The sequence below is a fragment of the Solanum dulcamara genome, chromosome 4 (genome assembly GCF_947179165.1).
Source record: "Solanum dulcamara chromosome 4, daSolDulc1.2, whole genome shotgun sequence".
Lineage (NCBI taxonomy): Eukaryota > Viridiplantae > Streptophyta > Magnoliopsida > Solanales > Solanaceae > Solanum > Solanum dulcamara.
The window spans coordinates 71791783-71863871 of record NC_077240.1 but is presented as its reverse complement, the minus strand read 5'-3'; the positions used below and the strand labels follow the sequence as shown (position 1 = coordinate 71863871).

At 36.4% G+C, this 72089-nt stretch overlaps 1 protein-coding gene and 1 pseudogene across 8 annotated transcripts; both read right to left on the bottom strand.

Annotated features, from left to right (window-relative positions):
- Positions 1 to 49558: 49558 nt before the first annotated feature.
- LOC129887552 (uncharacterized) lies at positions 49559 to 68433 on the bottom strand. 8 transcript variants are annotated; one of them, XM_055962688.1, is made up of 8 exons: positions 68349 to 68433; positions 68012 to 68102; positions 67870 to 67904; positions 66833 to 66971; positions 65541 to 65615; positions 64417 to 64464; positions 64260 to 64336; positions 49559 to 49651 (listed from the first exon to the last, which is right to left on the bottom strand). In XM_055962688.1, the coding sequence occupies exons 1-8, from the start codon at positions 68417 to 68419 to the stop codon at positions 49582 to 49584; spliced, it is 606 nt and encodes a 201-aa protein (XP_055818663.1). In that variant the 5' UTR covers positions 68420 to 68433; the 3' UTR covers positions 49559 to 49581. The 8 variants fall into 8 exon arrangements, with proteins under 8 accessions (XP_055818663.1, XP_055818667.1, XP_055818661.1 ...); XM_055962692.1 differs by lacking the exon at positions 49559 to 49651 and adding an exon at positions 50968 to 51244; XM_055962686.1 differs by lacking the exon at positions 49559 to 49651 and adding an exon at positions 63810 to 64155 and having other exon boundaries at positions 66833 to 66910; positions 67869 to 67904.
- Positions 61875 to 62535, bottom strand: LOC129887553 (uncharacterized; annotated as a pseudogene).
- Positions 68434 to 72089: the final 3656 nt, after the last annotated feature.

Here is a 72089-nt window from a genome sequence, read left to right as displayed (position 1 = left end):
TGAGGAAATCAAAAGAGATCGCTAGAGAGTGCACGAAAATAGATGTAGCATACGAAGGACGTTAAGGCCGTCACTGAACACAAGCCCAAAACATATATACATAACCCACACCACAAGTCTAAGACCTCTACAGAATGATAGCCTAGTCATATGACGGGATAGGGCCCCGTCATACCCTTAACCAATATGTACAAATGTACAACAAAAACTAGTACCAAAATAGGGCCCCGGACAAGGAGCACTGCCAACCAACAAGGTGGATGTCCTAGGTGAGCGGATCAGCAAACCGAGCATCTGTACCTGCGGGCATAAAACACAACCCCCCAAAGAAAAGGGGGTCAGTACGATATATGTACTGAGTATGTAATGCATGGACTGTAACAAGTAAAGCCATTACCAGAATAGAAGGTGCAAAAGTGAGCTAAATATCCAGAATATCAAAATGTTGTTCATAACCACATATAATGTATGCAGAAAAACATATGCCATATCCAGGCCCATTATGGGACGCGTGAACAAATGGTGGTCGCCACTCCATCTGGTGCCACAGCACATCATACATTTAGAGTAGGGAATATCTTTGTAACAGATTATATCATATCAGATCATATCATATCATATGTGTACATAGCACATCATAACTCCACAAATCCCATGTACAGGTCGTACCTGCCCCCTCACATCGGGGCATGGCGAACAGATTTTACCAGTCAATCTAGAGTCTCTCTCTCTCTCTATATATATATATATATATATTGACGACGTTCTTAGGGTACGAGTTCTTTGAATAGCTATTAGAACTTAGCGTTAGAAGCATAATTCATTGTTCTTAGTTTTGAGGATTTACATTATAGTTTTAGATTATTATTATGGAACAAACAAGATTTTCTTGAAAAAGTTGATTTAATCAAAGGTTTCAATTACTATCTTTTACATTCATATTTTTTAGTAGTTTAAATTATTATTATAATTGTTACTTCACACAAGTTATGAGTATGTAAATTCATAACTAGTGTTATGGAACTTAGACTAGTGATGATGATAACGAATTCTTTACAATAAACTATCCATTCATAAAAAGAGTGATCATTGTGTATTAAGTTCTTTTCATACTTAAGGTTTTCTTTAGATGTTTGACAACCATTAATAAAGAAAATCGCATGTAATCTGACCTGCTTGACTATAGAGGTATAGATTAGGAAAAAGGTTCATTAACAAGGATTCAGTTTTACCAACCACCATATTATAACTTGACCTCAAAAGAGGATAGTTTAATTGAGAAATTTGGCTGACGAACAAATTAATTCGACACCCAATTGCTTGAGAAGGACTTAGGATGATATTCTCCTAATTGGGCCAAGAAGCTATAGGAGACTTATAAACATGTCTGTTTTACATAATGAACACACCAGAATAAATGGATAGTATAGTATTTATTGGAGTTCCGTTATCTAAGAATTGTAACCTTAGTTTGTCTTCTTTACCGATAAAACCCAAGTTGTTAAATTAATTAATAAATTCTAAGCAAAAATCTCTAATTTCCCATATAATAGTTACTTCTATGAATCTCAATATAAAATTACAAATATACTCTAGTATACTCCTTATAGGACTCGACCCCAACCTAATCGGGTTACTGTACTTTTTTACCAACCACTTTAATCTAGTAAAAAGAGACTAGTTCTGGAAACATCAAAATTCATTAAGTTGCTATTATTTTCTTTTTTTTCAAATTATACTTGTTGTTTTTGTCCATTGTAGTGTTATCCATTGTTTATGCCCACTACTAGAATTCAACGATCTCCCTTGGTTTCAATTGATCCAAAAATAGAGAGAACATTCAGGCAACAAAGTACATCAACCCTAAAGTTTTCAACTAAAGAGGGACTCAAAGAAGAAGCTAATGATCAAAGGACCACCCAATTAATGATGCAAATGTCTTATTACTAAGCATGTAACCCCTACACAAAAGGTGAAAGTTTTAGCTCTTTATGATCAAGGGTAAAGACATAAGGACACTTACATAATTATAAGGATAAAGCTCACTATAAAAATAACCGGATGGGGGTTCCCTTCCAAACTATCAAGGTTATAACCAAGGACCTTGGTGGAAAGGACAAGGAGATCAAGATTGGAACAAAGATCAAAATGCATGATGGAGAGATAGGAACCAAGGTAATTGCGACCAAGGCTTCAACCATAGGAGTGGTAATTCATGTAGGTTAGAGAGGGTCCACAAATTGTGTTGGGTCCTTCCTCATCATAAAATCAAGTTCCCATTGATGAAGAACCACTAGTCTATTATTAAATGTATATGGTCCACTTTGTAGCAATTTCATTTCCTCAAATTTAAAATTAAATATGAAATACTTGTTGGTGTGTAGAAACTTATGGCATAGTGGCAAAATTCCATACTCCCTAAACAAATCACAACATTTCGTTGAATAAAGGATTGTCCCTAATAACATTGCCTATTAGGGAGAACTTCCATCACTGATATCCTCTATGATTTCCATATGATTAAATTTGGACCTTGTTGACATCATCCTGTAGTATTTACAGATAGAAGTTTATTTGGAGTCCCATTAGAGTGGTTCAGTTGTCCTTTACTACCTCCACTATTCGTACGTGTGGTCCCAATGGTCATTTCTGAAAAACTAAATTTCCTTGTTACAATTAAGTCCCTTTTTTCTAGGTTTTTCATGACTACATTGGGAATGTGAGTCCTTGGTAAGTCCTTAGGCACATCTTCACATACCAGTTGGAGAACAGCGATGCACTCCCTCGACCTGGCATCCAATTTACAAAATGAATTGGATCTAAGTTTTTAGCAACACCAATCTCTGGGGTTATCAGTCTCTCTGTTGTCGTTTGTTCTTGTGCTATTTTACGTGAAGATGGTGTTCATAGGAGTCACTTCTATCAAGCTATGGAGGTAGTGCAAATAGATACCTTGTTGATTGGCGCCGCTTGCAGAAACCCTAGGTTTTAACCCAAAGTCCCCCATATGATCATCTTTATTCTATTGCTCTATTTACATACCCACCCACATGTGTAGAAAAAATACAAATAAACTGTGTAGAAGAAGACACAAGAACGGTGAGATCTAAATTTCAAAGAATCTAGTATGATTTCCTTCCAAAGTATTGCATACATTGTAGTCCACAAGGGCATGACCTAAAAGGATATTGATCCAGAACACAAACCATAAAAAGAAGAAAACAAAAAATAGCCAGATGATAAAAACAAAGCAAGGAAAAAAGGGACTAAAAAGAAATAGCTTGCAAATGATCCAGAAGTGAATGGAGTTTACAAGAATGGGAGGATAATCCCTCTAGGTGCAGATTATGATCAAACGGTAACTTTAGTCAAGGAAGTTGTGGAGGCAGGGAAACAGAATGAAAAAGCACTAAGAAACCTACTTCCTCAAAAACCTAATAGAAGACATACTCAACAAAGTTAGTCCATTAAAGGAGGAAGGAGAACAAGATAGACCTTATCGTAGACTGAAACTCGTGGGAAGATTTACAATAAGTTCAGCCATTTATCACATCAGAGACCAAAAGTAAATATGTTTTACAGACACATGTGGATTAAGGTATGCCTATTGAAATTTCCTTTTTAGGTGAAAACAGTGGAAGTCGAAATTAGCATTAGATGGTACTTTGAGAAGTTGGGGAATTCAATTCCACTCTAGATGCTTTTGGTTTTATCAATCCAAGGTAGAGGACATATTCCATGTCTTTGTACACTCACCAATTGTTCAATTCAAAGGGAAACACTTACGTGGGCTTGTAGGTAAGGAATAAAGTTGTAGGTATATGAATAGAGAACATGCACCTAACTCAAGTGATAAATCTATGGTGGGAGATAACAGTTCACCATCAGGTGAACTACATCTTTCATAATGTCCCTGCCACCATTCTCTGGTATTTATAGAAAAGGAGAATTAAGGTGAATAATGGAGAAAATGTCAAGTAGTAGATTAATTTACCAAATTATTCATATTATGATTTTACTTATAAATACAAGGATGACAAAGAGTAAGCATGTTACATAAAATTGGAGGATAGTGGTGGAAGCTCTAAATAACTACAATTCCAAAATTAAGATAACCAAGGTAATTTAAAAGCCACCTGACACTAGAAGGGTCAAAGTTAATACTAATGGAGCCTCAAAAAAGTAAATTTGTCCTAGAAGTTGGAAAGTTGAGTTGGAAAGAAAAGTTCAGAAAATTTTACAGGTGCAAGCTTCCACAAGGCTACCTACAGATAGTACAAGCTCCTACGGCCGGTAGGTAGCAACTCGTAGGTGAGATCGTAAGTTGGGAAAATTATTAAGTCACTAAAGGGTACCTACGGACTAAGCAACGAACATTTTGAGGACCTACATCCCATAGGAGTGGTCGTAGGATGATAATTAGAGGCAGTGTTTCAGAGGTTGGATTCCATGAGAGGTCTTACAAACTATACGATGGGGTTACAAGCCGTGGGTGGTTCCATCGATTGAGATTCAGAGAGTTCGGTTTTGAGGCTGAATAGGATGAGAAGGTCTACAGACCATAGAAGCATGTATGGCCCATTGAGTGGGTTGTAAGATGAACTTCAGAGACTCAAAATTTTATACTGGTTTAAACAAGACTATGGACGGTCCACAGCAGACCTATGGCCCGTAGGTGGAGTCCATAGAGTCCTCCAACAGTTATTTCTCAAGGAAATTTCAATATTTTGCTATTCTTTTAACACCTAAGAAATATCGTTTAAGTCTATTCCTATGATCTATAACTACTTTTACCCTTCAAAATTCTCCCATTCCTTCTCATTCACTCAAAACCCCAAAAAATCAAATCTTCTTCTCCAAGGACCCTTTTATGGTGAATTAAGGTTCTTCAAGCTCCAAGTCTCCTCTTTCAAATTTCAAGACTAGAATCCATCAAGGTATGTGAGAATTTATCATTGGATCCTTTCCGTCCATTGAGTCCCAAAGATTTATCTACTTCTTCAACAATTTTCAATCCACATTTCTAGGGTTTTGCAAGTTTCTGATGGGTTCAATTATTTATGACTAAATTCATACTATTCAATCTTATTAGGGATTATTTGATCTAAATGAGTGTTTTCAATGGTTTTCTCATGAACCCACACACTATGCCAATTTTATGATAATGAAATATGTTATAAGATTATGTATGCAACACGATTGAAGAAACTATGATTTAAGGATGCTTTTAAATAAAGTATAAAGTATATCTTTATAAATCTAAGGTTACTTCGAATTCAAGTATTTTGATCATGAAGAATTGCCATGACTTAGCCACTTCCGATTGAAGTGTGATTTTCTATGAAAAGCTTATCATTGATTAAGTTGCTTTAGATAAATGTCTCTTATGAATTGATTATGCTATGAATCATGATATGTTGAAAAGATCTATTCTTATGATTTTAAGTATTTTATGATGAACTTGGTATTACTAGATCCTTACCATTTCAAAGATTATGATACGATTATATATTTTGTTGGGAGTTTACTTAGTACTGAGTAGATTTTGGGATGGGGGTTCACCCCGTTAGTAGATGATTGATACCTTCCATAGCAATCCCTTTGTCCTAGAACTACATGCCACTATAGGAAAAATGGGTCACATGTTAGTAGAGCGTTGACTCCTTAGAAAGGATCACCCATTAGTTGAGGCTTGATTCATTACTAGCTTAGTGGACCCACTTAGGCGAGGCTATGATCCTTACCTTGGCAAGTAGGACCCTATCTTTTCAGTGTGAGAGTAGAATACTAAAATCCATCTTATAGCTCACATGGTTATATGTTGGTCAATGGTACCTCTATAAAAGACTATATTTGCACAAATATTATGATTATCATGTTTAGGAAATTGCATTGACCATGTACTATGTTCCTAACTCATGCTGATAAAGGTACATCATGTTTTAGTTTGTTCATTGCATTATCATGTTGTCCAATTTATTTTGATATCATGTCATATCATGTTCTCCATATTCAGTACATTCAGAGTACTGACGAATACTTTTGCCTATATTGTCGCATAATATAAGTTTTGATTCTCCTTCTTCTGGCTATGGCTAGTTCGAGATTCTAATCAACTTATACTACTTTGGTGAGTCCTCATGATTCGAGGACATGGCCATATTGTGAGTTCTTTTATGTCTTTTTAGACTTCTCTCAGTTTTGAGATATATAATAAGCTATCGCCCTATGCCACAACTATGATAGTAAAGACTTATATTAGACTTAGTATGATTTTCGTATTGTCGGTCTATGTACTTAGATTCTCTTTATTTTGAGATTATGCTTGAGATTTTCTATTCCTCCTTATCTTATCTGTTAGTTATATTGATTTCATGGTGTTATGCTTATGTCGAGTGGCTTGTTTATGGTCTCTTGAGATTCTATTTGTCATGTCACACCTAGGAGGGTAGTCTGGATCGTAACAAAATCCATGAAAAAACTCATGCGATTTCTATGTAAGAGATAAAATGTCATGACCCAACCCACTAGGTTATGCAAGTACCTACTCCAACACTTAGATAGGAGAACCCTTACAGAAATAACATGTAGAAGTTTAATAATTGTCAAATACCAAGCTAAAAAGTTAGGAAAACACCATAATTGAAAATTTTAAACTATAAGTTTTATTAATAGAAACATACTAACAACCCTAGGGATACTAGTCTAAATAGGTACAAGAGCTTCTAAAGATATAGAGTATAAATAAAGTAATGACACTGCTCCTACCATAAAGAAGGAAGAGTAGAAGTTGTTAGAGAATCATCTTCGTCTTCACCTAATCAACATCATTAACCCTGCAACCAGACTATGCCAAGTGGCATAGAAAGAGTAGTATCAGTACAAACAATACGTATTGGTAGGTATTATCGGTTAAGCCGATACCCACCGCATAATATAAAGAAATAAATAAGAAGAAAACATGCTCTTAAGAAATACACCGCCAAACCTTTATGCGCAACTCTTATTATTCTCGATAACCTCATTAAATTCATTCAAACCTAACTCGCATCCCTTCTAGCTGCTCCGCTGCCTACTCTAATACAAATCAAGGCTTAAACCTTCTATCACATAGAGGAGTTTCCAAACTATGGGTCACTACTAACTCTATCTAAAAAGGCTATTACATTTAGCTTTCACACCAACACCTAGCCCTAGAATGATTAACATCTCACTTGGAAGAGGTAAACATTCAAGTGAACTAACACTTTCCTAATAACTATACTGGCTCACTATGGCGGCACCTATCCCCTTCTGGCAGCCTCGCCATAGTGGGATTCCTCCCGCTAGAGCGGCTTGGCCGGAGTCAGTGTAACTCTGACTTCTCCCCCAATCCCTTTTTTTCACATATACCAATAGGACACCATCAATATCTGACTCTAAGTCACTAACCTTATTAAACCACATATCAACTGCTCTCTGCTTTTTTACATGGCCTCACACCTATGATACGGATGCATCTAGCATCCATAACATAATCTCAACATGCATATATATAGAAGCACATTATCAATTTAACATTTTAAGAGCAATGTATAGTTTTACCGTGTAAATCTCAATTACAACTGTTAACATGGTAACACTTGAACTTTTGGTCCTTTAATATCAATTATTACACAAAATAGGCATGCTCAATTATCATCAAGTCAGTTTCTCAATCATCACATATATAGTCAAAATCAATTTACAGATGATAGCCACAAAATAGTTCTCTCATGTAACCCATACCTAAATATTAGTATGTCGGCGTGACACCCGATTGAATATTTAGTGTCACGCCTCGAGAGGGTACCCTAGACATGACCGGCACTCAAAAGAAATTTCTGGCCTTAGAGCGAACCACCTGGTCTAATCACACTTTCATTCATTCACATTCTATTAGTGGAAGACTCAATCATAAGAATGTTATTCATAATTTAGGGCCAAAGGCCAAACAAATACCCAATCAATAACTAGCTAGAATAAAACTAGTCAAAACGGACAATTCAACCCTTCTACACTCTAGTCTATGAAGCTTCTATCAACAATCCAAGAGGTGCCAATGACAAGTCCATGACTACCAAAATCAAAATAAGAGAAATAAATCAAAACGAAAAAGAAAATCTCAATATCCTCCAGAAACTAGGAGGACTCACCAACTAGTTGGAAGTGAATAGATCTTCAACGGTGCATCGGTTGATGATCTCTAGTACCTTTCCCTGCATCATGAAATGATGCAGGCCAAATGGCATCAGTACATCGAATGTACGAGTATGTAAAAATGGCCGAATGAAACAACCATCAAAGAAGAATCAAATCAACTCGGAGTCTCAACTAAGAAGAAAGAACAACTCAATCTAGTGTCCTAAGTCTAAACAAGAATATGGTTCAGACAGGACCAATCACATACAATTCAATTCAATCCGACTCAGAGTACTATCAAGACCTATATGTGAGTTTCTCTTATCTGAAAACCATCACTTATGAGCCAGTGATAGTACAACAAGCCGACGTTGTTTCCACGTCCATTCATACCTTGCTAGGGTATGAATGAATCAACCAATCATGGATCCAATCCAACCAAGTCCTATCATGTCAGGATAATAATTTTGGGGAAGCATCCGACTTTAACGGTTCAATTCTCTCCTATGTTTGGCGACGTAGTTATTGGATTCGAGTTATTACTTACTCTAATCCAATTCAGTGCTTGATTCTCCTCCCAAGACTCAATGCTCATAAAACTCCATCCGATCAACTCAATCAAATCATATCGACAAGTCTCATTTGGAACCTTGTCAAATCATCAATTATATCACAATCAAACCTCCTCCAATCATACTATCCGATCAATCTCAATCATATCTTTTAAATGAAATTTAAAAAAATGCATTTTATAATATCATACAATCCTATCCAATCATTCCTCTATTCATTTTACAAATCTTTTTGGGACTCATCAAGACTCTAAGGTTGTAAATCAACAATTTAGGGAAATCAACATATTTCAGAAAGTTAACATATTTAAAGAAATCAACATAGTAAAGAAAAGCAACAAAATATGTTTAACCACTCATATCAATCAACTCATACCAACATGTAGAATATCACTTTCTTAACTCCACAACATCAACATAATAAAAGTTAGGTTAATAGATGAAAAAGACCTAGTTGGACATAAATCTACCAATAAACTCCATTCTTATGAACAATCAATCTCAAAGAAGATGTAGGGCACATGGGTGGACTCAACCCATGCTTTGAGTATCCTTAAATACCTTGGTGAAGACTTTGAAGAAACCTTGATGTTGGGTCTTCAATGGAACGCTCGAATCCTTGAAGTTCTTGAAGGCAATCCTTGTTGGAGATGGATTTGGAGGAGAAGAGAGTAGATTTTCTAGGGCTTTTAGAGAGAGGAAGGGACTGAAAATAATGGTCCAAAACGTCCCAAGGCTAATGTATATATAATTTGGGAAAATGTCCAATTTGCCCTTCTTTAAAAATCTAGAAAAACGGGCTAAAATCCTCTTGGATCTATAGTGGCGCACCGCGCCACTGCAGTGCCAAGATGAATATAGGCTTAAAACCTGCACATCTGATAGTGGCGCATCGCGCTAAGGGCTAAACTACTGATGCTTGTTCTTAGCACTATAGTGGCGCGTCACGCCCTTGCAGCGCCAAGCCTAAATTTCCTAGATTCTGGAAAATGGGCTTAAAAACCCTGCACATCTAATAGTGATGTGTAGCGCCAAGGAAAAAACTACCGAGGCTTATTCCTGATGCTATAGTGGAGCGTAGTGCCACTGCGGCACCAAGCCTAGGTTTTCTGCAGTTATAGCCTAGGCCTGAAATTCCTGCAGTGCTAGTCCGTCTTAAGATAGTCATAACTTTTGACTCCTAATTATAAAAATTAAAATTTTGGTGGCGTCGGAAAGAAGACTCAAATACCTTTAATTTAATAGATCATGGGCCACCCAGATCATCATATTCAAAAATATATGGTCATTGGAAGTTGACCCTTATACAAACTCATCGGAAAACTTAGCCAAGACGAATTCGTTGGACTTAGCTTGGTTCTAGGGATCCCTTATGACCCTATATCACCTCTAACACTCTTCAATTACTTAGGAACTTATCCTAACTCATGCATACACTTCACAATAGTTGAGTTTGATCCTATACGTACATGAAGAAGGGTTCGAATCTTAATAAAAATTTTAGAGGTGTTACATTATCTCCCCCTTGGGATCATTCATCCTCGAATGACGAGTAACCCAAGGAGGGACTCGAGGTACAAATCACAATCAGAATTCAGTCATTCAACCAATCAAATTCTCAAATAATTTACTATCCAAACTCAAAATGCACAAACGAATTCAAGTCAAGAAAATGGACATTACCTTCAACATTCTCATCGATGGGCACGAATAGGTGCGGATATTTAGCTTTCATATCTTCCTCTGCTTCCTATGTGGCTTCCTTAACAAATTGATTTCTCCATAAGACTTTGACTGAGGCAATCTCTTTGTTCCTCAATTTGCGAATTTGTCAATCAAGAATTTGGACCAGAACCTCTTCATATGACAAGCTATCCTTAACTCTAATACTATCAATGGAGACTACCAATGAGGGATCGCCCAAGCACTTCTTCAGCATCGAGAGGTGAAATACCGGGTGAATAGGGGCTAGCTCCGAGGGTAACTCTAACTCATAAGTGACACTCCCAATCCGCCTCACAATCTGGTAAGCACCAATATATCGAGGACTAAGCTTCCCCTTCCTTGCAAACATCATGACTTCCTTCATGGGTGACACTTTCAAGTACACCCAATCATCCACCTCCAACTTTAAGTCTCTCCTCCTCATATTGCTGTAAGATTTTTGGCGACTTTGGGCTTTCTTTAGCCTATCTTGAATAACTCTCACCTTCTCCATAGCTTGGTGTACAAAATCGGCCCCAATCAACTCAACTTCACCAACTTCAAACCACACAATTGGTGATCTACACCTCCTCCCATACAAAGCTTCATAGGGAGCCATTTGAATACTTGCATGATAACTATTTTTATATGCAAACTCTATGAAAGGTAAGTAATCATCCCAATTTTCTTTGAAGTCAAGTACACATGCCCTCAACATATCTTCCAATGTCTGTATGGTGTACTCTGCTTGGCTATCTGTCTGGGGATGAAAGGTCGTACTAAGATTCACCTTTGAACCCAGTCCCTTCTGAAAGGATCTCCAAAATTGGGATGTGAATTGAGATCCTTTGTCTGAGATGATAGACAAGGGGAGTCCATGCAACCTGATGATCTCCTAAATGTATAATTTCGCATAATCTTCTGCGGTATCAGTAGTCTTAACTACCAAAAAGTGAGCCAATTTCGTCATCTTATCCACAATCATCCAAATCGAATCATGCTATTTTCGAGACCTCGGCAAACCTGTAATAAAGTCCATATTGATCATCTCCTACTTCCATTTCGGAATTTCTATGTTTTGATCTAACCACATGGCCTTTGATGCTCAACTTTAACCTGTTGGCAATTCGGTCACTTGGAAACAAATTACACGATATCTCTCTTCATTCCACTCCACCAATAAACTTCTCTCAAATCATGACACATCTTTGTAGAGCCGGGATAAATAGAGTACCTGGAACTATGCGCTTCGTCCATAATCTTTTCTCGCATATCATCAACATCTGGGACACATAATTTATTTTGGTACCTCAACACACCATCTCCCCCTTTGGTAAAAACTATTACAATTTGTTTGTGAACAACTTCCTTCAATTGGAGAAGGACGGGATCTTAGTCTTGCTTCTCTTTTACTTTTGCCACGAGTGAGGATGCAGACCCATCTTGAAAATTAACTCCACCTTCATTATTCTCTTCAATATAAACTACCAATCGAGCCAATCTATGCACCTCTCTAGCCAATTCTTTCCTCCCCTCTTCTATATGGGCATTGCTACCCATAGACAACCTGCTAAGAGCATCAGCAGCAACATTAGCTTTACCTGGATGGTAGAGAATTCTCATATCATAGTCCTTGAGTAGCTTGAGCCATCTCCTTTGTCTCAGGTTGAGTTCCTTCTAGTTAAGACGTATTGCAAACTCTTATGATTGGTGAACATATCCACATGCACTCCATATAAGTAGTAGTGCCAAATTTTAAGAGCAAATACCACTGCTTCCAGCTCAAGGTCATGAGTTGGGTAATTTTTGTCATGAACCTTAAGCTGTCTTGAAGCATAGGCTATCACCTTTCCCCTCTGCATCAACATACATCCCAAACCAACTCTAGATGCCTCACAATAGATCACAAAATCCTTTGTTCCATCGGGCAAAGTTAGAACAGGAGCAGTGGTTAGCTTGGTCTTCAATTTCTCGAAACTCTCCTCACATATATCGAACCATTGGAACTTAGCCTTATTTTGGGTTAGCTTGGTCAATGGTGATGATATGGATGAGAATCCCTCTACAAACCTTCGATAATAGCCAGTTAAACCCAAAAAGCTTCTTATCTCTATTGGGGATGTGGGTCTGGGCCAATTTTTCACTGCCTCAATCTTCTGAGCATCAACCTGAATACCATCTCCAGATATAATATGGCCGAGAAAAGCCACTGATGCAAGCCAAAATTCACATTTGGAGAAATTTACATACAATACCTGGTCTTTCAATGTTTGCAAGACGACTCTAAGATGATAGGTGTGCTCCTCCTCATTCTTAGAGTAAACAAAAATATCATCAATAAATACAATCACAAATATATCAAGATATGGCTTAAATACTCAATTCATACGATCCATAAAAGCTGCAGGGGAATTGGTCGACCCAAAGGACATAACCAAGAACTCAAAATGGCCATAACGGGTCCGAAAAGCTTTCTTTGGAATGTCACACTCCCTCACCTTCAACTAATGGTAACCCGATCTTAGATCTATCTTTGAGAAACAAGTGGCACCCTGAAGTTGATCAAATAAATCATCTATTCTGGGGAGAGGGTACTTGTTCTTTATGGTAACCTTGTTTAGTTGCCTGTAATCAATACACATTCTAAGGGACCCATCTTTCTTTTGCACGAATAGGACAGGAGCACCCAATGGTGAGACACTCGGCCTAATGAATCCCTTATCTAACAAGTCCTTCAGCTATTCTTTCAACTCTTTCAACCCAGCCGGAGCCATTCTATATAGAGGGATGAAGATAGGCTGGGTACCAGGAAGGATATCGATCCCAAAGTCAATCTCCCTATCAGGAGGGACTCCAGGCAGATCTTCAGGAAAGACTTCAGGAAACTCATTGACAATCGGGATCGACTTAAAGGATGGAGACTCAGTACTGTCATCTTTCACTCCGACAATATGATAAATACACCCTTTCGAGATTAGCTTACTGGCACTAAGGTAGGAAATAAACTTACCCTTAGGCACGACAGGACTACCCTTCCACTCTATGACAGCCTCATTCAGGAATTTGAACTTGACAATCTGAGTCCTACAATCAATAGAGGCATAACAGACATAAAGCCAATCCATGCCAAGGATCATATCAAAATTGATCATGTCCAACTCAACTAAGTCATCCAAGGTATCCTTGTGATGGATTGACAAAGTACAATCTCTATAGACTCTCTCAGCTAAAATAGAATCACCGATAGGAGTGGCTACACTGAAATGCTCAAGAAGACATTCAGGAATTTTATTGAATTTACTAGCCACGTACGGAGTCACAAAAGATAGTATGGCACCTGGATCAATCAAAACATAAAAGTTAAGAGAAGAGACTCGAATCATACCCATCACGACGTTTGGGGAGTTCGCCTGATCTTGGCGACTATCCATGGCATATAGACGGTTTGTACCTCTGCTCGTACCTGAAGTAGTGCCCCTCTGATTACCTCTAGCTGGTGGTGTGGAGGTAGAATACTGGGCCTTGTTACCCCACATTGGACACTCCCTTTGAAAATGGCCCACTTAGACATATTTATAACAAACCTTATCCCCCTCTCTGCACTCTCCCATGTGGAGTTTACTATACTTGCCACATATGGCTTCTCTTTCGAACCTCGACCCACGCTAGCCTAGGATTGAGAACCCTGGGATCTAAAATTCTGGTGACTCTATCCCTGCAGATCATACCTATTATGCAGCATAGGTTCACTTGTGGTGGATGAGGCATAGTTGGAAGACCTCTTCTGGAAGAAGGACTTGTTGCCCTTGTTCTACCTCTGTTCATTCTCATGCACAGCTGATTTTGCCTTCTTGCTCAGATGCTCCTCCCTGTCTTTCCTCTTCTCATCCTCCACCTATTGAGCATACACCATTAATCTTGAAATATTCATGTTGGAGATCAACAATGCTGTTTTGCACTCCTTCTTTACATGTCTTCCCAATCTGGAGACAAATTTCCTCATCTTCGACCTCATATCTGGGATCAACTCTGGAGCATATCTGGACAGCTGGATGAACTTCAGGCTGTACTCTTTAACGGTCATACCTTCTTATTTCAAATTCATAAACTCATCTACTTTCGCTTCCCTCAATTCTCTGGGAAAGAAGTGGTCAAGAAAGGCTCCCTCAAATTCATCCCAAATAGCAGGCTCAACATCTTCTCCTCTACTTTGTTCCCATTGGTTATACCAGATGTTTGCCACATCCTTGAGCTGATAAGACACCAACTTAACCCCTTCGATCTCCGTAGCATGCATAGCTTTCAGGATCTTCCACATCTCATCAATAAAATATTTGGGGTCTTTATCAACCTTAGAACCCGTGAATGCCGGTGGATTCATTCTCAGAAAGTCTCTAATTCTTGTAGCAGCAGACAACTCTTGAGAACTAGAGCTAAGAGTTGGCGAACTCTAGTTACCATTGCGGGAAGCCACTAATTGAGTAATCATAGCAATCGCCCCTCAGAAATCTGCCTCTAAAGTTGGTGAAGGCAGAGTGGTAGACACTTGAGGTGCCTTAGCATACCTTGTAGGTCGGCCCCTATTTCTCGATGGGCACATTTCTGACTGTGGAATCTCTGTGTTATCGGCATTTCTCTGGTTGGCAGTATGCTTAGGAGGCATTGTCTGCAATGTATAAATGCACGAATTAGAAAAGAAGTCTTATAGAGTTTAACCCACAATTCTTAATGTCTTATAGCCTCCTGATTATAAGTGTGGTGAAAACACACCCATAAGCAAGACTCTACTAGGCAGAGCTTCATAGACTCTCTAGGACTCTTAAACTCTGTGCTCTGATACCATGTATGTCACGCCCCGGGAGGGTACTCTAGACGCGACCGGCACTCGAAAGCCTTTTCTGGCCTTCAAGCGAACCACCTGGTCTAGTCACACTTTCATTCATTCACATTCTATCAGCGGAAGACTTAATCATAAGAATGTTATTCATAATTTAGGGCCAAAGGCCAAATAAATACCCAATCAATAACTAGCTAGAATAAAACTAGTTAAAACGGACAATTCAATACTTCCAAAATTTAGTCTATGAAGCCTCTATCAACAATCCAAGAGGTGCCAATGACAAGTCCATGGCAACCAAAATCAAAATAAGAGAAATAAATCAAAATGATAAAGAAAATCTCAATATCCTCTAGAAACTTGGAGGACTCACCAACTAGCTAGAAGTGAATAGATCTTCAATGGTGCATCGGTTGATGATCTCTAGTACCTGTCCATGCATCATGAAATAATGTAGGCCAAATGGCATCAGTACATCAAATGTACGAGTATGTAAAAATGGCCGAATAAAACAACCATCAAAGAAGAATCAAATCAACTCGGAGACTCAACTCAATCTAGTGTCCTAAGTCTAAACTAGAATATGGTTCAGACGGAACCAATCATATACAATTCAATTCAATCCGACTCAGAGTACTATCAAGACCTATATGCGAGTTTCTCTTATCTGAAAACCTTCACTTATGAGCCAGTGATAGTACAACAAGCCGACGTTGTTTCCACGTTCGTTCATACCTTGCTAGGGTATGAATGAATCAACCAATCATGGATCCAATCCAACCAAGTCATATCATGTCAGGACAATAATTTTGGGGAAGCATCCGACTTTAATGGTTCAATGCCCTCCTACGTTTGGCGACGTAGTTATTAGATTCGAGTTATTACTTACTCTTACCCAATTCGGTGCTCGATACTCCTCCTAAGACTCAATGCGCATAAAACTCCATCCAATCAACTCAATCAAATCATATCGACAAGTCTCATTTGGAACCTTGTCAAATCATCAATTCTATCATAATCAAACCTCCTCCAATCATACTATCCGATCAATCTCAATCGTATCTTTCAAATGAAATTTTTAAAAAATGCATTTTATAACATCATACAATCCTATCCAATCATTCCTATATTCATTTAGCAAATCTTTCCGGGACTCATCAAGACTCCAAGGTTGTAAATCAACAATTTAGGAAAATAAACATATTTAAGAAAGTTAACATATTTAAAGAAATCAACATAGTAAAGAAAATCAACAAAATATGTTTAACCACTCATATCAATTAACTAATACCAACATGTAGCACATCACTTTCTTAACTCCACAACATCAACATAATAAAAGTTAGGTTAATAGATGAAAAAGACCTAGTTGGACATAAATCTACCAATAAACTCCATTCTTATGAACAATCAATCTCAAATAAGATGTAGGGCACATGGGTGGACTCAACCAATGCTTTGAGTAGCCTTACATACCTTGGTGAAGACTTTGAAGAAACCTTGATGTTGGCTCTTCAATGGAACGCTCGAATCCTTGAAGTTCTTGAAGGCAATCCTTGTTGGAGATGGATTTGGAGGAGAAGAGAGTGGATTTTCTAGGGCTTTTAGAGAGAGGAAGGGACTGAAAATAATGGTCCAAAACATCCCAAGGCTAATGTATATATAATTTGGGAAAATGTCCAATTTGCCCTTCTTCAAAAATCTAGAAAAATGGGCTAAAATTCTCCTGGTGCTATAGTGGCGCACTGCGCCACTGCAGTGCCAAGTCGAATATAGGCTTAAAACATGCACATCTGATAGTGGCGCATCGCGCCAATGTCCAAACTACCGATGCTTTTTCCTGGCACTATAGTGGCGTGTCACGCCGTTGCAGCGCTAAGCCTAAATTTCTTAGGTACTGGAAAATGGGCTTAAAAAACCTGCACATCTAATAGTGATGTGTAGCGCCAAGGAATAAACTACTGAGGCTTGTTCCTAGCGCTATAGTGGCTCGCGCCACTACGGCGCCAAGCCCAGGTTTTCTGCAGTTATAGCCTAGGCCTGAAATTCCTGCAGTGCTAGTCCGTCTTAAGATAGTCATAACTTTTGACTCCTAATTCCAAAAATTACAATCTTGGTGGCGTCGGAAAGAAGACTCAAATACATTTAATTTAATAGATCATGGGATACCCAGATCATCACATTCAAAAAGATATGGTCATTGGAAGTTGACCCTTATATGAACTCATCGGAAATCTTAGCCAAGACGAATTCGTTGGACTTAGCTTGGTTCTAGGGATCCCTTGTGACCCTAAATCACCTCTAACACTCTTCAATTACTTAGGAACTTATCCTAACTCATGAATACACTTCATAATAGTCGAGTTCGATCCTACACCTACATGAAGAAGGGTTCGAATCTTAGTAAAATTTTTGGGGGTGTTACATTTAGTATGTGTCAAAATGTGACATCCTATCAATATATGTGTCGCAACGCGATATCTGATTCAGTATATATATTGGAACATGACATCCGATCCAATATTACAATCATAATGCATAATCACAGTCCACAATAAATAGTTCACATACTTGAACAACCAAGTAATCAGGCTCATTGCATGTAATTATTCACAAATAGTTATTTCATTAGTTTTATTTCATATTATTGAATGAACACGCATTACTCAACCATTTCACATGGAATTGTCACTACAAACACATATAAATATATATATATATATATGGATCAATAGACCCATACTGGACCCTCCCCTCTTGATTATCACAAGTCTCAAGATGTCAGTCTAACCCAGAATTTTCCTTGCACATTAATGTTACAAGGAAAATCAACCATATCAACAAGAATATCTAAGGTTAACAATCAATAACTAGACCGCTTTAGCAAAAATTTGAGTGGAAACCGATAGAAAGTCGCCCTAGGCCGCTTATAGTCTTTTAAAAAACAATGTGGGAATGAAATAAACCATTCTGGGTTTTTTCTCGACTTTAAATTTCGTCTATCCTGCCACAGAGGGACCATCCTTCTCTGGGGTTACTGCCATAATAGCCTAATTCCCGCCATAGCGGCTTCAGGTTAGAAAGTCTTAGTAAAAAGGGTATAACATCTTACTCCAAACTTTAAATAAGTAAAATTAAGTGGTGTTAGAAAAAAGACTCATAGACCTTTAATTTGAGAGGTAATGGGTTACCTAATTCATTATAGGCTGAGAGATATGGTCGTTTGAAGTAGACCTTAGTTTGAACTCAAGTCCAAAACTAAATCAAAAAGACACTTTTAGCTCAACTTTGAGATAGGAGCATAGCACGACCTTAATTCACAAATAATGCATCACATATCAAGGTATTGATCCTAAAATTATGATGAATGAGATTTGTATACCTTTACAGCAGATATTTTTAGTGTCAATGGGCTAGGTCATTACAATAGATACCAATTTGCCCCTCATTCATCCCCGAACAATAACACGGAGGAGAGGGCACAAGCCGATCTAAGAGTCTTTCAAAATCAATAATGAGACACCTTACAACTTAGGAAAAATCACATCCTTGACTAACCTCTCTTACGTCAATCGCTATATGCAAGGTTCTACCAACCTGAAATCCATTCTGGAAGCTCCTATGGGATACTATGTCCATCACATATTATGATACCACCTTAATTTTCCTCAAACACTATACCTTGAGACACAAAATATTTCTAAATGCCACAATTCATAAAGTTCATTAGAATCTATTCTAACTGGAATCTTGTCAACTCTCATACTAGGGAGAACTTTACTCGAGCACTTACACCCTAATCAATGTTATAACGAGCACATCATCCCCACTCAAAGAGAAATAACTACTAGGTATCCCTCTAATCAAACACAAGAATCAAAATACCCTAAATAAGTATGCAAGGATGCTCATTTAAAATCAATAATCAAGTATCATTCATATTTTCCAGCAATGACCTCAGCACGACACTCTCGCCGGAAATGACCTCGGCAGCACACGTTCTATCCCATCATAGTGTCTAGGAACAAAATGCAATTTGTAATGTTCACACAATAATGAGGATACGACAAGTTCAAGCAATTTCCAATCACAATGGGACTATCAAGGCATATCTTAAGATTCACATCAGTGTCATTATCAAGAAATTTCACATAAGGGTCCTCTTATGGGACCTACAAGCACTTAGTATGTGTCAGAAGGTGACACTTGGTCTAAGGTTTATGTCGAAATATGGCACCTAATCCAAATATTGTCGGATGTGACACCTGATACAAGCATAGAATTCAGCTAAAATCACAATAAATAGTCATATTTATATATCTACCATAAACCGGTTTATACAGGTCATGGACAATAAATATTCATTTCACATAGATCATATGAATACCTAACCCATCAACTCAACCCGACAACATTACATATGTCAAATCAATAACCTTTATGTCCATTATCAAATAGTTTCTAGAAACACTAGACAACCATGACCAGTCACACATTTAACAATACACAAGACCCCTAGTCATCTGTCTAACTTGACAGCCACCAGTTCTCTATTATTGTGCACTAGTTTGAAAGCGAGAATTAAAGATTACCTATTTCAAAGTAGAGAGGTGGAATAGGGAAAAACAGGGGAGACGGGGCTGAGATTCTGTCTCGCCCTGTCCTGCCATAACAGGAGAATTCCCGCTATAATAGGCCTACTATGGTGGGATCATCCCGCTGTGGTGGCCCTTACGAGATCGATCTTTAGGGAACAATTTCCTAAAGGTTTTTCTCCCTTCTTCTCTACTTCTTGAGATCACTATTGACTTTGGGGTGATAATTAAGACAAAGATTAACTCTCTCTTAGAAAAGTTCGGTGGAATTCACCCCAATATTGAACCCAACATTATACATATAAGAATTTCTCTCCATTATCTTAGCATAAATAAATATGCACACCACAAAGATATATTCATCATCCATATAACCTCATGATAACTAGACATCGTTTTAGAAATGACTAAAAAATTAAGTTCCTATAAACTCAATCACATAGTCAAAATAATTATGATATATAGAAATACAATTTAGCAATAACTAAAGCATTGAGTCCCCATAAACTCAATTCAATAGTCAAAACAATTATGACAAATAGACACACAATTTAGCAATAACTAAAGCATTGATTCCCCCATAAAATCAATACAATAGTTAAAATAATCATGATCAGAAGTACAAAATAACCAGAACTCTCAATCTTAAGTCTTGAAATAATAAGCACCTGACACCGCATTAAGGCCTTTAACATATTTCCAAGACCCAACCAAACACTGCATAATCAAGAACTCAGTAACACATTATTAAAAACCAATTATGAAATACATTTAGAAAATCTTTCATAACAACAATTCCACTATTATGCAACAATAGCCCTCTTTCTCGCATGGTTCCCAACCATACTGCCTTGAAATTAGAGTTTCTCAATAATCATAAATCATTCTTTTTCCTTACCATTTTCACGTTTGGTAAGTCCATCCACAATCAAGAGTTTTATTCTCTCACATAAGTATATCATTTAACACATCAGAAATTCGTTCATTAATCACATTACTATTTATCACTGAACCATTGCACATAACCAAGTTATGACCATTTTTTTGACAACAAGTTCACAGAAACCCAAGAAATCATATCTCACATAATTTCAACCATTCAGGTAAGTACCTTTTGCACATAGATATCTATCTCCAGGCAACATAAAATTTACAATACATCATATTATCCATGCAAGCACAATTCACACATATATTATTCATGTAAGTGCACTCCACACATTGTCAATCAGACGGACAACACTACATACATAGTCATAAATTTAGAACCACATCACATAAGAAGTTAATTTCTTAACTTAATTTGCTTCATGGATGGCCATTCATTGATCATCCGTGCATTTTCTTAGCCTCTATGGCCAAATACCAATTGGAACCTTCTCATTTCCAATTTTTCTTGCTTGAGTCCTTTTAACTGTGACAATAGTATAAACTTTACTTCATTGAGATACCAGTTGGACTCAACCCATACCACAAGTAACAAATCGCATGAAATGAGAGAAGAAATAGAACAACTTCCTAGAATGCTTTATAGCTTTCTGAAGATTTTATGTTGGTGTCAACATACCAATCTGTACAAGTCTATTCTATACTTGCTCTTGTATTGGGAGACCGGTAACCTGGGTTCTAATGCCAGCTTGTCATGACCCAACCCATCGAGTCCGCGGGCACCTACTCTAACACCTAAATAGGAGAACCCTTACAGAAATAACATGCGGAAGTTTAACAATTGCCAAATACCAACCTAAAAAGTCAGGAATACACCATAATTGAAAATTTTAAACTCTAAGTCTTATTACTAGAAACATACTAATACCCCTAAGGATACTAGTCTAAACAGGTACAAGAGCTTCAAAAAATATAGAGTATAAACAAAGTAATGACACAACTCCCACCATAAGAAAGGGAGAGTAAAACCTATTGTAGAATAATCTTCGTCTTCACCTAAGAAATATCACTGACCCTGCAACCAGACTATGTCAAGTGGCATAGCAAGAGTAGTATCAGTACAAACAACACAACTGGTAGGCATCATTTGTTAACCCGATACCCATCGCATAATATAAAGAAATCAATGAGAAGAAAACATGCTCTTAAGAAATAGACCACAAAACCTTTATGCACAGCTCTTATTATTTTCGAGAACCTCATTAAATTAGTCCAACCCTAACTTTCATCCCTTCTAGTTGGTCCGCTACCAACTCTAATACAAATCAAGGCCTAACCTTTCTATCACATAGAGTATTTTCCAAACTATGGGCCACTACTAACTATGTCTAACAAGTCTATTAACTTTAGCTTCACACCAACACCTTGCCCTAGAATAATTAACATCTCACTTAGAAAAGGTAAAAATTTAAATTAACTAAGACTTACCTCAAAACGGTACTGGCCCACTGTGGTGGTACCTATCCTGCTTTAGCGGCTTCGCCAAAGCGAGATTCCTCCCACCAGAGCGGACTGGCCAGAGACAGTAACTCTGACTTCTCCCCCAATCCCCTTTGTCATAAATACAAACAGGACACCATCAATATCTGACTCTAAGTCACTAATCTTATTAAACCATACATCAACTTCTCTCCACTTACTAACCATGGCCTCACACCTACGATACGGATGCATCTAGCAACCATAACATAATCTCAACATGCATATATATAGAAGCACATTACCAATTTATCATTTTAAGAGTAATATATAGTTTCACTGTGTAAATCTCAATTACAATAGGTAATATGGTAACACTTGGACCTTCAGACCTTTCATATGAATTATTACAAAGAATGGGCATGCTCAATTATCATCAAGTCAATTTCTCTACATCACATATATAGTCAAGATCAAGTTGCAGATGATAGACACATAATGGTTCTCTCATAGAATCTATACCCAAACTATTAGTATGTCAGCATGACACCCGATCTAATATTTAGTATGTGTCGGAACGTGATACTAGATCTAATACATATATCAGAATGTGATTACCGATCTAATTTATGTATTGGAATGCGACACCCAATCTAATATATGTGTCAAAATATGACACCTGATCTAATATATGTATTGAAATGCGACATTCGATCCAATATCACAATCACAATGCATAATCATAGTCCATAATGGGTAGTTTACATACTTGCACAATCAAGTAATAAGGCTCATTGCATGTAATTGTTAACAAATAGTCATTTCATTAGTTTTATTTCATCTTATTGCATGAACGCACATTACTCAAGCATTTCACATGGAACTATCACTACGAACACATAGCTAAATATATATATATTTATATGGATCAATAGCCCTATATTGGAACCCCCCCATCCCCCTATCCCCTACCATGGTTATCACAAGTCTCAGGATCTCACTCTAACCCAGCAATTTTCTTACACATTAACTTTACAAGGACCATCAACCATATCAACAAGAAGTATTAAGGTTAGCAATCAGGAGCTATACTATCATCACTATTAACAGCATAATCATAACCCATATAGTATATTCCTACCATAAATAGCAATAACAACATATTCATCCATCCAGACTCCATGCCCAAAGGCCTAACCATGAAATCTCCCATCAATCTATGATACATTATGTAATAGTAACAAATTTATAACTACTCAATTGAGAAACCTGGCCTACCAGAACGCCAAGCAATTGTTGCAGAAGCCTGATTGCGAACCGTGACTCCTTTAGTAAAACTTAGCCTATTCTTGGTCTAAACTATTAGAATAATACAAAATCAGTCACAAATGGCCTATATACTTCCAGATTATATGAAAACACCAATTCCAAGGCCAGTCCCATGATTTTCCCACCTGGACTAAGGTTTTTCTACCATTAGTTTCAAGTCAAAACTCTCCCTCAATGATCACCCACCAACAATTATGAGTTTTAGGAATTGAATTAAGTTTAGGGAGTAAATTACTTACCTTTAGCACAAATTAGAGTGGAAACCAGTAGAAAATTACCCTAGGTCGCTTCTGGTCTTTTAAGAACGAAGTATGAATAAAATAAACCATTTGGGTGTTTTCCCAACTCTAAATTCCATTTATCCCACCACAACAGGACCATCTCGCTCTGGCTGTCCCTCCATAGCGGCCTAATTCCCATCACAACGGCTTTAGCACAGATAATGCTTAGTAAAAAGGGCATAACGTTTTACTCCGAACTCCGAATAAGTCAAACTTGGTAGCATTGGAAAGAAGAATCATAGACCTTTAATTTCATAAGTCATTGGACACCTAATTCATTATAGGTTGAAACATATGGTCGTTTGAAGTAGACCTTAGTTTGAACTCAAGTCCAAAACTAAACTGAAAAGACCTTTCAGCTCAACTTTGACATAGGAGCATAGAACGACCTTAATTCACATCTAATGCACTCATATATCAAGGTATTGATCCTAACCTTATGATGAATGAGATTCGTATACCTTTACCACAGATATTTTTAGTAACCACGGGCTAGATCATAACATAAAAGGGGAGATATTTTGCACGCACAAGCTCAAGAGATCAAAGATTTGACTGAGATAAACACACAACCAAATCCTATAGTTATTTTACAGGCCTTAAAGTTCGTAGAGGCAACACAATTGGATAGAGTGATAATTGAAACTGATTCTCTTCTAATAAAAATATTATAGAAAAAATCTGGAAGCTTCCTCGACAAGTTTTGACTATTTATAGGAAATTTAAAGACTAAATCAAGAAAGAACAATGATTAATAAGTATATTCGTAGAGAAGAAAACAAACTGATAGATCACCTCGTTTATTTATCACTAGCAACAAAACACCGTTTGATAAGCAGTTTACAAGAGATAGAACCTCAAGGAAGGAGGATAATCAAAATTGACAAGTTGATGATGCCCTACCTAAGAATTCAATTATGCAGAGGATGAAAGTGAGACCGGAGAGGGGGGAAAGGAGATTCTAAAGCTCAAATCCTAAGGGAGGAGAGCTATGAGGATTCTTTTTTTACTAATTGTTTGTTCATTTTTATAGGTAATCAATATATAGGCAACACACACAAAGAAAGAGCAATACAAAGAAAGCAAAGAGAGCTAACACTTGCAGACACAACATATTGTACAAGATGAGGTTTATCAGATACAAGAGAAGGGACCACAATGGAGACGCACGCAAATTACAACTTTGATTAGTACATCAAAATTTGGAAAGTGGTGGTATCAACATCCTTGGATATTCAACTCATAGCCCAAAATAGATGCAAAATAAAAAAGACTTAACCACCAGTATTTTTCATAATGATAACTAGAAAATCGATCAAGATGGATAATAGGAAAAAAGAGTTCTTCGAATTCAAGTTCAAAAGGAGTGAAATATGAAAAAGTATATACTATGATCGATCGTCTAAATTTGTCGGAAGTCAACAGACAGATAATGCACATCAAGGAAGAACAATACAAAAGAAACAAAAGGGTCTAAAACCACAAAAAAAGGCATCTCAAATCACAACACATGCATAAATTTGGTACAAAGGAAGAATTTCATACAACAAAACAGGGGCAACAAAGGAGGTATACACAACTTGAAACATAGAAAGTAGGACCATAGTGGTATCAACATCTGCGGAATCTCAACCCACTGTTCAAAATTTAATTTAAAAAAGTAAGGTGTGAAGAATGTCAGTGTTCTTCAACAAAAGTCAGAAAAAAGAGATCAATCAAGAAAGATAAAATTCCATCATATGCAACAAATACAAGAATAACAAGCATATAACAATGCATCATACATAAAAAAAAAGGCTAAATTGGAGGAAGACGAGAAGATATCCACCTTAAGTGTAAACACACCACAAGTCCAAATTAAAATAGAGACTATCGCGTTCAACAATAGCCGCACCAGATCTAGATGCCAAGAGGACACACATACAAGAGATCATTCAAGAATAAAGGAAAAAAAAGGAAATGGAAAACTCCACAGTAAAACATCAAGAAGCTGAGAGAAGAGTACAAGAATCCTACCTTAGATGGTCGAAGGAAACAAATTGACGCATCAGAGCATGAGCCGCCGACGGACAAAATGTGGAAGAAGCTTATGTCTATCCAAATTTAATTTGAAAACCTATTTTACTTTTGTTCTTTTTCTTTTACAGTATTTTAGAATTCCGTACATACCTCTTTTATTCAATAAAATACTTAGCGGGTCCTGGTTCCACTGACGTTAATTGTTTTTTTAAAAACAACTAGATATTAAATTTAATTTTTTTCTTCAAAATTTTAAAATATTAGACAAAGTTCTAATGTCGTTTAACTAAAAACTTTTAAAAAAATTAAAATTCTTTACTACATTTTTAATATTAGGAAATAGTGAAACCTTTTCAAATATTGTTTGTAACATTGTGATATGTATAGTAATGTTTTAGTGGCTATATAAAAAAATTGTTGGAGAATTAATTGTAACTTGAAATATGGAAATAAAAATGTGATCATATGGGAAGGCAATTAATGCATTATTATATCAATATTCAAGAAAATTATATAATTGTGTATTAGTTACGTTAATTTCTTCCTGCAAATTTGTTCTCCCTTTTCATATTTATAATAGTTTTATATTCCTTTTTAAACTTAATTTTTCAGAATAAATTATTTTCATATACCCATTAGATGAAATATTTGGATAAATAAATTCTTAAAAGAATAAATTTATAGCTCTGCATATAAAAGAGTTAAAAGATTGAATTTCGAAATAAATAAAAAATTTTAATAATTTATTATATCTATTAAGTTTTGGCTTTAGATGAGTAACTATATTGAGTCGCCCCTGTCGCCGTATTTGAATTGGAAGAATCCATCCAAAACATTGTGGAGGGAGGTTTTAGCCTCATCCTTCCCCTAAACAACGATACCTTGGCACTAATGAAAGTTATTGATTACCTGAAGAAACACGCGGAGAAGACAAATTCGAACGAAGAAGAAATCAAAACTCAAGACAAGGAGTTCGTGAAATCTAGATTTAATGATCTATTTCAAGTTCTATTGGTTACAAATTACCTTCACATCAGCGGTCTGATAGTTTAGGTATGAATCTCAAAATATTAAAATTTAATTTTTTTCACTATGGAATTATTTATCCACGTGAATGTAAGACCCCGTAAGTTGGAAAGTCTATATTGGAAGGTTGCAAGAAATATTTCTAAGAAAGATTGAAAGGGTGAGGTCTACGAGGCCCTTCATGGGCCGTATTGACAAACACGGCTCATGGAGATCCTCCGTAAAGGGAGGATTTAGGATGGTTTTGTGGAAGCCCTTCCACGAGCCCCTCCACGGTTCATGGTGAACAATGTCTTCTGTGAAGACACCCCAACCTTGAGCTCAAGCCCCTACCTACCACGGATACCTTGTACGGTTTGTGGTGATCTTCATGACCCGTGAAGGGGGTCCATTCAGTTATTTTTTTCCAAGGGGTTTTTGGTCATTACCCACTCTTTTATTTTAATAGTTGGACGACTTTTTGGGTTTTTTCCTATCACGCTCCGAGGCTACACCCTGGATGCGGCTGGCACTCAGAAACCATTGTTGGTCCCAATAAAACCACTTGGCCTGGCTAACTCACTCAATAGAAGACTTAACTCATGAAATAAACTTAGATGGACAAAATAAAGCATACACTTAATACTATTTAGTATAATTCATGAAACTCAAATATATAAAATGTATGAGACTAAACCCAATGTTTCAAAACATACTCAAGGTAATAAACTGAAGTCTGTTTACTAGTCTATGAAGCCTCTAGAATAGTGACTCTAAAATAGGTACCGAGACAGGCACACGGCTACCTCAAACTAATAAAAAATAAATGAAAAGTAAAGACTCAAGAGCACCTTTGAATGCAAAGATGTCTCACCAAAAGTTGGGTAGGAACTGATCTTCAATGATGCGCTGGTTGAGGATCTCTATCTCATGTATCTGCATCATAAAATGATGTATGTCGAATGACGTCAGTACATAAAATGTACGAGTATATAAAATGGCAAAAGAAAACTTAACTAGGATAATCAACTCTGAAAATAAATCAACTCAAATAAGCATGAAATATAATAAAAGACCATGCTTTAAAAAGATGGCAATGCAACTTAGTAAATAAAATATAATAATTTATACTTCTTGGAGAGTTTCACTAATCGACAACCATCACTTATGAGCTACGTGATGATATAATATCTTGTCCACATTGCCAGAGCCTTCCCATTCCTTGTCAGGGCATAGGACAAACTTATACTTATGTATCCATCTTATGAGCCTTCTCAGAGGCAATGAGGAGTCTCCTGACGTTTGGTACGATCCTATCCTACGCTGGCTACGTAGTTTGTAGAACTAAAGTGAATTGACTCTTGTCCAACTCGGTGTGCAATACTACTTCCAAAATATAAAATGATATGCCCATACTAAACTGTGAGTAAGAACTCAAAATGATTCTTTTAATCTTCTCATAGATTTAACTCATACTTGTCAAACTTCCTTGTCAACTCATACTCAAATACTATTTATGCTCAAAACTTTAACTCATTTAAACTTGGTTGAGATCTTTCTTAAAATTAGCAACTAAAAACATTCATAGCTCAAGTAGTAATTAATTCTCAAAATTTCTTTCTTAATTAGGATATGAAAATATACCATTCTTTAACTCAAATCAACGCATAAAATATAAGCAATGAGAATATTCTCAACTAGGGTTCATGTGAATGTAGCATGAACAACAATTCAAGGAGACCCACCATGAAATCACCACAATTTACACATATACATAATAAATAACTTGTTAAAGATTCTCATAGGTAACTCAAGAACTCAATTTAACGGATTTGTAACTCTAACTCAACTCAATGAAGATTTCCTAAGCGAAAATTGAAAAGTAGGCTTGAATTTCTTGAACCCTAGCTTCTCTTCTTCTCTTTATCTCTTGCTATCAAAGCTTTGGGTGAATAATGAGTGAAAAAACCCTTTGGGAACTAATAAGGGATGAATTTTAGTCCCTAAATGAAGTGGGTTACGTTTGGGAAAGGTGGGATAAAGACCGAAACACCCTTCATTAAAACAAAATCATGCAAAAATCATTGTTGCAGACCTGGTCACCATTTCCTGTATTCTGAATTTTTTCTTCTCCGCGACGCGAGGACATTGTGGACTCCACTATCTTAAAAATCATTTGGAAAAAAATAGGTGCTCTTGAACTTGCTCCCCAGTTTGGTTCTTCTCAAATTTTCTACTATTTCTTGAAATAAGCTAAGTTAAAATAGTATGGGGTGTTACATTTCCATAAACTATAAATACCCAAAACCCTCATAAATCCCTCATTCCCTCAACTACTCCCAAAACAAAAAATTATCTCTCTAAGAATTTCTCTCCCAAAGATCTTTCTTCTTCCTCAAATCATGTTAGGCTCCAAGGTCAAGATCAAGTCTCCAATTCAAGTGCATCTAAGGGTTTAATTGTCTAAGGTATGTAGGAATTCATCTATGGATCCTTCCATCCATGGAGTTTCGAATATTATTGTTATAACTCATATTTTGCACATTTGGACATTTTGGGATAATTATAACAAGTTAAGGATAATGCTATGTTTTGATCTTGATTGATACATAAGTTGGTTGTGAAAATTTTGGATGTGGAAATAGTAGAAAAGGTAGGAAAAATTGGAATTTCAAAAAAAAAACTTAGTTTCATGAAAACCTATGGACTAAGTGATTGGGCTTGGAAGAAAAAAAAGAAAACAAGAGAGGCCCAAACAAAAGACCCAAGCCCAAGTCATTCATCCATGTGATCAATGAATAAAAAGGAGAACTTAGTCATAAACCTCTAGAACCTTCAAGAGAAATTGAGAAAGGAGAAGAACAAAGGAAACAAAAAAGAGGAGTTGGAGGTCAAGTAATGAGTCGTAGGACTCAACTTACTTACATAAGATACCAACTTGGAAATCTTACATACTTAAGCTACTTGAGTACGTACCAAGCTTACGTAGCAAGGATTACATAGAGAGTGCCAGCATGAGAGAGTGCCATGTGGCAGCATGAGAGGGTGCCACATGGCAGCATCTAGATAAAGGGTGGTGGACCACCCCCCACATGCCATGTGGCAGCCTGTGATTGGAGGAAAGAGGTGTGTTGGCCCAATAGGGGCTTGACACGTGTCACCACTTAGGGCTTGACATGTGTCACCACTTAGGGGTTGACACGTGTCACCCCTAAGGTGGCCTATATATATATATATGTGTGTGTGTGTGTGTGTGTGTTTTTTATGATCATTCTTATCCAAACAACCATTCTTTCTACAAAGTTCTAGAGAAAGAAAGAAGAGAAGAAACTAGAGAGGTAGAGAGAGAAGGTCACGGATTTGGAGAGGAAAAAGGTAAGTTCTCCGATTTCGTTCCGTAAATTAATTATCTAGGGTATATCATGATGTTATATAGGTATTGGTAATGTAAATTTATGGTTTGTATCAGCCCCAAAACATTAACAAACAGCCCCGAAGTTTTAGCTGCGCTAAAGGAAATTTCGAGGCGAGTTCCAACAAAGTTTGGTGAGTTTCGGGCAAGGTAAAGTTTTCTCTTTTTAACTGGAGTTTATGATGCTGATATGAGGTATATTACATGTATTTAATAAGGTTGTAAGTGGAAAAATTGCATAAGTATGATTGACATTGGAAACAAACTAAATTGAAGTGGTTATAGCTAAATCGAAGTCGAGTAGTGAGTTGTCGTTGTGGTGATGTAGGTGCAGCTGGTTGGGTTGCGTGTTGTAGGGATTTAAATTGTTTTAAAAAGGGTGTGGGTTCTTCTTGTTGCAGCTACATGACCCTCTGTTTGGTATGGTTAAAGATTTTGCGAAATAAAGATTAAAAACTTTATTTTGGTATCGTAATTTTGAGCTAGTTGTTTGGAGTTGTATTGTGTAATATTGAGGTTGTTTAGTTGTATATATGCTTATGGTTGTTTTATTTGGTATGGTTGTTGATATTGTGGCCGAATTGAAATCTCGGGGATGTTGAAGTTATAGGGGAGATGTTGCCCGATTTTTGATAACTTAGGAATTAGTAATGAACTAGCCGAGGGAAATGGATATGGAAATGACCTATATGGAGACTTGGTTGTAGAGTTGGAATTGGAAAGTGAAATGTCATTAACCATAGTATTACTTTCATATTAAATAGGTTCAAAAGACGATGAGGCAAACGTGGGTAAGAGTAGTCCCTAAGAGGTATGTGAAGCCCTTTGTTCTCTTGGCATGTTTTTCGCATAAGTATGTGAAGCTACCTTATTTCTCTTGGAATGTTTTTGGCATAAGTATGTAAAGCTATCTCCTTTCTCTTGGCATGTCTTCAGCATGAGTAAATAGATACTTCTTTCCTCTTGGTATGTTGTCGACATAAGTATGACGCTATTATGCTATAATTATTCACTAAGCCCCATCATGGGCTGGGTACATTATATGGCGATATGGTAATGCATAAGAAAGTTATGATACCGAGCCCATGACGGGCTGAGTACGATATATGCATACGATGATTCCATGAGGGAAAGTAGAGAGTATGTAAATCTTATTCTTCCTCTTCCTTTGGCATGTCCTAGATGTAAGTAAAAGGTGATACGAGCTCTAGGTTAACTCCACTCTTAATGTAACACCCCCCAAAATTCTTCACTAAGATTCGGACCCTTCTTCGTATACGTGTAGGATCGAACCCGACTATTGTGAAGTTTATGCATGAGTTAGGATGAGTTCCCAAGTAATTGAAGAGTGTTAGAGGTGATGTGGGCTCACAAAGGATCCCTAAGACCAAGCTAAGTCCAAAGAATTCGTCTTGGCTAAGTTTTAGAATGAGTTTGTATAAGGGGTCGACTTCAAATGACCATATCTTTTGAAATATGACGATTTCATGGACCATGACCTATTAAATTAAAAGTCTTCGAGTCTTCTTTCCTACGCCGCCAAGATTATAATTTTTGGAGTTTGGAGTCAAAAGTTATAACTATCCTAAGACGAACTAGTACTACAGGAATTTTAGGCCTGGGTGACAACTGCTGGAAACCTGGGCTTGGCGCCGTAGTGGCGCGACGCGCCGCTATCGCCACAGGAACAAGCCTCAGTAGTTTGGTCCCTAGTGTGGTGCGCCACTACGAGATGTGTAGGGTTTTCAAGCCTATTTTCTAGAACCCAGAAATAATAGTCTTGGCGCTGTAAGGGCGGGACGCGCCACTATAGCGCCATAAAACAGCCCCAGTAGTTTTGTCCTTAGCGTATGCGCCACTATCAGATGTGTAGGTTTTAAGCCTATATTCGACTTGGCACCGCAGTGGCGCGATGCACCACTATCGCGCCAAGAGTGTTTAAGCCCCTTTTTCCAAATTTTCGAAGAAATGGCAAATTGGACATTTCCCAAATTATATATACACACTAGCCTTGGACGTTTTTGGACCATTTTTCAATTCCACTCTCTCTCTCTAAAAGCCCTAGAAATCCCCTCTTTTCTCCTTCAAATCCTTTTCCAACAAGGATTGCCTTCAAGAACTTCAAGATTCAAGCTTTCTATTGAAGACCCAACATCAAGATTTCTTCAAAGTCTTCACCAAGGTAGGTAAGGCTACTCAAAGCATGGGTTGAGTCCACCCATATTCCCTACATCTTCTTTGAGATTGATTGTTCACAAAAATGAAGTTTATTGATAGAGTTAGGTCCAAATAGGTCCTTTCCATCTATTACCCTAATTTCTATTATGTTGATGTTGTGGAGTCAAGAAAGTGATGTGCTACATGTTGGTATGAGTTGATTGAGATGAGAGGTTGAACATATATTGTTAATTTCTTAACTATGTTGATTAAGATAAAGAATGTTAATTTTCTTAAATATGTTGCTTATCTTGAGTTGTTGATTTAAACCTTGGAGTTGTGATGAGTCCCAAAAGATTTGTTAAATGAATAGAGGAACGATTGGATAGGTTTGTATGTTGTTATAAATGCATATTTAATCTAATCTTGAAAGATATGATTGGGATTGATCGGATAGTATGATTGGGAGAGGTTTGATTGTGATAGAGTTGACGAGTTGACAAGGTTCTAAATGAGACTTGTTGATATGATTTGATTGAGTTGATTGGATGGAGTTTTATGGGCATTGAGTCTTGGGAGGAGTATCGAGCACCGAATTGGGTAAGAATAAGTAATAACTCGAATCCAATAAATATGTCGCTAAGCGTAGGAGGGGATTGAACCGTTAAAGTTGGATGCTTCCCCAAAATTATTGTCCTGACATGATAGGACTTGGTTGGATTAGATCCATGATTAGTTGATTCATTCATACCCTTGAAAAGTATGAACGGACGTGGCAACAACGTCGGTTTGTTGTACTGTCACTAGCTCAGAAATGACGGTTGTCGGATAAGAGAAACTCCCATAGAGGTCTTGATAGTACTCTAAGTCGGATTGGGTTGAATTGTATGTGATTGGTCCCGTCTAAATCATATTCATGTTTAGGCTTAGGTCACTTGATTGAGTTTTTTCTCTTGAGTTGAGATTTCGAGTTGATTTGATCCTTCCTTGATGTTTGTTTCATTCGGCCATTTTACATACTCGTACATTTCATGTACTGACGTCATTTGGCCTGCATCATTTCATGATGCAGAGATAGGTACTAGAGATCATCAACCGATGCACTATTGAAGATCTTCTCACTTTCAGCTAGTTGGTGAGTCCTCCCAGTTTCCGGAGGATACCGAGATTATCCTTATAGTTTTGTTTTGTGTCATTTATTTTGATTGTTGGTAGCCATGGACTTGTCATTTGCACCTCCTGGATTGTTGATAGAGGCTTCATAGACTAGAGTGTGGAAGTGTTGGATTGTTCATTTTGTCTAGTTTTATTCTATCTAGTTATTGATGGGGTACTTGTTTGGCCTTTGGCCCTAAAATATGAATAGTATTCTTATAATAGAGTCTTCCGCCGATAGAATGCGAATGAATGAAAGTGTGACTGGACCAAGTGGTTCGCTTGAAGGCCAGAAATGGCTTTCGAGTGCCGGCCACGTCTAGGGTACCCTTCTCGGGGAATGACACTTAAGTCCTAAATGTAATTCGTATCTCTGATTCACTTCTGAATGTCAAACTCTTGTAGTAAATTGAACTACTTTCCTTGAACTCTATATGCCAAGAAGTACTGAATTCATAAGCTCCTAGTCCTAAGGACTATATGACGACGGGTATCCCTGGTTCTATGTACTGTCAGCATTGCTTTAGTGCATATCTAGGGTCCCCGAGATTCTAAGTAATATAGGCCATAATGGCATTTAGAGGGCACTCGAGATGGCTACACCACTACTCTGGTCCTCAGACGATAGCTTAATCTTCTTACATGGTCGAGTCTCTAATAATGATTTAAATTGCATATAGGTACTCACTACTCTACTCTTGTATACTGTAATATATCTTTCACCGAGTCACATAAAGGTCCGGGTACGACTGAGTCCCATAAAAGGCCGGGTACGATATAAGATGATATAAGTATTCACTGAGTCCCATAAAGGGTTGGGTATGACCGAGTCCTATAAAGGGTCGGGTACGGCCGAGTCCCATAAAGGGCCGGGTACGATCGAGTCCCTTACACAAAGTGTTCTGTTCGAGATACAGACTTATTAGGCTCACGTATTCTTGTTTCTTAAGAAAGTCATTCAATTGTTGGTACTTCTTATGGAAAAGCAGCTATGAAACGTCCAAAAGAGCATTAGTGGCATGGGACACTTTGTGTAAACCTAGAACAGAAGTTGGGAAGAGGCTACCCAATATGATTAAGTATTATCTTTGGAACAAAGTTGTCGTATGCAAGCTTTTATGGGCTACTTCTTTAAGAAAGGCACTCTTTGGGTAAAATGGATTCACAAATGCTATGTATGTGGTAAAACTATTGAAGATACTCCACAACCAATGCAATACTAACATTTTGGGTAAAATGAATTCCCAAATACTACGTATGTGGTAGAACTATTGAAAATACTCCACAGCCAATGCAATCCTAACATTTTGCCTAAACTCTATTTTATCTAGTAAATCATATAAAATGAGATGCAAATCAGATAAAATATGATTCACTTTCAATGTACTCTCCATTGAAAGGTTGTTGCAACAATCCCCTCACCAAACACATGTACTTAGTAAAATAATACACAATTCTCAATGATAACTCCGTAGACTCAACTGATCCCATAATTCTAAATCACGGGATAACTCAGCCACTACTACCTCCCGTACAAGTAGAAAAGCATCATTCAATGATGATAATTCCTTAGTAACGTACTAGTACCTTGCGATCCCAGTGACCTCTACTATATCCCCTAAACTACTCTAACAAAAATTGTACAAGGGATCATCAAGCCCAACAACCCTTCTCAGTGGCTTATAAAACTCTAAGACCAATCGAGCACATTCATTGTATCTATGCTTAGGTAAATAAGTACTCTTTAATGGATTGATAAATCTATGAATAGATTCATCGGCAATATATTTCTTAGTATTATTTGAAAATATATAGAGCATTACCAGAGCTGCAGGAGCTGACAAAGAGATGAATATTTGGAGGTGTTGAGAGGATTCTTCAATATTATCCATTGGAGTCATCGCAAGAAACTGCTACAACATCCTTATGATATGATGTCTGCGCATAAGAGTTGAAGGATCATTGCTTTTCAACATATAGAAGACTAGTGAAACTAAGTCATCGGTGAGTTGCCACGCCTGAGGATGATCTGTGTCCAACATTCAACCAATTACAAGTTTTATCGCGTTGGATGACATAGTCTTCTAATGTTTTGTCTGACTCGAGATGCTTTCCCTAGTAAATCAGTCATTGCTCTAATGTGGGTATTCCTATGATCAACGTGACTTTTTTTTGAATAATTTCCACAGAGTCGGTAGAATGGGCTTGAATAACTATGGTTTCTCCTTTGGGTAACGATTGAACGAAAAAATGAATTAGAGTTGGAAGTGAACAAAGAGATCAAATGATAAAACTCCAATTCAGTTCTTAGTTTGATCGTTACCCAAAGGAGAAACCATAGCTATTCGAGCCCATTCTACCGACTCTGTGGAAATCATTCAAAATAAATTCAGGTTGATCACAAGAATAACTACATTAGAGCAATGACTAATTTACTAGGGAAAGTAGCTCGAGTCAGACAAAACATTGGAAGACTATGACATCCAACGTGATACAACTATATAGGTTATAATTGGTTGAATGCTCAGCATAGATCATCCCCAGGCGTGGTAGCTAACAGATGACTTAGTTTCATTAGTCTTTGATATTTTGAAAAGAAATGATCCTTCAACTCTTATGCGCGGGCATCATATCATAAGGATGCTGAAGCAGTTTCTCGTGATGACTCCAATAGATAATATTGAAGAATCCTCTCAACACCTCCAAATATTAATCCCTTCATAGCTCCTACGGCTTTGGTAATGCTCTATATATCTTCAGATAATACAAAGAAATATATTGCTGATGAATATATTCATAGATTTATCAATTCATTGAAGAGTACTTATTTTCCTATAGCACAAATATAATGAATGTGCTCGATTGATCTTAGAGTTTTGTAAGCTTCTGAGAAGGGTTGTTGGGCTTGATGATCCCTTACATTTTTTGTCGGAATAGTATAGGGGATATAGTAGAGGTCACTGGGATCGCAAGGTGCTACTACATTACTAAGGAATTATCAACATTGAATGATGCTTTTCTGTTTGCATGGGAGGTTGTAGAGACTGAGTTATCCCGTGATTTAGAATTGAGTATGGGATTAGTTGAGTCTACAGAGTTATCTTGAAAATTGTGTGTGATTTTACTGAGTACATGTATTTGGTGAGGATATTATTGCAACAACCTTTCAATGGAGAGTATATTGAAAGTGTACTCATATTTTATCTTATTTTCATCTCATTTTATATGAGTTGCTAGATAAAATAGAGTTGTGTTTTAGGAAAATGCAAAATCTTTGAAGTTAGAAGTTGGTTGAGCAATACTAACATTGTTTCTGAACTCCAAGAGTGGACAACTTGTGGGAAATTTTGTATGAACAAGGATTATCAGACCTTCCGTTCCAAGTTCCCTAAAGTTCATTGGAAAAGCCTTGCCTTAGGATGGAATGTAATACCTAAGCATCAGTTGATTTTATGGTTAGCACTATTGTGGGATCCATCCCATGTAACACAAGTCCTTATTTGCTGCTAGAATAAGTCTTCATTTGATGCTAAATAAAAGTCCTCATTTGCTTCTAGTTTGTAAATAGAGACATTCATAGTGAGCACTTTGAATTTTGATTTTCTCTAATGTCATAAGTGACATTAAAAGGGACAAAAAAGTTATAAATAGAACACTTTTGCTCAGTTGTAAATGTACCATAGAGAAGAAAAAATACAGAGAGAGCGGTGAGATATTTCATACACTATATAAGAAAATATCTTATAAAAGAAAAATAGAGTGAGTGATATTTTAGTGAGGTGAAAAAATAAAAGAGGGTTATTTATTTTGAGTATATAGTAGTCACTTTGAGTATTGTACTCATAACTATACAGTGTAAAATTCTTTGTGATATTGATATCAGTGGTTTCTCTTGGCCTGTGGTTTTTTCCTTATTTAAAAGGGTTTTCATATAAAACTTTTGGTGTCATTATTTTTTCATTTTATCCCCATTATTTTGACTATGAATATTTTTTTATTAGTCTGCATTTTCCCAACAAACTAGTATCAGAGCTTTGGTTTGTAATATCTGTTTTTGGAATGATAAAAGTCAACACAAGTAAAATGGTTACTTTGAATGGCACAAATTATGCCATTTGGAAGGAGAAAATAAAAGATCTGCTCTATGTCAAGATTTTTATCAACTAGTCCTTACCACTATAAAGCTTGATAATAAAACCGATGAAGAATAGAATTTGTTGCATAGACAGGTCTGCAAATTTATTAGATAGTGTGTTGATGATAATGTCTCGAATCATATTTCTAGTAAGACATGTGCTCGGATCCTATGGGAGCATTTTGAAAGTTTGTATGCTTGAAAGACTGAAAATAACAAAATATTCTTGAAAAGTAGTGTCCTCAAAAATGAGATAAGAAGAAAATTTCAAGGTGCGTCCTTGTCATATGTCTTGGTGATTGGCCCTAGGGTGAGAAGCAAGAATAGTGATTTTTAAAATAGAGAACATAATAGAAGCAAATACAAGATAGACTTAAGGATATTGAGTGTTAGCATTGTTGCATGAAAGGAAATATACAGAAGTTTTGCTGGAAGTTGAACAAGGAGAACAAAGACAAAAGAAAGAGAAAGAAGATAAAAATGAAAATTGCTTAGCCATCTTTACCACCGAAGATCTTGTTATCGTCCTTGATATGAATCTGATAAATATTGCTTGTGATGAGTCAAATTGGGTTGTACACTGGTGACGCGTCTCATATGACATCAAGAAAGAATTTTTTCTCTTCCTATACTCCTAGGAACTTTTCTTATGGGTAATGAGACTATATCTAGAGTGGTCGATATTGGTATAATTTGTTTGAAACCTAGTGTTGGAACTAAATTAATTTTAAAAAAAGTAAAACATGCACCTGATGTTGGTTTGAACTTGATTTCTGTTGGTGTTCTTGATGATGAACGATATGTTTTATGAATGGTGGTTGAAAATGGAAACTCATTAAGGGTTCTTTGATTATGGCTCGTGGAACCAAATGTCATCGTCTATAATAGACTATGGTAAATGCATTTGAGAGTGATAACTCTTCAATGTTATGGCATAAGAGGCTTAGACACATTAGTGAAAAGGACTTAAAGTTCTGGCCAAAGAAAAACTGTTGTCAGATTTTCAAAGTGCTAAATTAGAAAAGTGTAAGCAATTTCTTTAAAGTCTCATCCTCCTTCAAGAAAGATAGAGTTGTCTGAGTTGGTGCATTCAGATTTATGCACTCCAATGAAGAGAAGGACTTTTGAGTGATGCATTTACTTTGTTACTTTTATTGATGACTGCTTAAGAAAACTTTAGATCTATGTCTTTGAAGACTAAATACCAAGTGCTAGATGTCTTTAAGCAGTTATAGTCTTCAATGGAAAGAAATATTGGAAAGAAGCTGAAATGTATTCATACTAATAACAGTAGTGAATATTATGGATGGTTTGACAAATACTGCAAGCATCAAGGTATTAGACACTAGAAGACTCCACCTTAGACTCTTCATCTTAATGTTTTGGTATAGAAGATGAACAAAACCTTAATGAAAAGAGTTAGATGCTTGTTTTCTGAAGCAAAGTTGCCAAACTCCTTTTGGGGTGAAGCTTTATTGACCGCTACACTTGTTTTAACCTATCTCTTATTGTTTCTTTGAGAACTGTTGTTCTGAAATGATTTTGGTATGGCTAGGATGTTTCCTGTGACCATTTCAGAGTATTTGGTTGCAAAGTTTTGTATATGTGTCGAAAGATAAGAGGTCAAAGTTAGATTCCAAGACAAGGCAGTGCATCTTCATTGGCTATGGACTAGATGAATTTGGTATAGGATATATAATCCAATTGAGAAGAAGCTTGTGGTATCGTCTTCATGGAGAATCGAACCATTGATGATATTGACAAAGCAGAGAAACTAGAATTTTTAAGTTCTGATGGTATGGTTAATCTTGATCAAGTTCCTTATACAATTGTGCATGATTCTCATAGTAATGCCCAAAACCATGTCCCAGATCAACATGACGATGCTAATAAGGAAAATGATGTTATTATTAATTATGCTCCTTCTCATGAAGTTGTGGATGAATCAAATATTATGTAACACCCCTCAAAATATTTCCCTAAGATTTGGACCTTTCTTGTATTCGGGTAGGGTCGAACTCGAGTATTGTGGAGCATTTGCATGAGTAACATGAGTCTTTGAGAAATTGAGTAGCATTAGAGGTGATGTGGGATCATGAAGGACCCCTAGGACCAAAATCAAATCCAAAAGATTCGTCGTGGCTAAATTTGAGGAGGAGTTCGCATAAGGGGTTGACTTCTAACAACCCTATCTTCTGAAGGACAATAATCTGGGTGTCCCATGACCCATCAAATTAAAGGTCATTGAGTCTTCTTTCCAACGCCACCAAGAATGTAATTTTTGGAGTTCAGAGTCGAAAGATATGACGATCCTAAGATGAACTAGGACAATAGATATTTTTAGGCCTGGATTACATTTGCTGGAAAACTGGGCTTGGCGCTGCAGTGGCGCGATGGGCCACTATCACGCCAGAAACATGCCTCAGTACTTTGGTCTTTGGCGCAGTGCGCCACTAAAAGGTGTGCAGGGTTTTTCAAGCTAATTTCCAGAACCCAGAAAACATTGGCCTTGGATCTGTAAGGGCGTGATGCGCCACTATCGCGCTAATAATGTGCCTCAGTAGTTTGGCCCTTGGCGTAGCGTGCCACTATGAGATGTGCAAGTTTTAGGCGTAATCATCTTGGCGCTGTAATGGTGCGACGCACCACTATCGTGCCAGGAGCATTTTTGCCTATTTTCAGAACTTTTTGAGAAGGGGCAATTTGGAAATTGTCCCAAATTATATATGTATCACCCTAGACCATTTTGGGATCATATTTTTGCAGCCACTCTCTCTCTCTCTAAAAATCCCTAGGAGTTCCTCTCTCTCTCTTCTTTTTCTTCTTCTCCATTTCCAACAAGAAGAGTTCCAAGAGCTTCAAGATTTGAGTCCTCCATTGAAGACCCAACATCAAGGTTTTCTTCAAGTCTTCACTAAGGTATGTAAGGCTATCTAAAACATGGGTTGATTCCACCCATGTGCCCTATACCTTCTTTGAGGATAAATGCCCATAGAAATGGAGTTTCTTGCTAGGGTTGTGTTCAAATGAGTTTTGTTTTCTATTAGAGTAATTCTTGCTATGTTGATGAGTTTTAGTCAAGAACTTCCAAAAAGAGTCTTTGTGTGAGTATGAGTTGATGAAGACGAGTTGTTAAATATGTTTTATTGATTTTCTTAACTATGTGGATTATGATAAAGGATGTTATTTTCTTTAAAATGATGCTTATCTTGAATTGTTGATTTAAAGCCTTGGAGTTGTGATGAGATTCAAAGATTGATTAAATGGATAGAGGAAATGATTGGTTATGTTTACATGTTGCTATAAATATGCCTTTAAATTTCTCTTGAAGGATATGATTTAGAGGTGATTGATTGAGCTAGAGTGGATGAGTTGACAAGGTTTAAATGAGACTTGTCGATATGATTTGATTGAGTTGTTTGGATGGAGTTTAGGAGCACTGATTCTTGGGAGGAGTATCGAGCACCAAATTGGGTAAGAGTAAACTCCATACTCGAACCCAATAACTACGTCGCCAAGCGTAGGAGGGGATTGAACCGTTAAAGTTGGATGTTTCCCCAAAATGTTTGTCCTAACATTATAGGACTTGGTTGGATTAGATCTATGATTGGTTGACTCGTTCATGCCCTGGTAAAGCATGAACGAAAGTGGCAACAACGTCGGCTTGTTGTACTGTCACCGGCTCATAATTGATGGTTGTTGGATAAGAGAAACTCCCACATAAGTCTTGATAGTACTCTGAGTCGAATTGAGTTGAATGGTATCTGATTGGTCCCGTCTAAACCGTATTCTTGTTTAGATCTAGGACACTTGATTGAGTTGCTATTTCTCTTGAGTTGAGTTCTGATAGAATTGATGTTTCCTTCATGTCCTTCCATTTGGCCATTTTACATACCAGTACATTCCACGTACGGATGCTATTTGGCCTGCATCGTTTCATGATGTAGAGACAGGTACTAGAGATCATCAACTGGCGCTCCGTTGAAGATCCCCACCCCCTCCCAACTAGCAGTGAGTCCTCCTAGTTCCGGAGGATGTTGAGCTCTTCTTGTATAGTTTTGATGTCACTTGCTTTATTTTGATTGTTGGTAGCCATGGGCTTTTCATGGGCACCTTCTAAATTGTAGATAGAGGCTTCATAGACCGGAGTGTAGAAATGTTGAATTGTTGTTTTGAGTAGCCCTTTTTAAAATTTCTTGTCGAGTTGATGATTGTTTGGCCTTTGGCCCTAATTTATGATCAGTATATCATTAATTGAGTTTTTCGCTAAGAGAATGTGATTGAATGAATGTGTGACTGGACCAGGTGGTTCGTTTGGAGGTTAGAAATGGCCTTCGAGTGCCGGCCACGCCTAGGGTACCCTCTCGGGGCATGACAAACATGGTATCAGAGCCCAGAGTTCAAGAGTTCAAGAGTCCTAGGGAGTCTATAAAGCCGTGTCTAGTAGATTCTTGCTTATGGGTGTGTTGTGCACCACACTTATAAGCAAGAGGCTATAATACATTAGGAATTGTCTCACTTCTTTCATACTCTGAATTCATGTGATAGAGTTAAACTCTATAAAACTCCTTTCTAATTCGTGTGTTTATATGTTACAGATAATGCCTCCAAAACGTACGGCTAGCCAGAGAAATGTTGACAACGCTGAGATGCCCCAATCAGAGGTACGCCCAGCAAGGGCTAGAGGCCGACCTGCGAGGTATGTGGAGGCGCCTCAAGTGCCTGCTACTCTACCTGCACCCACATTAGAGGCAGAATTTCGAGGGGTGATTGCAATGCTTACGCAATTAATGACTGCCCGAAATGGTAATCAGCGTTCGCCGACTCTTAGATCTAGTTCCCAAGAGCCATCTGCTGCTACTAGAATTAGAGACTTTCTGAGGATGAATCCGCCTGTATTCACAGGTTCTAAGGTTGATGAAGACCCCCAAAACTTTATTGATGAGATGTGGAAAATCTTGAAAGCTATGCATGCTACGGAGGTTGAGGGGTTGAGTTGGTGTCTTACCAGCTCAAGGATGTGGAAAACATTTGGTATAACCAATGGAAACAAGGTAGAGGTAAGGATGCTGAACCTACTAGGTGGGATGAATTTGAGGGAGCCTTTCTTGACCACTTCTTTCCCCGAGAATTCAGGGAAGCGAAAGAGGAGGAATTTGTGAATCTGAAACAGGAGGGTATGACAGTTAAGGAGTATGTCCTAAAGTTCATCCAGTTGTCCAGGTATGCTCCAGAAATGATCCCAGATGCGAGGTCAAAGATGAGGAAGTTGTCTCCGGGTTAGGGAGGCATGTGAAGAAGGAGTGAAAAGCGGCATTGCTAATCTCTGATATAGATATTTCCAAACTAATGGTGTATGCTCAACAGGTGGAGGATGAGAAGAGAAAAGACAGAGAGGAGAATTTGAGCAAGAAGGCAAGATCAGTTGGGCATGTGAGAATTAGGGTTCTTCAAGCTTCAAGTCTCCTCTTTCAAATTTCAAGGCTAAAATCCATCAAGGTATGTGAGAATTTATCAATGGATCCTTTCCATCCATTCAGTCCTAAAGATTTATCTACTTCTTCAATGATTTTCAATCCATAATTCTAGGGTTTTGCAAGTTTCTTATGGGTTCAATTATTTATCACTAAATTCATTCTATTTTATCTTATTATGCATGATTTGATCTAAATGCATATTTTCAACAATTTTCTCATGAACCTATGCACTATGCCAATTTTATGATTATGAAATATGTTCGAGATTATGCATGCATCATGATTGAAGAAACTATGATTTAAGGATGCTTTTAAATAAAGTATAAAGTATATTTTTATGAAAATAAGGTTACTTTGAATTCAATTATTTTCATCATGAAGAATTGCCATGACTTAGCCACTTCCGATTTGAAGTATGATTTTCTATGAAAAGCTTATCATTGATTAAGATGTTTTAGATAAGTGTCTCTTATGAATTGATTATGTTATGAATCATGATATGTTGAAATGATCTATTCTTATGATTCTATGTATTCTATGATGAACTTGGTATTACTAGATCCTTAACATTTCAAAGATTATGATATGATTATATATGTGTTTTTTGTTGGGTGTTTACTTAGCACCGAGTGGATTTTGGGGTGGGGATTCACCCCGTTAGTAGAGGCTTGATACCTTCCATGGAAATCCCCTTGTCCTAGAACTATGGACCACTGTAGGAGATATGGGTCACCTGTTAGTAGAGGCTTGACTCCTTAGAAAGGATCACCCATTAGTTGAGGCTTGATTCCTTACTATCTTAGTAGATCCACTTAGGAGAGGCTATGGTCCTTACCTTGGAAAGTGGGACCCTCTATTTTCAGTGTGAGAGTAGAACATTGAACTCCATGTTATAGCTCACATGGTTTTATGTCGGTTAATGGTACCTCCCACAAAAGACTATTTTTTCACTTATCTTATGATTATAATGTTTAGGATATTGCATTAACCATGTACTATGCTCTTAACTCATGTTGATAAAGGTACATCATGTTTTAGCTTGGTCATTGTATTATCATGTTGTCCAATTTATTTTGATACCATGTCATTGCATGTTCTCCATACTCAGTACATTCAAAGTACTGACGCATACTTTTGCCTATATTGTTGCATAATATAGGTTTTGACTCTCCTCTTTCTGGTTGTAGCTAGTTCGAGATTCTAATCATCTTTGGTGAGTCCTCATGGTATGAGGACATGGCCATATTATGAGTTCTTTTATGTCTTTTCAAACTTCTTTTAGTTTTCAGATATATCGTAAGCTAAGGATTGTCCTATGCCACAACTATGATAGTAAAGGCTTATATCAGACTTAGTATGATTTCCACATTATCAGTATTTGTACTCAGATTCACCTTATGTTGAGATTATGCTTGAGATTTTCTCTTTCGCCTTATCTTATCTGTCAGTTATATTGATTTCATGGTGTTATTCTTATGTCAAGTGGCTTGTTTAGGGTTTATTAAAATCCTATTCGTCATGTCACACATAGGGGGTAGTCCGGATCATGACAGAATCCATGAAAAAACTCTTGCGATTTTTATGTTAGAGATAATAGGGGAGATATTTTGCACGCACAAGCTCAAAAGATCAAAGATTTGTCCGGGATAAACACACAACCAAAATCTATAGTTATTTTCATAGTCAACACATATGGACAGAGTGATAATTGAAACTGATTTTCTTCTAATAAAAACATTATAGAAAAAAGCTGGAAGCTTCCCTGGAAAGTTATGACTATTTATAGGAAATTTAGAGACTAAATCAAGAAAGAACAATGATTATTAAGCATATTCGTAGAGAAGGAAACAAACTGATAGATCACCTCGCTTATTTATCACTAGCAACAGGAGACCTTTTTATGGGTAGTTTTCAAGAGACGGAATCCCAAGGAAGGAGGTTAATCAAAATTGAAAAGTTGATGATGCCCTACCTAAGAATTCGATTATGTAGAAGATGAAAGTGAGACTGGAGAGGGGGGGGGGAGATCCTCAGGCTCAAATCCTAAGGGAGGAGAACTATGAGGATTCTTTTTTTACTAATTGTTTGTTCATTTTTGTGGGTAATCAATATATAGGCAACACACACAAAGAAAGAGCAATACAAAGAAAGAAAAGAGAGCTAACACTCGCAGACACAACATATTGAATCAGATGAGGATTATCAGATAAAAGAGAAGGGACAGCAATGGAGACACACACAAATTACAACTTTGATTAACACATTAAAATTTGGAAAGTGGTGGTATCAACATGCTTGGATGCTCAACTCACTTCCCAAAATAGATGTAAAACAACAAAATACTAAACCACCAGTATTTTCCATAATGATACCTAGGAAATCGATTAAGATGGATTACGGAGAAAAAAAGAGTTCTTCAAATTCAAGTCCAAAAGGAGTGAAAATTTGAAAAAAACTTATATTCAATGATTGATTGTCTAACTTTGCAGGAAGTCAACGATAATGCACATCAAGGAAGAAAAATACAAAAGAAACAAAAGGGTCTACAACCACAAAAAAAAGCATCGCAAATCACAACACATGCACAAATCTGGTACAAAGGGAGAATTTTATACAACAAAATAGGGGCAACAAAGGAGGTATACACAACTTGAAACATAGAAAGTAGGATAATAGTGGTATTGGCATCTATGGAATCTCAATCCACTATTCAAAATTTAATTAAAAAAAGTATGGTGTGAATAATGTCAGTATTCCACGAACAAAAGTCAGAAAAAAGAGATCGATCAAGAAAGATACAACTCCATCAAATGCAACACACACAAGAATAACAAGCATATAAATAATGCATCAGACATAAAACAAAAGGCTAAATAGGAGGAAGATGAGAAGATACCCACCTTAAGTGTAAACACAAGTCCAAATTAGAATATAGACCATCGCGTTCAACAACAGACACACCAGATCTGGATGCCAAGAAGACACACTTACAAGAGATCATTCAGGAACAAAGGAAAAAAAAAGGAAATGGAAAACTAAACAGTAAAACTTCAAGAAGCTGAGAGAAGAGTACAAGAATCATACCTTAGATGGACGAAGGAAACAAATTGACGCATCGGAGCATGAGCCGCCGAAGGACAAAATGAGGAAGAATCTCAAGACTTTCCAAATTCAATTTGAAAACCTATTTGACTTTTGTCCTTTAGCTTTTACGGTATTTTAGCATTCCATACATACCTCTTTTATTCAATAAAATAGTTAGCGGGGCTTGGTTCCACTAACCTTAATTTTTTTTTAAAAAAAAAAAGTAGCTATTAAATTTAATTTTTTAGTTCAAAATTTTAAAATATTAATTTTAAAAAAAAAGTAGATAGTAAATTTAATATTTTATTCAAAATTCTAAAATATTAGACAAAGTTCTACTGGCGTTTAGCTAAAACATTAAAAACTTTTTTCTTTACTACATTTTTAATGTTATGATTATATAAGAAAATAGTGAAACCTTTTCAAATATTGTTTGTAACATTGTGATATGTATAGTAATGTTTTAGTGGCTATATAAAAAAGTTTGTTGAAGAATTAATTGTAACTTGAAATATGGAAATGAAAATGTGATCATATGGGAAGGCAATTAATGCATTATTATATCAACAACAACAACCCCATGAAATCCCACGACGTGGAGTTTGGGGAGGGTAAGTGTACACAGACCTTACTCCTACTAAAGTTGGACGGTTGTTTCCGAAAGATCCTCGGCTCAATAAAAGCATAAAAAGAGGTTAGATAAGGCTAAGAATTTCAAAGCATTATGGAAAAGCAAATAACGAAAGCGACACAGATAAAATAGAGTAATCATAGTACAGAAAGTAATAGATAGTAATAGATAATAACAGAATTTAATGCATAAGAAATTATAGTGCGCTAATGCGCCTACTAATAAGGAAGAGTAACGAGACTATGTACTAACCTTCTACCTTAATGTGGGTCCTCCACACCCTCCTATCTAAGGTTATGTCCTCAGTAAGCTGTAACTATGCCATGTCCTATTTAATTATCTCTGCCTAATATTTCTTCGGCCTACCCCTACCTCTTCTGAAACCATCCATGGCCAACCTCTCATACCTCCGCACTGGGGCATCTTTGTATCTCCTCTTCACATGTCCAAACCATCTTAGCCACATTTTCCACATCTTTTCTTCCACCGAGGCCACTTTTACCTTGTCCTAAATAGCCTCATTTCTAATCATGTTGCTCCTAGTATGCCCACACGGCCATCTCAATATTCTCATCTCGACAACTTTCATATTTTGAATGTGAGAGACCTTAACTGGCCAACACTCCTCCCAACATAACATAGTCGGTCTAACCACCACTATATAGAACTTGCCGTTAAGTTGTGGTGGCACCTTCTTGTCATATAGTACACCAGAAGCAAGCCTCTATTTCATCCATCCTGCCCCAATATGATGTGTGACATCATCCTCAATCTCCTCGCTGCCTTGCATGATAGACCCAAGGTACTTGAAACTAGTATTCTTTTGGTTGGCCTGGTCACCAAGCCTAACTTCCGCGCTAATCTCCTGAGGTGTCTCACTGAACTTGCACTCCAAGTACTCTGTCTTGGCCCTACTCAGCTTAAACCCTTTAAACTCCAAGGTATGTCTCCAATCCTCCAGCTTAGCATTAACTCCGCTATGAGTCTCATCGATTAGGACTATGTCGTCTGTAAAAATCATACACCATGGCACATCACCTTCAATTTTTCGCGTCAATCCATTCATCAACAAGGCAAATAAAAATGGACTAAGAGCTGATCTTTGATGCAACCCCATCACAACTGGGAAGTGCTTCGAGTCCCCTCCTACTGTCCTTACCCTGGTTTTGGCACCCTCATACATGTCCTTGGTCACCCTAATGTACGCCACAAGTACACCTTTAGCCTCCAAACATCTCCATAGTATCTCTCGTGAAAATTTATCGTAAGCCTTTTTTAGGTCGATGAATACCATATGCAATTTCCTCTTCCTCTCCCTATACTGCTCCACCTGTCTCCTTATAAGATGGATGGCATCTGTAGTTGAGCATCCTGTCATAATGCATTATTATATCAATATTCAAAAAAATTATAAAATTGCATATGAGTTACAATATTTTCTTCCCGCAAATTTGTTCTTCCTTTTCATATTTATAATAGTTTTATATTCCTTTTTTAAACTTAATTTTCTGAATCAATTATTTTTATAAACTCATTAAATGAAATATTTGGAAAAATTAATTCTCAATAAATTTATAGCCCTGCCTATAAATGAGTTAAAAGAGTGAATTTTGAGATAAATAAAAAAAATTAATTATTTATGATATCTATTAAGTTTTGGCTTTAGATAAGTAACTATATTGAGTCGCCCTTGGCGCTATGTTTGAATTAGAATAATCCATCCAAAACATGGTGGAGGGCGATTTCAGCCTCGTCCTTCCCCCAAACAGTGATACCCTGACCCTAATGAAAATTGTTGACTACTTGAAGAACAACGCAGAGACAATGAATTTGAACGTAGAACAAATCAAAACTCAAGACAAGGAGTTCATGAAATCTAGATTAAAAGACATATTTCAAGTTCTATTGGTTACAAATTACCTTCACATCAGCGATTTGATAATTTAGGTATGCAATTCAAAATAGTAAAATTTAATTTTTTTTCATAGTGGAAATATTTATCCACGTGAATGTAAGACCCGTTAAGCTGGAAAGACGGGTTGGAAGGTTGGAAGAAAAATTTCTAAGAAAGTTGCAAGGGTGATCTCTACGAGGCCCTTCACGGGCCGTATTGAGCATCACGGCTCGTGAAGATCCTCCATAAAGGGAGGCTTCATGACAGTTATGTGGAAGCCCTTCCACGACTTGTGGTGAGCACCATGGTCTACGGTGGCTTCCGTGAAGGACACCCCACCCTTGATCCCAAGCCCCTCCCCACTATGGACACCTTGTACGGTTCGTGGTGCTCTTCACGACCTTTGAAGGGGTCTGTTCAGTTATTTTTTTCCCAAGGGGTTTTTGGTCATTACCCTGTCACGACCCAAGCCTAGGGCCTAGACGTGACATGGTGAATGAGGAACCCAAAAGTACCTCAAACAATCCTCTTAGCATTCTTTTAGCCTTTCATAGGTAATGACAATAAATAAACAAGCGAAAATTATAATAGTAAATCTTCAACTTACATATGTCCAACAATTCCTCTAACTTTTAGATTTAAGGGCTAAGACAAGTCCCTAGCTCACCTCAATCATAATAGAAAGAAATGTCATAGTAAGTGTCTATAGATCTTAACATATCATAAGCTAGAAAGATAAAGGAGTATTGTTCCCAAAATATGGGAACTCACCAAAAGTATCCTTCAAATGAAATCTCAACTAGCCACGTAAAAGAGAATGAAGAGGAGCACCGGTCCCTACATGGTGATATTATGTAGGCAAAAAAGTATGCATTAGTACTTTGAATTTACTAAGTGTGTAGGCATGCATTACAAAGTAAAACATTTAGGACATTTATAAGGTAAAGTACATAAATGAGTGTCTGCCTAAGTAATCAAGAAGATATCATTTGAATCATACATATGTGGATATATACATGCATGAGTATCATGTAAATAGCATTTGAAATGTTCATTTATTGGATGTTGACTATAACTGACATTAAGACTATGTGAGATATTACATAGAATCCAACATAACCCCCTACGTTGGGCAAGGAGACTACTTGCCTAGGGTAGAACTCCGTCAATTTTACATTCATTCTTTAACTTTAAGGGCTTTCATGGATCGATTATAGCCTAAGCCTACAAAGGCTCCTATGTTGTCACATAGTTAATGAGACAAGGAGTTACTACTAGGATTCCCTTACCGAATCTCACCTCAATGCCCCAATCGGTGCTAAATCAATCCCACGGAATAGTTTAATAGTTCAAAATAGTCATAGAATATAGCTTGAGAATTCAAAACCTCACATTCGGTGGAATAGCTCATTAAAACCTTTAGTGATTCAAATATGCAAGAATTGTCCTTAGAGCATAAAGAATCCATCATTCATAGCATTTCATCGTTCTTTTATTTTGTAAGACTCTCTTTTTATCATAGACATTGCTTTCATAAACATTTATTTGGAGTCAAAGCTTTCAAGTCAAACTTTATTGAAAATATAATAAAACTAGGTGGGTTTAAATCACTTCAACTTTCAAACATGTATGTAAATGAAATTATGCATAAATACTTTGAAATTCATTAATTAAAAATCATGCTTTAAACAACCCACCATGAATTGAGAAACCTTTAAAGAGATAAATAGAGAAATTACTTGCAAACCATCAATTCATACATATGAAATCATTTTGCATCAAAATAGACCAATAATAATTAGTTTAGCCATGATTCATGCTATTAAGTATAAATAAGAATTACCCATAAGAAAATCTTATTTGAAATCAAGAGATTTAGTTGAAAAAGTTTTGAACTACATGATGGAAAAAAGCCAATGAATAAACACCCACATACCTTAGAGTATAGCTTGAAAAGAATTGGGTAAATAAACATAATTTATCATATAATAAAAATACTTTAGGCATGAGAGTGGAAGGAATACTATCATTGAATCCATGCATACGCTAATATAAGATACGTAATTAAACTTCAAATACTTAATAATCTATGCATTTGAATCATGATATGAAAACCTTAAAGTTTCATACTTGAATTAAATAGAAGACTTTGATAATTCATTTGGGCTTAATGGATGAAAGGATACATGAATCAATACCCACATACCTTAAAGTACATATCAAAAAAAATAAACATAATTTATCATCTAATCAAAATATTTTAGGCATGAGAGGGGAAGGAATACTCTCATTGAAGCCTTACATACGCTAATATAAGAGAGGTAATTAAACTTCAAATACTTAATAATCTATGCATTTGGAATAAGTTTCAAAAGTTGGGTAGGAACTGATCTTCAACGATACGCTGGTTGAGGTCTCTATCACCTGTACCTGCATTATAAAATGATGCAGGTCGAATGACGTCAGTACATGAAATGTACAAGTATGTAAAATGGTAAAATAAAACATAATCAGAATACTCATCTCTGAAAATAATTCAACTCAAATTAGCATAAAATATAATAAGAGGCATGCTTTAAAAACATAGTAATGCAACTCAGTATATAAAATATAATAATTTATACTTTTTACGGAGTTTCTTTAACTGAAAACCATCACTTGTGAGCTACATGATGATACAACATCTTGCCCATGTTGTCAGAGCCATCCCATACCTTGTCGGGGCATAGGACAAACTTTAACTTATGGATCCATCTTAGGAGCCTTTTTAGAGGCAATGAGGAGTCCGCCAACTTTTGGTACAATCCTATCCTACGCTGGCTACCTAGTTTTTAGAACTAGAGTGAATTGACTCTTGTCCAACTCGATGCTCAATAATACTCTCTAAACATAAAATGATATGCTCATACTAAACTGTGAGTAAGAACTCAAAATGCTTCTTTTAATCTTCTCATAGCTTTAACTCATACTTTTCAAACTTCCTTCTCAACTCATACTCAAATATTATTTATGCTCAAAACTTTTAAACATTTAAACTTGGTTGAGATCATTCTTAAAATCAGTGAACTAAGAACATTCACAGCTCAAGCAATAAATTATGCTCAAAACTTCTTTCTTAATTAGGATATGAAAATATATCATTCTTTAACTCAAATCAATGCATAAAATATAAGCAATCAGAATATTCTCAACTAGGATTCATGTGAATGTAGCATGAACAAAAATTCAAGGAAACCCAACCATGAAATCACCACAATTTACACATATACGTATAAAAAACTTGATAAAGATGCTCATAGGTAACTCAAGAACTCAATTTAATGGATTTTTAACTCGAACTCAACTCAATATCGACTAAATGAAGTTGTAGGGTATGAGGAAGAACTTAGTCCTACGTAATGATAGCCTTACATACCTTGAATGAATATTTCCCAAGCGAAAATTGAAAGGTAGGCTTGAATTTCTTGAACCCTAGCTTCTCCTCTTCTCCTTAGCTCTTGCTCTCAAAATTTTGGGTGTATAATAAGGGAACAACCCCTTTAGGAACTAATAAGGGGATTTTAGTCCCAAAATGAAGTGGTTTATGTTTGGCAAAGGTGGGAAAAAGACCAAACTGCCCCTTATTAAAACAAAAATCTGGCAAATATCATCATTGCAGACCTGGTCTCTATTTTCTATTTTCTGAATTTTTTCTTCTCCGCGATGCAGGGACATCGCGGACTCCACTGTCTCAAAAATTATTCAGACAAAAATATGTGTTCAAGTCCGCGACACAGGCTTGCTCCCCAGTTTGTTCCTCGCAAATTTTCTACAATTTCTTGGAATAAGCTAAGTTAAAATTGTACGTATTGTTACATTTCCATAAACAATAAATACCCAAAACCCTCATAAATTCCTCATTACTCAGCTAGTCCCAAAACAAAAAATATCTCTCTAAGAATTTCTCTCCCAAAGATCTTTCTTCTTCCTCAAGTCAAGTTAGGGCTCCAAGGTCAAGATCAAGTCTCAATTTCAAGTACATCTAGGGCTTTAATTGCCTAAAGTATGTGGGAACTCATCTATGGATCCTTACATCCATGGAGTTATGAATGTTATGTATGAATTTTAAGGATTTATGATCCCGATTTATAAAGGATTTCTATGAATGATATCTAAGGACTTATGAATGTCTCATGAAAGTAATGAATGATGATGAACTATGGTTTTCAAGGATGCTTCTAGATGAAGTATCAACATGAATTTTATGAAAAAGCTTATCATGACTTTGATGCTTTATATAAGTATCTTTATGGGGAAAAGGCATAAATCCAATCCTAAACTTGTCCCGAAAAGTTAGTTACACACTTAAACTATCGTAGTGGCCTATTACACACATATTCTTGTTCAAAGTGTAATTAATACCACCCCAAAATTGATGTGGAAATAAAATTAAATATAAAAATAAATAGGCGCATTTGAATAAAAAATAAAGTCAAAAAAATAATTTTTTTAACCCCCAGCACCTCTATTCTCCTTCTTCATACTCCTCTTTTGTTGTTCTCCTTCATACTTTTTCTTCTTCAATTTTTTATTATCACAATTCAATAATTTGTCACTCAATTTCACCATTATCAAGATATTTTTCACTAATTCCACGCTAATTTGACTCATACTTAACACAACAAAATTAATCATATCAAGGTAATTCACTAAAAAAGGTAAGTCTTTAATCCAAATTTCACAACGTAACCTATTAGATTCGAGGAATTCGAAACTTTGTTCTCCTCATCTTTCCACTTTCACCTTCAAATTTCTAGGAAGATGCCAACAAACCCTCCAACCTTAAAACCCCTAAATATACTTGTTGTCGGTAGGTATGCATATGCATACATTCACTTGCCTTGTTTGGTTGAAAATTGAAATTTTTTTCATCTGGGTATTGATATAAATGTGCAAATTCACACATCCACTTGTCTTATTTGGTTAAAAAATTATATATATATTTTTCATCTAGGTATTTGTATAGATTTGCATATTCATACACCCACTAACCCTTTTTGGTTTAATTTGGCTTAAAGTTGGATCTTTTTGTGAAATTTTTGTATTCTTGGTTGTTTGGTATATTTTATAACCAAAAGAAATGGTCAAAAACGGAGTCATTCAAATGAGAAAGAAGAGATAAAATAAAGACAAAAATGGTATCATTCTGCTGAGAAAGAAAAGAGAAGATAGATGCAAAAATGGTTGGAAAAAAAGTGAAAAAAATAATTAAATTACACGTGTAAGCTTTTACAGATCTGACAGGTACGTGCGCACCAATCTAGATTGTGTGACTGGTTTTGTACTTTAGAAGGAGGTATTAATTACACTTTGAATAAGAATAGGTGTGTAATAGGTCACTACGATAGTTTAAGCATGTAACTGACTTTTCGGGACAACTTCAAGGGTGATTATGTCTTTGATTATGTTATGATGTCATGATATGTTGAAGGAGCTATTCTTATGATTTTTAGTATTTAGGACTGTAACACCCCAAAAATTTCTATGCCAAGACCCGAACCATTATTCCTATATGTATAGGCTTGAACTCGATGACTTCTAATTTTACATACGAGTTAGGATAAATTCCTAAGTATTTGAAGGGTATTAGATGTGGTTTAGGGTCATAAGAGATCTCTAACACCAAGCCAAGTCCAAAGAGTTTCTATCAATTAAGTTTTTGGATGAGTCTTTATAAGGGCCTACTTCAAGAGACTATATCTCTCAGAATATTAAGAGTTAGTGGCACGTGACCAATCAAATTAAAGTTCTTTGAGTCTTCTTTCCAACGCCACTAGATTTTCCTCATTTCGAGTTTGGAGTAAAAATTTATGGCTATTTTAGTGAAGTTGCTCAAACAGGAGAGGACCACGACCCATGGTGGCCTTCCGTGAAATTCAGTATGGTCCATAGTGGCCGCCCATGAAAGCCACCTTTTCTACCCGTTTAAGCCCTGGGATTACCGATAAGCACCACGACACGTGGTGGTCTTTTATAAACCTCAGTACGGTCCATATTGGCTTCCGTGAAGAAAGTTCAGAGACTTCTCTGCAACACTTTCCAAAATATTCTCCCAAGTCAAACATCACGGGACCCCACCACGGGCATCACGGACCGTGAAGGTCCCCCGTGAATCCAGTTCCAGCCAAATTTTTAAAGGGATATTTTGGTCTTTTCCTACATTGTAACCCAAAGTGAGGTCATTTTGAAGGTATATTTCACCTATCTAAAAGACCCCAAAGTCTTTCTACACTCATTCACTCTCATTGACACTCTAAGGGAAAAACCCTAATCTCCCAAGTCTTCCTCCATCTTCAAGAAAGATTCTAGAGTTCAACTCCAAGAAGGTCAAGCCTCCATTCTTCTCAAAGTTTTGCATTAAGGGTTTCATCCCCCAAGGTATGTGGGTTCTTCATCCATGGGTTCTTCCACCCATGGAGCCCAAAACCCTTTCCAACTAATTCCTTTGAATTCAAGTATTGATTCTTTATGGGTACTTCTAATTTCTTCTTATTAGCATGGAGCATGATTAAAATTTTGGTTATTGACTCAAATTGCATGAAATTGATTACTACCCATTAATGCCCTAATTTCTTATTTTCGGTTTATGAATTTTCAAATGGGTCTTGTTCAATCCTTCTCAAATGGCTATATTATGGTTCAAATTATTGATTTTATGTTCAAATAAGCTTATACTACTACTCAATTGCATGAATTGTTAATTTCAAGTAATTTCCTACCTCAAGCTATTATGGGTCTTTGAAATGAATGGTGGGTTATTTGAAGTGTGTTTTGAATTGACTTAATTAAAACTGATGATGTATGGTTCTACTGAAAAACATGTTTGAAAGATTATTGAATAGAACCCACCTAGTTTTACTATGTTTCAATGAGGTTTGACTTGAAAGCTTTTGACACCAAATGAATGTTTTTGAACACAATGTCTATGATCAAAAAGGGAGTCTTACTAAATGAAAGAATGATGAAATTCGAGTTAAGTAAGAATGTTGGTGGAGCTTCTCTCACCTAATTAATGATTAAGGAGCTATTCTATGATTGTGTTTTATAAATAATGGACGGGTAGTAGATATGTCCCCTCCCACATGATGTTGACTTTATGTTTTATGATTTTTCTATTCCGCTGAGAGCTTACCTAGCACCGAGTTAGACTAGGGGCGAATACCCATATCCCAGAACTGCATGCCACCGTAGGTATAAAAGGATTAGAGGTGAATACCCAAATCTCTAAGAGGAGAGTACCCGAAATATCAAGGCTTGGAGGTGAGTAAACGAGTCTAAGAACTAGGGGTAAGTACCCAGTTCACACAATAGCTTAGTGGATCCACTTAGGCATATAGGAGTCTACCTTGGCAAGTAGTCTCTCCTTTTTCTCTGATGTAGGGTTAACATTGGGACTCTATTTTATAGCTCACATGATTTATATCGGCTAACGATTGCTCTCACAAAAAGGTAAAAAGTCTCTCTCAAAATGTTTAAGGTATTTCTTACTATAGCGGATCTCTCACAAGTTAAACTATGTGCTCTGACAAGATTAAAAGTTTATCCCAAAGGATTTATGGTATACTTCATTACAATTCATGGTATTTTCAAAGTATATGTTCTATAATAACTCATGATTTCTATTATAGTGTTTAAGTTCTTTTATGATTCATGATGGATCCTATATTGCATTGGCCAAGTATCATGATTTCAAATAGTATTTCAAATGATTTCATGGTTTTAAAATGGCCCATTGTATCACCTTATTGTATCATGCCATTCTATAAGGGAAATGACTTCTTACATTGACTTATGATTATCACTATTGTGTTTATGTTTTCACGTGACTCTATTGTGGTTTCCAAATTGCATTGAGGTTGTTCATGAATTACTATCATGATTTAATTATTTACTTAGTATGTTTTCTAACTTGATCAATTGCACATTATGATGGCATGCATTGCATTGCTCACATACATAGTACATTCAAAGTACTAATGCATACTCTATTGCCTACATGATATCACCATGTAGGGACCGACGTTGCTCCACTTTCTTCTCCACATGGCTAGTTTGATCCTTGAAGGCTATTTAGTCGATGAGTTCTCATGTTTCGGGAACAACATTCTATTTCTTTTCTTGCTTATGACATGTATAGACTTTGGTTATCTTTTGGTATTTTTGGTACTACATTTGAGGGTGAGCTAGGGACATGTCTTATCCCCCGCCAAGTCTAAGGGAAGTAGAGGTATTGTTGGACAAATAGATGATGTTTTGAAGTTGTTAATGACTCTTGTTCTATGATGGTTCCCTTATTCCCATTTCCCTTTTCATTTACATTTATTTTGAATGTCATTACCTATGAAAAGCTAAATAAATGATAAGAGGCTTGGTGAGGTACCTCCGGGTGTCTTATTCGCCGTGTCGCGTCTAGGCCCTAGGCTTGGATCGTTACAATGACAAACTTGGTATTACTAGATTATTACTATCTTCAAAACTTATGATATATGTTATGTATGATATTCCATTGAGAGTTGATTTAGCACCGAGTGGACTTTGGGATAGAGGCTCACCCGTTAGTAGAGGCATGAGATCGTTAGAAGAAATCCCATTATCTCATAACTATGTATCACCGTAGGAGGAAGGATCACCCATTAGTAGAGGCTTGATTCTTTAGAAAGGGTCATCCGTTAGTTGATTCAAGATTCTTTAGTAGCTTAGTGGATCCACTGCATCATGGAATCTACCTTGATAAGTAGCCTCTCTCTTCTCGATGTCTGAGTTACATCGAAATTTCATGTTGTGTCTCACATGGTAATAAATGTCGGTTAACAGTGTCTCTCACAAAGACTTATGTCTCTCAAAATGACTTTTAGTATCCCATATATGTATATGCAATTTACAAGTTCTTATGATGTTTATGATGCATTGACCACATGATTATGGTATGACTTTTATATGTTTTTCAAGTTTTACTCATGCTTTTTTAAGATATTGGTCATGCATCCCATTTTTATATTGTTTATGTCTTATTATCATTGTTCACGCATGCTTCTCACATACTTAGTACATTTCATGTACTAACGCATACTTTTTGCCTACATTATATCATAATGTAGGGGCCGACGATCATCTCATGTACCTCCCACTCGTGGTTAGAGCTGAGCTTTATATTTCCATAGTTGGTTAGTCCTCATGCTTTGAGGACAAGACATTTATCTTTTCATTGTTCCTTATGACTTTTATTTTCATACTTTGAGTGAGCTAGGAGCTTGTTTTATGCTCCCATCTAGACTAGTAGAGTCATATTTGATGTTCATGGAGTCTATGTTATATTTCCATTTGAGTTGAGACTTTATTCCGCATTTATGATGTCGTTTGCTATGTTCTTGTCTATTTACCTTATGTATGCCCATGTATGATATTCTAAGAGGCTTGGTTGGGGTCCTTCGGAATTCTAATTATCATGTCACATCTAGGGCCTAGTGTAACACCCCGAATTTTTTTCGCTAAAACTCAAGCCATTCTTCATGTGCGTGTAGGATCGAACTCGGTGACTCCTAGTTGTATATATGAGTTAGGATCAATTCCTAAGTATTTAAAGTGTATTAGATGTGATTTAGGGTCATAAGGTATCCTTAGAACAAAGCCGAGTCCAAAGAATTCATTTCGCCTAAGTTTCCGAATGAGTTCGTATAAGGGTCAACTTCAAACGACCATAACTCCTAGAATACAATGAATTGGATGGCCCATAACCTATCAAATTAAAGGTCTTTGAGTCTTCTTTCCAACTCCATTAAAATTGCATTTTTCCGAGTTCGAAGTCAAAAATAATGATTGGTCGAACAGAGAGGTCCGTGACAGGTTTGCATCGAGAAACCTGAAGCAAACTTTGACGAATTTTTCATATTTCATTTTTTTGACGAACAAAAAGGTGCGCGACACGTCCGCGTTGCGGACCTGTCGCGGACTTGTCCAGTTTTCCAGATTTTGGAGGGTATTTAGGGAAAATTACCTAATACCTATATATACAACTTGGACGCATTTTGGACCATATTTTTCAGTCGTTTGCCTCTCCAAAGAACCCTAATCTTCATCCCCTTCTCTCTCAAATTTATCTCCAACAAGATTTGGCCTCAAAACTCAAGGATTCAAGCTTTCCATTGAAGACCTAACATCAAGGTTTCTTCAACATCTACTCTAAGGTATGTAAGGCTAACCTAAAATATGGATTGAGTTCTTCCATATGCTCCCTAAATGTGTTGGATGAAGATTGTGAAAGGTTTGAAACTTTTATGAAGATTTTCTTGAATTTTCCTAAACTATAGAATATTTTTTTTATATATTATTAATTGAATGATGATTTTCATGACTTGAATGACTAAATAGTTATATTTTATATTATTGACTACAAATGGATTGTTGTATATAAATTCATAGGTATTGATGGTATTCCTGAGTTGAGTTTTGTTGAGAGTATGGATTCATGTTTCCTTCACATGAACCCAAGATGAGATTTCTTTTTGGTCATAATTTGTCTTGAGTTTGAGATGGATGGTTTGGGTATATGTGTTGATTGGAATGAGAAGAATGAATTGGAATAGTTACGAATGTGAATGGCATAAAAAGAATTAAAATGTTGGTAGAGCTAGAATGTCACTTTTGTTTCTAGAAATGGATGTAGAATTAAATAAGGATTTTGGAGTTGATGTTTGATGATGATGTGATGATGATGTTTGATGATGATGTGAATGATGATATTTGATGATGATGCGATGATGATGTTTGATGATGATGTGAGTGATGATACTTGATGATGATGTGAATGAAGATGCTATGTTGATGAGGATGCTGTGTGATGAAGTAGATTGGAGTCTAATGTAATTATGTGATATGTGATTTGCATAATTTGATTGATTGGAGTCTTACATTTTGAAAATAAATGATCTCTTGAGAAGGAGTTTTAAATAAATGATTGTGAGCATTTTTGCATAAACTATTTATACGCTATTTTGAGTTTTAAAGAATGATTATTTCCATCTATGATTTTTAAAAAAAAGTTTAAGCATGAGTTGAGTTTGAGAATTCTTTTAATTATTTTTGAACATGAGTATTTTGAGTATAAATGAGTTGAGTATTTTTACTTTAAAAATACCAATTTTTGAGATTGAGTTGAGATTGTATAAATTTTAAAGAAAAGAGTTTGATAATTTGAGATGAGTCGATTTGAAAGAAGTTCCAAGGAGGCCAGATTTGATTGAGTTTTGAAAAGAGTCCAATGAGACTAAATGAGTTGATTTGAAAAGAGTCCAATGAGACTAAATGAGTATTTTGAGTAGTTTACTCACTTGATAGATATGAGCATATTGAGTCTTGAGAGGAGTATCGAGCACCGAATTGGATAAGAGTATAGTCCCTACTCGAACCAATAAACTGCATCGCCAAACGTAGGAGGGGATTGAACCGTTAAACTCGGATGCTTCCCATGGGATCGAACCGTTAAAGTCGGATGTTTCCCATTTTATTGTCCTGACATGATAGGACTTGATTGGTTATGGATCCATGATTGGTTGATCATTCATACCCTGGTAAAGTATGGACGGATGTGGCAACAACGTCGGATTGTTGTACTATCACTCGCTCATATGGTGATAGTTGTCGGTTAGAGAAACTCTCAATTGAATGGATTGTGCTTGATATGATTGGTTTGATGGTGATTGTAGATGATTGAGTTGAATTGCAAAACATTGCATAATTAAATTTGCATATTTATGGAGTTGAGTCCTTTGAGTTGATTATTGAGTTGATGGTATATGATTGGATCGGATTAGACGATATGTGATTGGATTTGATTATTGAGTTGAATGTTGAGTTGATTGTATATAATCGGATTGGGTTAAATGAACTGTGATTGGATTGGATCGGATCGTATATGACCGGATTGAACCGATTGTATACGATTGGATTGAATAGGATGATATATGATTTGATTGAACTATATTGTGTATGATTGGATTGGATTGCATAATGTGTGATTGGTCTTTGTCTAAAAATGTATTCTTACTTTAGACTTATGACGCCTTATTTGAGTCTCTCTTATCTTTCTGATTTGAGATATTTGGACCGATGTTATTCTTCCTTGAGGTATGTTCCATTCTTCCATATTACATACTCGTACATTCCATGTACTGACGTCCATTTGGAACTGCATCATTTTAATGATGTAGAGACAGGTTTAAGAGATCGTCAATAGGAGCATCTTTGGGGATCTATTCTCACTCAGCGTATTAGTGAGTCCTCCCATACATTCGGAGGACACCGCTTATGTATTCTTGCGTCGAGTTAGCCCTTTTTATTTTGATTTGTGGTAGCCATGAACATGTCATTGGCACCAATTAGATAGTAGTGATAGAGGCTTCATAGACTAGATAGTGATGGGTCGATTGAGTATTTTTTTCTTGAATTATTCTTGTCAAACTATTTTTAATGATAAATATTGGAGTTGATTTGTTGGCCCATGGCCTTTATTCCTTGAGTTAGATTGATGATTTGAGTTGCCCGTCGAATATTCTCTTTATTTTAAGTCTTCCGCTGATTGAATGGATGAACGGATGTCTGATCAGGCTATGTGGTTCGCTTGGGAGCCATAAATGGTTTCTGAGTGCCGGTTACGTCTAGGGTACCCTCCCGGGGCGTGACACCTAGCTTGGCCCGTGACTGTGAAGTGCCACTTGACTGTTTTTAATAAGAGAATAGTACATGCACCATCAAATATTAGTTGAGGTGTGTTTCGATAAACAATTGGTGATAGTTCAAGTACTAAACTCACAATAGTTCAAATATGAAACTCAAAAAACTAGAATACTTTAGGTGTTTTGACCAATTAATACCTTCATAATTCTATTCATCAGAAACGATGTAGGAGAAAAAGAAAATCATCCTAAAATCACCGGATGAAGAAGAATTTGAGATCGAAGAATGGAGATGGAGATGGAGATGTTGGATGACGATCAAAAACATGGTGGATGAATTTTAGCCTCATTCAGCTTAGTTAAAAAATGGAGTTGGCATTGTAAGGTGAAGAGGCACAATTAAGAGATCGCCCAAGACACAAGAGGCGGCTTTAGCAGCATTGTCCTTAGATATATGACATTTCCACAAGAGCGTAACGTTTCTTCTTAGAACTCATGATTACATATTCAATCTTACCAAAATTGCTAAATAATTCTCTCAATCCTTGCAAAGTATAACCTTCACCGACTTTCCTCCAAGATACCTTAAGCACCATTTCCTTGGCTACTACACATGTGTGTGACAACTCTTTCTTTGAAAGAAATATTGCAAGAATTCGAGCAATTTCTCGTATAAGTTTACAAGCAATTCGTTCCTCCTCGTCTAGTCGAGCCAAATTAATATTAGGTGGAAAAACATGCTCTTCTTCATCTTTCTACGCTTTTAATCTTATTATTGTTGTGATTGAATTTTTTCATCAAATAACTTTTTATTTTTCTCATCGTTGAGAATGTCATATGAAGTTTTGAGCTTTTTAAAGTTGAAGTGAGCATTAATTGGATCATTGAGTCGCTTGTCTAGATGCAATTCTAATGCTTTCTTTTGATATGTCGATTTCAGAAAGCTTTTCCCCTTCCTCACCAGAGGGTAAATCCAAAGCAACATAATGATAAACTTCAATATCCATTGCTAATTTCTAGACGTGAGAAACTGTGGGGAACTGATCATAAACATACTTGTTTTATTTATAGTTAATTTTTTTCTTAATCCTACAAGGACTTCAATTAATTAAGGGAAAAGGCTCAAATATGCGATTAAACTTTGAGAAAATGCTCATTTATGTCATTCGTTAAAAGTTTGACTCATCTATGCCATTTCCGTTTGAGAAAAGGCTCATTCATGTCATTATTCGTAAACTAAATATATTTTCCATTTTGAAAAACTTTTTTTTTTATACGTGTTCAATTATGATTCAGCCACGTAAATAACTAAATTATTTTTTAAAATGGAAAAGGTTTAAATATGTCATCGAACTTTGAGAAAAGGTCCATCTATGTCATTCGTTAATAGTTAAGTTCATTTATGTCATTTCAGTTAACAAATAATGACATGGATGAGCCTTTTATCAAATGAAAATAGTATAAATGAACCAAACTTTTAACGGATGGCAACTTTTTCTCAAAGTTCGATAACATATTTGAGTTTTTTCCCATTAATTAATTAGAATCTTGAAGTAGTTAGGTCCTTTGAGTACAAGCAATTTCGATTCCTACATATTACGACTTCTAGGAATTCTATTCTAACTTGGATAGCTTATTATTTACTACTCAATATGTCCCATTTTATGTGGCAACCTTTATTTTTTAATTTATTTCAAAAAGAATATATCTTACTATAATTAAAAATAATTTACTTTATCTAAAAATTATTTTAGACTACAACTAGTATATTTATCCGTGCAAAATATAAAAATTAATGAATTTATGAAATCTATTTTATTTTCATTAAGTTTTAATAAATCTACAATTAATATAAATCCCTTTTAAGTTCTACTTAAAATTCAGAAGCAAATACTATTTAGAAAACATTTCACAGCATCGAAGTCATTTTTTTTGTTGTCTATTCATCATTAGAAATGTTTATGTTTATATTATTATACGTGAAACCAAAGAATTTTATGAGTAAGAGAGAGAGGAGAGAGGCAAGAGACGAAAGAGGTAAGAGAGAGAGTCAGTGTATTCCAAATACATGTGAATATGCTTGGAAATAATGTATTTGGAACAATTACACCTAATTTGACCGCATGTATCAAAAACATGTATTTGGACACGCCAGATACCTGTATATGGGGATCGAAAACTAGCACAAATAGTAATTTCAAAAACATACGAAAAGCCACGTACGTAAGCCCTAAACTAGTGAAATTTATGTTGTTTACCCATAATAATAAACTATACTCCCTCGGTCCATTTTACGTGGCATTCTTTCCTTTTTACTTTATTCTAAAAAATCCATACATTTCTATATATATAAGTAATTTAACTCTAAACTTTTCATTTTATCCTAAATGACATCATTTTATAGTCATGAATTGTACAAGACCGCAAGTTTTCAAAAGTCTTTACTTTCTTTTTAAAGATATAGTTGTAACTGCAACTCAAACAGCAGCACCAGAGCCAAAGAGACTCCAGTTGTGCACTTCGAAACTAGAGACTGCAAGTTTAAAAACTTCAGCCATTGGCATAACTCCAGACTGTGCACTAGGTACAGCCATGCCTACCCCGACTGCGGTATCACTCTCACTCAAAGGGCTACAATCACAAAGGTAAACAAAGAAAAATGTTGAAAAGCAAGCTAATTTGACTATATAGCTATAAGAACACCAGGAGTAAACTGAGTTATCGTCCAAACTTACTTAATAACTAAAGGCTCATATGCAGTTATCAGAACATCTGCCCCAACTTCTTTAAGCCGAATGTTTGCCAGGTACACCTGAATGGGAAACTTAATATCTTGAAATTAAACTGCATTGGAGAAGGGGGTAGGGGTGGAAAGGGAAATTACAAGCTTACCTTAACCAAGTTCTGTGCTTCCCTCCCTTGTCTTCCCTTAGAAACTGCCTATGAATTGAATAAGGTTGATAAGGATTATACGTGACAACATGAAATGACAAATTTTACCAACTAATAAAAGAAATTTGTGAAATTTTACAACTAGCTGGCTAGCATGTCAATGATTCTCATCCTCGTTGAAAGTTTGTGTATTGGGAGATCTAACAATCTTCATATCTACTTTTGTTTTTCCAGAAAATAACTTCATGCAAATGTGAATGAAGAAGGAAGATAACTTTAGTTTTACAAACTTTAGAAAAGGTAAAAAGGAGAGGAAAGTACAAGGCTACAAAACTAAATCCTCTTCTGCGGACGTGCATTTCAAAACATTGTCATATAACATTATAGAGGAGCAACATTGCTAAGTTCATTATCCAACAAAAATATTTCATGTGCATCTTGTCAGGTCACTTATTGAATGTTTACATGTAAAAAATAAAGAGAAGATGACCAAAATATGGAGTTGATAAAGGGACCAAGCTCATCTGTCAGTTAAATTCAAAGCAAATTTAAGTCATCAAGGCCATGAGTCGTAATTTTCAGAAAATTGTTAAGTATCACATATTGGTAGTGGGGATGGGCAGCTGGTCTCCTTACATGGATTTGAGCAATCTTCCCCTCTTGAAGGGAATTTTTGAGGTTGAGTTACACCTAGGTGCTATATCTATCAAGATTACACAATGAATCTGTCAACTTTGTGAAGAAAACTACAGTAAAACTCGTTTCATACACAGGAGCACAAACTACGGAATTTACTGCAATGAGAATGAACGTTCCTTTTTTTTTCTTTTTTCTTTTTGATAACCATGGTGGAAGAGAATGGAAGTTCTTAGGATTTCTAGAGATGCTAACTAGCCATTAAGCAAAAAAGATGCTTCTCCCTAATGGTATATGACCTTCATGGTAACCTCCCCAATTCCGATGACAGATTAAAACAGTTTTTTTAAAAACAAGTAAAAACATTAAAACAACTTTCGTTGCCATCAAAACTATGTCATAAACATGAAGATCCATAAAACTAAGATACCAATTGAAGTTGAAATCATACATAAATGTAGAGCACTTCTAAAAAAAGACTAGCATACCATTTGATCAATAGTAGTGGTGATGACAACAGGCATGTTTCTATAGCACAATCCAGGGGCCTCAAACACTGCTGACTGCTCAGTGATATGTAGATATAAACAAAAAATCAAAAAGATAACATCTAAAATGCCATGTAACCTAACAACTTATAAAGATCTGGGCTTCACCAATTATCAAACTGCAAGCTTCAGAGAAATGAACAAGTTCAACATCTCCCATTTCATGTAAAAGAATTCCCATGGTAAATACAAGACCAATTATTTTGCAATGTAATACTGGACCTTGAAGAAAAACCTCCTCGAAGAGTTGTCAGAGTACTGAATTACGTTAATCGAGATCAAAGAGATAATACCAAAAATCACAAAATTCTTTTAAAAAAACTGGAATTAAAATAGAGAGCTATAAAGTGATATATGGAGGAAATCCATTGATTTAGTGCCAGCATTACAAAGCTGACTAGCAGCATTGGATAGATAATTCAGTTTAGATCAATAATTAGCTTAAGCTCTGGAAAAGATGATGCTGGAAGCACTATAGGATCCTTCAACTATTATGTCTAGTTGTAATTCATTCTTTCTATCCCAAGGAAGTAATGGCCTTTTTCTTATGGAGCTTTCTTCCTGGTTTTTCTAGGACCAGTTAATGGGAAAAAAGAAGATAAATACCATTTTACTCTGCCCTGCCTAACATTTCAAAAGGAGAAAAAAAATCACTCTGCCCTCAGTGGACCAGTGTTTAAATGGGTTACCAAAAAGCCTGATTAGTGTGTGAGAATTCACACCTAAAACTCGAGAAAGACAAAGTAGCTGGATTTCGAAACAGGAACAAGAGTCGCAATATTTTTTTATACCAAACAACTGTTATGTTCCACCTAGCTCGCTCAGTTTTGCAGTGCCTCCTTGTTCAATTTAAAACTATTTTTTTTGGGTAAAACCTTTTGAAAACTATCTGTTCAGTAAGTCAACTGTGCCTCAGTCCAAAAATTGATTGGGTTGGATATATAAATTTTTTGTACCCGTTATGCTGAATTTTAAATTATTTGATAGATCAAAAAAAAGAACTCAGAAAAAAAGGTAACAAATAAGTAACAACAGGAACACCGATCCATATGAACAAATCAAAGAATGGTAGTCGTTGGAATGAGGTCATGTCCCTACAATTAGTTCATATAAGCATATATATTCACTACCCTGAAAAGCACATAAAATTTTGATCAAACAGAAACGAAATGAACAAAAATTAAGTTATCCCAAAACAGCGGATCTTCTATGAAGAAAGGAGAAGAGCTTACTGTAGTTTCCTCAGCCTCTTGTTCATTGGCAAGGTCTTGAAGAAACCAGATGGCACTTCCACTGTCTACTACATCCACCTTCAGATCCAGAAGCTCAATGATCAAATTCTCATCACGTGCAGGGTCGACAAACACCTCCCGCAATCGAACAATAAAAGTGAAAATAAATTCAAGCAGAAGATTAGAAAGAAAAAAGAGAAGAATGAGACACTATCCAAAATAATAAAAAAATCCAGTTTCTCTTCCAAGATTAGACTTTTATAAATAACAATGCAAGTGTTTTTTTATTAATTTAATCAAAAGTAAACAAGAACAAAGGCAATAACCTTGTATGATTTAAACAAACAAAGCAAAAAAATCTGAACAAACTATTTAGAAGAACAAAAGGATGAAACACAATCAAAAATAAAATAATCCCAGAAATTCCATCCAAGATTGAACTTTTACAAAGGAAATTGTATATAGGGGTTGTATGGGGCAAAAGTGGTCTCAAGTAGGTGGACGAATGATGCAACGACACGCGGTGAGTAATCAGAGGTTACAGCGGTCCAGTAAGAAGCATTGAATAACATCTCTGGGACGTGGACAATGAGTGGAACCCAGTTCAGGAAGACAAGGCTCATCTAGCTCTGGAGACAAAGGACAGGAGGCAGAAGCACAGCTGAGTGAGATAATGATAAAGATAGGCTTGACAAAACCGCAAAATTGGTGACCACATAAGGGCAATTTCTACAGAAACTGCTCCCTAGCGTTTCTCTACAAAGAACCACTTAGCCATTTGTATTAGGGGTTCCAGAATTCAGATAAAACACTACATACTACTTTTTCTTACCTACAAGCTACAAGCTCTATTGGGCTACTTCATTTCAAGGCTACAACATAATTTCAATTATTCTTGCCTTTATTATTGTTCAATTGCTATTATTTCTTTCATTTCAACATAGGTTCAATTCTTTTTCCCTTAAACCACACTTGGGAATTCAACTGTACCCTTTTTGCGGGTTGTCATTAATTCGATCAAAAAAAAGCAACAAACCTGATGATTAGGAACTTGACGCATATTAGTGACATCCTGCAAAACGAATTAAACCCCTCAATATGGGAAATTGAAAAATCATATACATTATGTTGCAATCCCCTATTTGAAGCAAATAGAGATAGAAAAATTGGAAAAGAAACCTGGAAATGAAGGGGAAAAGTAGTGGAAATAGTATCACCGAAGAGAGGACGCACAGCAGTAGAATCTCCAGACATATTCAAAATCGCAACTCTTCACAAGAAAATATATTATGTATGTCAGTAGAAAGAACTAGATAGCCCAGAAAATATATATACCTACTACAATGGCTTCAAACCTTTGAAACTAAACTTCAAAATTTTTCTAAAGATTTTTCCATCAAATTTTTATATATTCTTGAAAAGAAGAAAAACTATGTAATATATTTATATATATATATTATTTATATTATGTCAATGGAAAGAACTAGACAAGCTCATAAAAAATATATATACATACCTACTACTACTATGGCTTACTTTGAATACTAAAATTTTCTCAATGTTAAGTGAGTGGATGTCCATTTTCATGGACCACCACTAAGGCAAATTGTTGGCAAATTGTCCAACTTGCCTACGTTTGTTGATCTATAAATAAGGTCATTTTTGGCTATTCTAATAGAGAAAAAATCCAAGATTACATACTTTTTCTAAACTCTCTCTTTCTATTTATTAATCCTTTAGTTGTTGTTTTTCTCTTTAATTATTAAACTAGTATATTTCTTAACATGTTATCAGCACGAAGCTTTGCTATTTCTTCAAGGTAATAAAAGTGGTAAGAGTTTTATTTAATTTTATTTTTATAAAATGGCAAATATTTCAAAACTTGAATTTACTGCTCTTGATATCTTTGGAAAAAGCTACTCATCATGGGCATTTGATGCCAAAATTCATTTAGAATCAATGGGTCTGGCAGACACCATTAAAGATGACAATACAATATCCAATCAAGACCGTGCTAAAGCCATGATATTTCTCCGCCACCATCTTGACGAGGGGCTAAAATTACAATATCTCACATTAAAATACCCCCTTAAATTGTGGAAAAATATAAAAGAAAGATATGTCACGTCCCGAGAGGGTACCCTAGATGTGGCCGGCACTCGAAAGTCATTTCTGGTCTTCAAGCGAACCACTTGATCCAATCACACTTTCATTCATTCGCATTCTATCGGCGGAAGACTCTATCATAAGAATACTATTCATACTTTAGGGCCAAAGACCAAACAAGTACCCCATCAATAACTAGATAGAATAAAAATAGACAAAATGAACAATCCAACACTTCCATACTCTAGTCTATGAAGCCTCTATCAACAATCCAGGAGGTGCCAATGACAAGTTCATGGCTACCAACAATCGAAATAAAGGAACAAAAAACAAAACTATAAGGATAATCTCGGTATCCTCCAGAAACTGGGAGGACTTACCAACTAGCTGAAAGTGAGAAGATCTTCAACAGTGCATCGGTTGATGATCTCTAGTACCTATCTCTGCATCATGAAACAATGCAGGCCAAATGATGTCAGTACATGGAATGTACGAGTATGTAAAATGGCTGAATGAAACAAACATCAAGGAAGAATCAAATCAACTCGAAATCTCAACTCAAGAGAAAGAACAACTCAATCAAGTGTCCTAAGCCTAAACATGAATATGATTTAGACGGGACCAATCGCATACAATTCAACCCAATCCGACTCAGAGTACTATCAAGACCTCTATGGGAGTTTCTCTTATCCGACAACCATCATTTATGAGTCAGTGACAGTACAACAAACCGACGTTGTTGTCGCGTCCGTTCATACTTTTCTAGGGTATGAACGAATCAACCAATCATGGATCCAATCCAACCAAGTCCTATAATGTCAGGACAATAATTTTGGGGAAGCACCCGACTTTAACGATTCAATCCCCTCCTACATTTGGCGACGCAGTTATTGGATTCGAGTTATTACTTACTCTTACCCAATTCAGTGCTCGATACTCCTCCCAAGACTCAATGCTCATAAAACTCCATATAATCAACTCAATCAAATCATATCGACAAGTCTCATTTAGAACCTTGTCAACTCGTCAACTCTATCACAATCAAACCTCTCCCAATCATACTATCCGATCAATCTCAATCATATCTTTCAAAAGTATATTAAATATGCATTTATAACAACATACAAACCTATCCAATCATTCCTCTATTTATTTAACAAATCTTTTGGGACTCATCACAACTCTAAGGTTTAAATCAATAATTCAAGATAAGCAACATATTTAAGAAAATTAACATTCTTTATCATAATCAACATAGTTAAGAAATTAACAATATATGTTCAACCTCTCATCTCAATCAACTCATACCAACATGTAGCACATCACTTTCTTGACTCCACAACATCAACATAATAGAAATTAGGGTAATAGATGAAAAGGACCTATATGGACCTAACTCTATCAATAAACTTCATTCTTATGAACAATCAATCTCAAAGAAGATGTAGGGCACATGGGTGGACTCAACCCATGCTTTGAGTAGCCTTACATACTTTGGTGAAGACTTTGAAGAAATCTTGATGTTGGGTCTTCAATGGAAAGCTTGAATCTTGAAGTTCTTGAAGGCAATCCTTGTTGGAAAAGGATTTGAAGGAGAAGAGAGGGGATTTCTAAGGCTTTTAGAGAGAGAGTTGAACTGAAAAATAGTCCAAAAACGTCCAAGGCTATTGTGTATATATAATTTGGGAAATGCCCAATTTTCCCTTTCTTCGAAAATCTGGAAACATAGGCTAAAACGCTCCTGGCGCGATAGTGGTGCGTCGCGCCACTGCGGCGCCAAGTCTAATATAGGCTTAAAACCTGGACATCTAATAGTGGCGCGTCGCGCCAAGGACCAAACTACTGAGGCTGTTTTGTGGCGTTATAGTAGCGCATCGCGCCCTTATAGCGCCAAGCCTATATTTTTTGCGTTATGGAAAATAGGCTTGAAAACCCTGCACATCTTGTAGTGGCGCGAAACGCCAGGTACCAAACTACTGAGGTTTGTTCCTGGTGCGATAGTGGTACGTCGTGCCACTGCGGCACCAAGCCTAGGTTTCCAGCAGTTGTCACCCAGGCCTGAAATTCCTGCAGTACTAGTCCATATTAGGATAGTTATAACTTTTGACTTCAAACTCCAAAAATTACAATCTTGGCAGCGTTGGAAAGAAGACTCGAAGACCTTTAATTTAATAGGTCATGGGCCACCAGATCGTCATATTTTAAAAGATATAGTCATTAGAAGTCGACCCCTTATACGAACTCATTCTAAAACATAGCAAAGACGAATTCTTTGGACTTAGCTTGGTCTTAGGGATCCTTTGTGACCCTACATCACCTATAAGACTCTTCAATTACTTGGGAACTCATCCTAACTCATGCATACACTTCACAATAGTCGAGTTCGATCCTACACGTATACGAAGAAGGGTCCGAATCTTAGTAAAGAATTTTTGGGGGTGTTACATTATCTCCCCCTTGGGATCATTCATCCTTGAATGATGAGTAAGCCAAGGATGGACTCGGGGTACAATTCACAATCAGAATTTAGTCATGCAACTAATCAAATTCTCAAAATAAATTATTATCCAAACTCAAAATGCACAAACGAATTCAAGTCAAGAAAATGGACATTACCTTCAATATTCTCATCGGTAGGCATGAATAGATGCGGATATTTAGATTTCATATCTTCCTCCGCCACTCATGTGGCTTCCTCAACCAATTGATTTCTCCACAGGACCTTGACTGAGGCAATCTCTTTGTTCCTTAATTTGCGAATTTGGCGATCAAGAATTTGGATCGGAACCCCTTCATAGGACAAGCTATCCTTAACTCCAATATTATCAATGGGGACTACCAATGAGGGATCGCCCAAGCATTTCTTCAATATCGAAATGTGAAATACCGAATGAATGGAGGCTCGCTTCAAGGGTAACTCTAATTCATAAGCGACACTCCCTATCCTTCTCACACCCTAGTAAGGACCAATGTATCGAGGACTAAGCTTTCCCTTCCTTCCAAACTTCATGACGCCCTTCATGGGCGACACTTTCAAGTACACCCAATCATCCGCCTCAAACTCCAAGTCTTTCCTCCTCACATCGGTGTAAGATTTTTGATGGCTTTGGTCTTTCTTTAGCCTATCTTGAATAACTCTCACTTTCTCCAT

Bases quoted from the DNA above. Each gene is read 5' to 3' on its own strand.
- LOC129887552 (XM_055962685.1), bottom strand. From the start codon at position 68,419: ATGAAAATGGACATCCACTCACTTAACATTGAGAAAATTTTAGTATTC. The intron at 66,972-67,869 runs GGTTTGTTGCTT...TGTTCGATTGCG, and splicing joins CGTCAAGTTCCTAATCATCA to GGAGGTGTTTGTCGACCCTG. The intron at 64,465-65,540 runs GTATGCTAGTCT...TTCAATTCATAG, and splicing joins CCACTACTATTGATCAAATG to GCAGTTTCTAAGGGAAGACA.